We start from the raw sequence: 71,172 nt of genomic DNA, 5'->3' as shown, positions 1-71,172 counted from the left end.
AAGAACTGGAATGGGTTACCTGGGGAGGCAGTGGAATCGCCATTCGTAGAGGTTTTTAAGGCCTGGCTTGACAAAGCCCTGGTTGGGATGATTTAGTTGGTGTTGGTCTTGGTTTGAGCAGGGGATTGGACTAGATGACCTCCTGAGGTCTCTTCCAATGCTATTGTTCTGTGAGTCTGTGATGATGTACTACCTTTCAGCCAAGGCTCTCAAAGCATTTTTTATTCATTGTACCTTGCAACGCCCCTGTAAAGGAAACAGTTATTTTAAAACCCCTTTTAAAGATGGGAATATTGAGGCTCTGAGGGGTTAAGTGGTTTGCCCAAGGTAACACAGAGAATGAGTGGCAGGGCTGAGGATGGAACATAGGTATCCGTACTCCTGTGACTGTCGGTTTCAGCACCCTGGAGGGATGTTGTGCTGAGCATGAGGGACTCAGCAAGGGCAATCCTGTTCGGCTTGCTTGTGCAGTTGAATTTAGCTTTCAATACACAGCTGCTATTTTTCTTATTTTCCTCATATGTGTTCACTCTCATTCGGAAGCCTAACAATAACCACTGTATATAGGGTGAGGAGTCCTAGTCTCCCCCTCCCAGATCGCTGAGTCGCAGTCTCTCCCCCTCCCCACACCCAATCCCAGGTTTCTTGCCCAGCCAGTCCCAGTTCCCCCTCCCAGATCCTCGGTTGATCTGTCTCTCTCCTACTGTCCCCTCTGTCATCCAGTCCCAGTCTCTCTTTCCAGGCTCCTCGTACAATCTCAGTCTCTTACTCTCCATCCCTGGCTCCTTGTCCAGGTCCTTTTGCCCAGCCATTCCCAGTTCTCCCCGTATACCCTGGATCTTGGTCAGCTCTGTCTCTCCTCCCCTCTACACCTATTCCCCACTAGCTCCTTGTCCCCGTCTCCTGGTCCAGCCAGTCCCAGTGTTCCTCCTGCTCCATCTCCTCGTCTGATTTCAGGGTCCCGACACACACGCTGATGAACATTGTTTTTTGAATAAGCCATTCCGTGCAGTCTTGTTTCCCTCAATGCTGATTACTGGCTTGCATGGCTGAAGAGGTATCCAGACTGTCCAGGTGCTAGCGTGGCGCTGGCTACACATGTGGGCAGGTAACAATTCTTTTAGGAGTGAGATGTTTGGTTTCTTTTATGTGGTATCTCTAGAGAACTGGAACTGCTTGATTTCCCCTCTCCTCGCCACTTAATTATTGCCAAACCCAGGCCCTGATCCTGCAATCAGATCACGTCGTGGGATCCTTCTGTCTACACCGAGCCACATTCACAATTCAAAGTGAGATGGTGCCTGGAATTTTCCCCCCAGATTTCCCTTCATGTCTGTTCAGCCAGTCATTATCTGTAGCCCATTACACAAAACTATCCATTGGCCTCTACCACCCCAGGAAATATCTCCCAGGCCATGAGTATTCAATCAAATCACTTCAGAGTGGAAATGCTTGCCTCGTGCTGCCATCTACTGAATGTTAGAGAGACGGCAAAAATGGAACCTCGACAGCTTCAGCGCAGAATCATTAATTGTGGTGCCCTCGATCCAAGGTGAAACTGCCTACTGAAAAAGGACTGTAAGCTGTCTAAACTCCTACCTGCCTCATGGGGCCACAACCGTGGTACCCCTAACCCACCCAGCATATCGTCAATCTATCTAACTACACACTCAGCCCAGAAGAAAAGTCTGTCCTATCTCGGGGACTCTCTTTCTGCCCTGCCACCCCCACCAACATGATACAGTTCTGCGGCGATCTGGAAGCCTACTTTCGCTATCTTCTACTCAAAGAATACTTTCAGGACAACACTGAACAGTGCCCTGATACACAGGTACCCTCCCACCAACAGCACAAGAAGAAAAACTCCACATGGACTCCTCTTGAGGGTCGAAATGACAGTCTGGACCTATACATAGAATGCTTCCACTGACGTGCATAGGCAGAAATTGTGGAAAAACAACATTGCTTGCCTCATAACCTAAGTCGTGCAGAACGCAATGCCACCCACAGCCTCAGAAACCACCCTGACATTATCATCAAAGAGGCTGATAAAGGAGGTGCTGTTGTCATCATGAACAGGTCTGACTACCAAAAGGAGGCCGCCAGACAACTCTCCAATACCAAATTCTACAGGCCACTTCCCTCAGATCCCACTGAGGAATACACTAAGAAACTGCACCATCTACTCAGGACACTCCCTACACTAACACTGGAACAAATCAACATACCCTCAGAGCCCTGACCAGGGTTATTCTATCTACTACCTGAGATCCACAAACCCGGAAATCCTGGACGCCTCATCATCTCGGGCATTGGCACTCTCACTGAAGGACTGTCTGGATATGTGGACTCTCTACTCAGACCCTATGCCACCAGCACTCCCAGCTATCTCCGTGACACCATTGATTTCCTGAGGAAACTACAATGCATTGGTGACCTTCCAGAAAACACCATCCTAGCCACCATGGATGTAGAGGCTCTCTACACGAACATCCCACACACAGATGGAATACAAGCTGTCAGGAACAGTATCCCTGATGATGCCACAGCACAACTGGCTGCTGAGCTCTGTGCCTTTATCCTCACACACAACTATTTCAAATTTGATGACAATATATATCTCCAGATCAGTGGCACCGCTATGGGCACCTGCATGGCCCCACAATATGCCAACATTTTTATGGCTGACCTGGAACAACGCTTCCTCAGCTCTCGTCCACTTACACCCCTTCTCTACCTATGCTACATTGATGACATCTTCATCATCTGGACCCATGGGAAGGAGACTCTGGAAAAATTCCACCACGATTTCAACAGCTTCCACACCACCATCAACCTCAGCCTGGACCAATCTACACGGGAGGTCCACTTCCTAGACACCACTGTGCAAATAAGCGATGGTCACATTAACAACATCCTGTACCGAAAACCTACCAACCGCTATGCCTACCTTCATGCCTCCAGTTTCCATCCCGGGCACATCACACAATCCATTGTCTACAGCCAAGCACTGAGGTACAACCGCATCTGCTCTAACCCCTCAGACAGAGACCAACACCTACAAAATCTCCACCAAGCATTCTCAAAACTACAATACCCGCACGAGGAAATAAGGAAACAGATCAACAGAGCCAGATATGTACCCAGAAGCCTTCTACTGCAAGACAAACCCAAGAAAGAAACCAACAGGACTCCACTGGCCATCACATACAGTCCCCAGCTAAAACCCCTCCAATGCATCATCAGGAATCTACAACCCATCCTAGACAATGATCCCACACTTTCACAGGCCTTGGGTGGCAGGCCAGTCCTCGCCCACTGACAACCTGCCAACCTGAAGCATATTCTCACCAGTAACTGCACACTGCACCATAGAAACTCTAACCCAGGAACCAATCCATGCAACAAACCTCGATGCCAACTCTGCCCACATATCTACACCAGCGAAGCCGTTCTGATGGCTATTGAAATGACTGATTTATGGCATTTTTAATGGACCTAACCAGATCAGCCACACCATCACCGGTTCATTCACCTGCACCTCCACCAATGTAATATACGCCATCATATGCCAGCAATGCCCCTCTGCTATGTACATCGGCCAAACAGGACAGTCTCTACGGAAAAGGATAAATGGACACAAATCAGATATTAGGAATGGCAATATACAAAAACCTGTAGGAGAACACTTCAACCTCCCTGGCCACATCATAGCAGATCTTAAGGTGGCCATCCTGCAGCAAAAAAACTTCAGGACCAGACTTCAAAGAGAAACTGCTGAGCTTCAGTTCATCTGCAAATTTGACACCATCAGCTCAGGATTAAACAAAGACAGTGAATGGCTTGCCAACTACAAAACCAGTTGCTCCTCCCTTGGTTTTCACACCTCAGCTGCTAGAAGAGGGCCTCATCCTCCCTGATTGAACTAACCTCGTGATCTCTAGCCTGCTTCTTGCTTGCATATATATACCTGCCCCTGGAGATTTCCACTACATGCATCCGATGAAGTGGGTATTCAGCCACGAAAGCTCATGCTCCAAAACGTCTGTTAGTCTATAAGGTGCCACAGGACTCTTTGCTGCCTACTGTTGTGAGATGCTTACCGATGTCCAGAGCAGGCTATGGCCTTATGCAGGGCGACCCGATGTCCCAATTTTATCAGGACAGTCCCGATTTTTGGGTCTTTTTCTTATATAGGCTTCTATTACCTCCCACCCCCGTCCTGATTTTTCACATTTGCTGTCTGGTCACCCTAGCCTTATGGATGGATGTTTGTAAGGGCTGCCACAAGAATCCTAGGTTCTGGGATTTTCTCTGTATTTGCTGACTTTGTTTGCAGGACACACCAACTCAAAGCATCAGCAGATCCTGCTGGAACAACAGATGCAAACCCCAGAGACATATCTCTGCTGCTCCAATGATCAATATCACCACCACATGCCTTTCAAGATCCAGGGATCCCAGATGGGCCTGTCACAACATGTGGTGTACCTCATACTGGGCACTAAATGTAGATGAAACCAGACAATTGCTAAGCTCTCAAATGAATTCACCCAATACAATGATCAAAAACAACCACACATCAGCCATGGGCGAACACTTTTCACAAAGCGATCACTCCATAGCTGACCTCTCAGTCCTCGTCCTCACAGGAAACCTGCACAACAACTTCAAAAGATGAGCCCGGGAATTTCAATTCATAACTCTGCTGGACACTAAAAACCACAGACTCAACAGGGACACTGGTTTTACGGCTCATTACAGCAAATAATGGTTTCAGTCTAAGTATCCACATCACAAATGGCCATTTGCACCTGGCTGAGAGTCTGGGCAGAGAGGCCAAGGACGGCATGGTCCAGGGAGCCTGAATTCCCATTTCCCCTCTGGGTATAGCAGCAATCACTGCAAGGCAGCAGTGAAGCACATTGGTAGGGAGGTAGTGGAAGTGTGCACTGCCACTGCCCATTTATCCCTGTTCCGGACAGTCATAGGTATGAATCTCTAATGCTGTTGATCAGGCACATGTCTCCAGCACTGAGTTTTCTTAGAGAAGTCTGAGAGGAACAAGAGATTTCACAGTGTTCTGGTAGGAAAGGAACAGCTCCTTTAAAGACAACCCTGCTACTCAGTAGCTGCATGGCGACACTGCAGGGAATGGTTAGTTAATGCTCACACACTGCTTTGAAATGGCAGAGCTCTCCATAAGTGCTACATATTGTTATTGACAGAGAAGCAGGCATCCTTATTCTCCATCCTTATAGATCATAGAGAGTCCTTGAGAATGTCACTGCACCATCTGTATCCACCCTATGATATATCTCTTGTTCAGGTGATGCACGTGATCTTTGTAGCGTGGAAGCATCCCTTGTGATAAACTTGGCATTTCCCTCTATCCATGGTGATCGCCGATACCTATTTTATCCTGTCAGCGATACACACAGGAAAGAGACTGGTGAAGAAACATGCTTCCAAATCCCTTCAATAATAAATCCTGTAACATGAAGTTACGTGCCAGCCATAGCTACCCGATATGCCAGACCGCTGTGGAAAAGTATATATGCTTTCGGCCATACTTTATATTAAGGTTCCATCTAGCACTAGTTGATAAATGGCTAACACATGATTACTAGCTGTTTTAATAAATGGCAAATTAATTGTTATAGAGTCCAACAGTTTTCTTATAGCCATCTATAGCACCTCCTAGTGGAATGTTTCCATCTATCCAGTCAGCACTCGGTACCTAATCTGGTTATGAAGAAGCCTGAAAGATCCAGGCCGGCCTGTGATCCCAGAAGTTTGTTGCTTTGGATACCTCCCAACTGGAAGGCAGACTACAACCCACCAAACGTATTTCACTTGCGCCAAGTAGCCATCAGAGCAACTGCCTGTTTGGTCATGGCTAGCCGGGGTCGGACTGGAACCAGTGGCCTCTCACCATCACCATTCTTTAACTGGTTAAGGTTTGTAAGGCCCTTTGGGATTCTGAATGGAAGGGTGCATGCATAGTTGGTACTGACGCTGCTGCTGTCCCAGCCTGTTGGTTTGAAAGGTACCAAGTCTGTGCTCTGCGCTTCATTGCCCCAACCCCCATCACCTTTATGCAGAGCCCCTGAAGCACTCGCCCCTTCGGCATGGATGAGACCAACTCGCCAGCTTCAGCATCTCTCCTTCTCCCCTTCACCCTCCTACCTCTACTGCCCTGGAACTGGATGATGGATTCCGGCAGCTGCTGCAAAAATCTGCCAGCCAACCGAGATGTCCCACCCATGACACCAGGACAGCAGCAGCTCGGAGAGCGCTGGCGTCCGGAACCCCGCTGACAGATGGACACAGCTGCTGCGGGGAGATCGTCAGGGCTGTCACATGCCATAGTTGGTGCTGTCAGGGTGGAGGAGGGATGGACCCATTTTCTGTCCCCAGCAGAGCTTTCCAGCAGCCGCCCCACTCCCCCCGCCCCTTTCCCTGCTGGCATAGAAAGCCTTTCAGAAGGCTTCAAGGACACAGAAATAGGGCAAATTGCAAACTCCCTGGGCTGAGGCTGCTTTTTCCAATGCCAGTCCTAAAGAACAAAAGCCCATCAGGAGAACTCAGGTTTGAGGGTGGAGGATGGCGCTAGGCAGACTCGCAGCACAGACATTTCTCATGCAAAATCAGGAGAACCAGTGACTCCGTTCATATCAATGAAGTTGCACCTGGCAAATCAGGCACACTGTCTCTTTTTCTCTACTCCCCTGCCCGCTTCTCCCTCTTGCCTTCCACCTTCCTCCTTTTCCAAGAGATCCTGCTGCTGGTTCGAGAACCTCTCCCGCTACAGCTCCCACCATCGCCTTGATGACTAAATTGTGCTACTGAGAACTGCAGGGGGCAGTGTGGAGCCATATGTGGCAGGCGCTTCTGTGACATTGTGCCCCAGGGAGAATGGGGCCTGCTGCCCCAAGGAGGCTGTGCCTTGCCCCTTGCCCCCACCAGGAGGGAGGGCACCGTAAGGCTGGGGTGTGAGAAGAGATGATTGAAAAGTGGAAGGGAAAAAATATAATTGAAAATTGTGAAACATTTGTTTGTTCCGCAGGTTTTGAAAGGAGGACAAGTTTTCACTCAAAGTTTTATTGAAAACTAGTTTAAAAATTTTTTCATTTTGCCCCTTTTTCCTTTCTGCCTCCCATTTCTCACCCCTTTTCCACTTTGCCACCAAAAACGGGGGGAAAGTGCTTTTTTAAAAAAAAGATGAACTGAAAAAATAAAAAATAAAAAAACTATTTTTTTGTTTAGTTTTCCTGTTTCAGTGGGGGAAAAAATAGAAACTTTTCTGGGGAAAAAAATCCAAAACATTTTCATAAAAATTTCCAGTTTTGGAATTTTTTCAACAGCAAAACAGAAGCACTAGTCTCAAGGAAGTTGGAAGGGGAGGAGTGTTGATGGGTTTTGTCTTTCCTATTGTCCAGGCCCAGGCACGCTGTCCCCCACTTGCTCTGATTGGTGCTAAAACTCCTGAGCCTGTGGGTTTATTTCCTGCTCTCCATTTTCTCTTGTTTATTACTTTCAACGTATAGAAAATGCATAGCCTGTAAACTCTTTGGAGCAGGGCCTCTTTTGTTACTTGTATTTGTGCAGCACCAACAGGGTGACCAGACAGCAAATGTGAAAAATCAGGACAAGGGGTGAGGGGTAATAGGAGCCCATATAAGAAAAAGACCCCAAAATTGGGACTGTCCCTATAAAATTGGGACATCTGGTCACCCTGAGCACCGAGAACAATGGGGGTGCTGGACTATGACTAGAGCTCTTGGATGCTACTGGAATACAACTCACTCACTCACCATTTCCAGCTACCTCCAGGGCCACGTCAGTTAGACAGAAGAAATTATTTTTTTCCCAGTGCTGATCTTTTTTCATTTCAGGCCTCAGGGCAGCAAAGCCAAGGCTGTACAAAGATCAGCCAACATATCTTTTCTTTGCTGAGATCTTATTAAAGCCACAGCAGATCATTTAGGTCGCTTGGAAGCCGTTCTGATGGCTATTGAAATGACTGATTTATGGCATTTTTAATGGACCTTCAAGAATCTTAGTATTACTCTGCTGAGCTGCTGATGTCAGTAAGAACAATGGAAAAACACTTTGAGACACTTGTTGCGTAGCTAAGATGGTCAAGCTAGGAAAGTACAATTTAGATGGGGCTACTATAAGGTGGGTGCATAACTGGCTGGATAACCGTACTCAGAGAGTAGTTGTTAATGGCTCCCAATCCTGCTGGAAAGGTATAACAAGTGGGGTTCCGCAGGGGTCTGTTTTGGGACCGGTTCTCTTCAATATCTTCATCAACGATTTAGACGTTGGCATAGAAAGTACGCTTATTAAGTTTGCGGATGATACCAAACTGGGAGGGATTGCAACTGCTTTGGAGGACAGGGTCAAAATTCAAAATGATCTGGACAAATTGGAGAAATGGTCTGAGGTAAACAGGCTGAAGTTCAATAAAGATAAATGCAAAGTGCTCCACTTAGGAAGGAACAATCAGTTTCACACATACAGAATGGGAAGAGACTGTCTAGGAAGGAGTATGGCAGAAAGAGATCTAGGGGTCATAGTAGACCACAAGCTTAATATGAGTCAACAGTGTGATACTGTTGCAAAAAAAGCAAACATGATTCTGGGATGCATTAACAGGTGTGTTGTAAACAAGACACAAGAAGTCATTCTTCCGCTTTACTCTGCACTGGTCAGGCCTCAGCTGGAGTATTGTGTCCAGTTCTGGGCACCGCATTTCAAGAAAGATGTGGAAAAATTGGAGAGGGTCCAGAGAAGAGCAACAAGAATGATTAAAGGTCTTGAGAACATGACCTATGAAGGAAGGCTGAAGGAATTGGGTTTGTTTAGTTTGGAAAAGAGAAGACTGAGAGGGGACATGATAGCAGTTTTCAGGTATCTAAAAGGGTGTCATCAGGAGGAGGGAAAAAACTTGTTCACCTTAGCCTCCAATGATAGAACAAGAAGCAATGGGCTTAAACTGCAGCAAGGGAGATTTAGATTGGACATTAGGAAAAAGTTCCTAACTGTCAGGGTAGTTAAACACTGGAATAGATTGCCTAGGGAAGTTGTGGAATCTCCATCTCTGGAGATATTTAAGAGTAGGTTAGATAAATGGCTATTAGGGATGGTCTAGACAATATTTGGTCCTGCCATGAGGGCAGGGGACTGGACTCGATGACCTCTCGAGGTCCCTTCCAGTCCTGGAGTCTATGAGTCTATGAGTCTTTTCCCACTGTCACCCACAAGATGTTTCTGAGGACTTGCATCTTAACCAGACCTTCACAAACTGTGCTGATAGGTCTTGTTGGAAGCCTTGTTTTGTTTTGTTCCTTTATTGAGAAATTTGACAAAACATTTAAAAACCGATAGATAGATCTGATTTCTAAAACTCATTTGTTTTTACACAGATTAGTGAAAGTTAACCACTCAGGCTCAGATCCTCAAAGGTGTTTAGGTTCCTAACTCCCACTGTTTTCACAGATCCTCTCACCTGACTGAGAGAATTCCACCAGAGCAAAATAAGGGTGTGGGTTGATGGTCAGAGTGCTGGACTGGGATTTAGGAAACCTGGGGTCTATTCCTATCCAACCTGCACTGCAGTGACCAGCCGGGTGTCCTTTGCTAAGTCCCTTCCCTTCTCTGTGCCTCACTGAGTATGTCTACACCAGGGGTCGGCAACCTTTCAGACGTGCTGTGCCGAGTCTTCAGTTATTCACTCTAATTTAAGGTTCCGCATGCCAGTAATACATTTTAACATTTTTAGAAGGTCTCTTTCTATAAGTCTATAATATATAACTAAACTATTGTTGTATGTAAAGTAAATAAGGTTTTTAAAAAATGTGTAAGAAGCTTCATTTAAAATTAACTTAAAATGCAGAGTCCCCTGGACTGGTGGCCAGGACCTGGGCACGTGAATGCCACTGAAAATCAGCTCGTGTGCCGCCTTTGGCACGCGTGCCATAGGTTGCCTACCCCCTGGTCTACACTGCAATTAGACCCCCGCTGCTGGCCCGCCCCAGTTGACTTGAGCTTGCAGGCTCAAGCTAAGGGTCTGTTTAATTATGGTGTAGACATCTGGGCTTGGGAATCACGTTTAGTCTTGAGAAAGAACAGTGAGAGAAGACCTCACAGTCTTCAAATATGTTGAGGGCTGTTATAAAGAGATCAATTGTTCTCCGTGTCCACTGAAGGCAGGAAAAAAAGGAATGGGCTTAATCTGCAGCAAGGGAGATGTAGGGTCCATATTAGGAAATCTTTCCAACTCTAAGGATAGCTAAACTCTGGATCAGGCTTCCAAGGGAGGTTGTGGAATCTCCGGCATTGGAGGTTTTTAAGAACTGGTTGGACAAAACCCTGTCAGGGTTGGTCTAGGCCAGGGTTTCTCAACCCGTGGATCGGGACCCAAAATTGGGTATCCAGAATGGTTCAAAGGGTTACATGGCAGCTCCCGTGGCTCCTGTCTCATGGGAGTGGCTGGGCTCGCCCCTCTGCTCCAGGCACTGCAACCTCTGGGGTCCCAGCGCTACTCAGGTTTACCCTAGGTGTCATGACGACGGGAGTCTCGGTAGGCCAAATTTGAGTGAGTGGCCGTGCATCCCCGTTAGCCAGGTCACAACTCCACTCACAAAATGTGGTCCAGTCAGGGCATGTGTACCCAAACCTGAGGGGCACTGCAGCCCTGGAGGTTGCAATGCCCGGAGTGGAGAGCCAAGCCCAGCCAGCCCCACAGCACAGAAGCTGCAGGAGCCGCCACTCACTGTGGGGTGAGTGCCGTGCAGGATCCAACCCCTGCGGGAGACAGGATCCGACCCAAACCACCCAAGACCCTCCACCGCCAGACTAGTTACTGGATTGTGAAAGGCCATAAACATTTACAAATGGGTCCTGAGCCCAAAAAGATCGAGAACCACTGGTTTAGGTTTACTTGGTCCTGTCTCAGTGCAGGGGGCAGGCCTAGATGACCTCTCAGGGGCCCTTCCAGCCCGACATTTCTATGATGAACACGTTCCTTCTATTATGGCAATCCCAGCTAAATACCCAAGTACTCTTTCCCCAGAAATCTTCCCTCCCACACTGCTCTCCTTCAAGGTTTCTGTTAAACTCTCTTTCTGCTGACAATGGGACGCACACTCCCCTCTACCCCTGTGAGACTGAACCTTTTCTCACTTACCCTGGTGTAAAGTGAGAGCCACTTCCCTGCAGCTAGTGGAGTTGTGCTAGTGTGGAGGAGTGGAGCCCTGCCTCCAGCACAGACGGAGAAGGAGATGCTCGCTGGTGCTGATAGAACCATATGTGGATGAATGTTCTGGCGTCACCTACAATTCAGCCAATCAGCAAAGTGAATCTGCCCTCGGCGAACCCTCAGACGGATGGACCTGACCTGTTTGTGTCCCACAACCAACCTGCTTAAGTGCTTTGCTGAATCAGGGCCTACACAATGAGGCTATAAATAGCTCTCTTGCGGGACCTTGCTCCTTCCTATTTTAGCAGCTTAATGGCACTCAGGGAGCAATGTGCAGACAGACAATTAACTTCAATGCCATTGGGCGGCTGTGATTACCAGGTCCCCTCAGAAATGATGCATCACTTCTTTGTAACTGGTCCAGGGAAGTGGATGCCCAGCTGCCAGCATGCTCACATTTACTACAGCAGGGTGGGGAAAATACACCCAGGAATCTACTTGACCAAAAGACAAGAAGCCCGAGATCATTGTGGAGCTGCCAGCCTGCAGTCTCTGCTACCTACCCATGTTTCTCCATAGAGCCCTGTCTGCTTCTCCCCGGCCCCCTAGCTTTGTCTCCTCCCCTCCTCCCAGCCTGGGTGAGCTGAGCCACATTGCAGCCAAGAGCTCACGGGAACCTTGGCATACCCACGGCTGAGAGAGTGGTATTATAATAACCCTCGCTCAGCTGCCAGGGAACGGAATGTACCAGACTGGAGCAGAGCTGCAAGTGAAAGCAGCACGGACAGGGAGTCTTCACCGGAGCTACAACAGGGATGATTTGGTCCATTAGCTGGATTCATTTAGTTGATGATTGTAACGTTTCACCCCCGTGCTGTGTCAGGGATCAGTGCCGCAGGACTGAATGGGTTTGGAGGGGATACCACGACTGACTGATTCTCCTGTTCGTATTTCTCCTTGATGAGCCAGAGGAGAACAACACAGTAAGAAACAAAGCTCCTGGGCACACGGTTTGGCTTCAGGGGCTCATGGAAAATCAGCCCTTTCATCGTTTAAGAAAGAACAGGCACTCTGAAAAGGGGAATGCCATGGGAACACACATACCTGACAGCTTCACCCCGGGGAAGCCAAAGCCATCCAAGGAGCTGAAGCCAATGATCGGTGCAGTCATCGTCGGGCTGATCTTGTTCATTGCGGCGGTGGTGGCTTGGTGCTACTACACGGCGTCTCTCAGGAAGGCGGAGCAGCTAAAGACGGAATTGATGGACCTGAGGAAGGATGGGTTCATCATCAAAAACAACAATGGGGAGGTGGTCTTCAGACTGGCCTTCCAGTCGGGCACCCTCGACCTGGAGTCCTGCTCGAAAGAAGGGGATATTTTAACCTGCACCAGGTCGGACAGAGGGAAGCTGAATTTCTTCATTCAGACAGTCAAGCCCAAGGACACGGTGATGTGCTACCGTGTCCGCTGGGAGGAGTTTGTGGTGGACACGGTGGTCGAGCACACCATGTTTTGGGAGGACGCTCACTGGTACGGGGGCTGTGAAATGAGCATCCAGCACTGGCCAATCAGACTCCCAGGGTACCAGGAGCCCATGCCATTTGTGACGAGCGATGTGTATTCCTTCAGGGGCAGCTTTGGAGGCATCTTGGAAAGGTACTGGCTGTCCTCGAAAGCGGCGGCTATAAAGATTAACGACTCGGTGCCCTTCCACCTGGGGTTTAACGCCAGTGAACGGTCGCTCTTCTTTCAAGCCAGGTATAAGGATTCTCCCTACAAACCTCCCCTTGGGCAGCAGCCTTTCCCGGAGCTGAGCTACCATGTCTGCATCGGCTCAGATGTGACCTCCATTCACAAATACATGGTACGCAGGTACTTTAACAAGCCTTCTAAGATCCCAGCAGAAAACGCCTTCCGGTACCCCATCTGGTCTACATGGGCTCTGTACAAAAAAGATATTGACCAGGATAAGCTGTTGCATTTTGCAGAAAAGATTAAAAAGTACCGGTTTAATTGCAGCCATATTGAAATCGACGACACCTACACACAAACTTATGGCGATTTCGACTTTGATCCGGTAAAGTTCCCTAATGTGACCAAAATGTTCAAAACGCTGAAAAAAGAGGGATTTAAAGTTACCCTGTGGACGCATCCCTTTATAAACTACAATTCTTCCAATTTTGGAGTGGGGATAGAGCGGCAGCTCTTTATCAAGGAGCTGACAGGGAAACTCCCCGCGATGGTGAAGTGGTGGAACGGCATTGGCGCCATATTGGATTTTACCAATCCCACAGCCAGGGAGTGGTTTCAGAGCCACCTGAAACAACTGCGATCCAAGTACAACGTTGCATCCTTTAAATTTGATGCTGGTGAGGTGAGCTACCTTCCAAAGCAGTTCAGCACCTTCAGGCCCTTGTCGGATCCCAGCGTCTGGTCCAGACGGTACACGGAAATGGCCATTCCATTCTACGAGCTCGCTGAAGTCAGGGTCGGCTACCAGTCTCAAAACATCTCGTGCTTCTTCCGTATCATCGACCGCGACTCGGTTTGGGGATATGAACTTGGCCTCAAGTCCCTGATCCCTACCGTGCTCACCATTAGCATGCTGGGATACCCTTTCATACTACCTGACATGATTGGAGGAAACTTTCTGCCGAACAAGACAGAAGGTGCTGTTGCAATCCCAGACCAGGAGCTGTACATCCGCTGGCTGGAGCTTTCAGCCTTCATGCCCTCCATGCAGTTCTCCATACCCCCCTGGCTCTATGACAAGGAAGTGATTGAGATTGCACAGAAGTTCACAGAGCTGCATGAGTCCCTGGTTGCCCCTCTGCTGTTGGAGCTGGCTGGAAAGGTCACTGACACGGGAGACCCTATCATACGGCCCATCTGGTGGATTTCTCCCAGGGATGAATTCGCTCACAAGATTGACTCCCAGTTCCTCATTGGGGATACCCTCATGGTGGCCCCTGTCCTGGAGCTGGGCAAGCAAGAGCGAGATGTGTACCTCCCGGCCGGCAAATGGCGCAGTTACAAAGGGGAGCTGTTTGAGAAGACCCCAGTTCTGTTAACAGACTATCCTGTTGACTTGGACGAAGTTGCTTATTTCTTTTGGGTATCATAACAAATGTAGCCATCAGTTTTAAGTTTTGTGAATGGGTGATGGATTGAAAAAACTAGGTAGCTTTGAGTTCCAGAGATAAACATGCCTCTCTGTGACGTTCTAAATAATAATCATGATTCCAATTGCACAGAACCATTTTTGTGTGTTAATAAACAGAACAATTAAAATAGCTTTGTATATATTTCAGCCTTTAAAAGGTCCAGTTGCAAAGCTTAATGTCTTGGCTGTGGTATTATTTATAGATACAACATGTAAAGAAACACAGTGTCTACTAGAGTTTTTTCCCCAGGCCTATATGACATTGATGCTCTTTTATTAAAGGGTACATTAGACGGCTTCCTTTATTCCACACTGACTCTGTTGATCCCATATCTTTATTTTATTTAAAAATTGCTTTGTCATTGGCTGAGAAATTGCCCAGAGCAGCGTAGTCCTTTAAAAGTGAACCAGTGATACTCCTGCAGAGACTGAGGCCTTCAAATTCTTGCCACCACCACATGTGATGGTGTTGGATGCAGCAGCAAAGGGTGATCACAATCTGCTGCAGACTGATTTATCAGAACAAGCAAAAATTAATGTTGGCGCTCAGTAACATTGTGGCAATAATTTCCCTCCACTGGGAAATATTAGTGACTATTATAGATAGTACAACTAAGCTAGCATACCTTTGGCCACAATTCAGCAATGCACTTAAGCACATGCTTAAATCTCATTGACTTCAAAGATTAAATCCCTAAGCCTTGCTTAAATACTTTGTGGAATAGGAGCTTTTACTATTATGGGATAGCGTACTGGATTGGAACTCAGGAGACCGAGATTCTATTCCTGGGCGAGCCATTGTCCTGCTGGGTGATCCTGACAAGTCACTTCTCTTCCTTTTGCCTCAGGTTCTCCATCTGTAAAAGGAGGATAATGATCAGGACTCCTAAGAGCCAGGAATTATTATTATTAAAAAGTACCACCCCCCTTTCCTATAACTTTGGCAATACTCATTTAACTACCTTTCCATTCACCACTGAGAATATCCTACAAGAAACAACCAGACCACATCCCCCCATCTACCAAGCCCCATGGTTTGGCTCTGCGAGTAGCAGTAGGCCAAGCATTTCTTAGAAGATCTGTCTCCAGCAACTACGGAGCTTCTCACCTGTCCTCCCCGCACTTAATCCAGTTTAGTGAGTCAGTTTTACTAAGGTGCTTTGTAAGCAGGACTTCCCTGGAGTCCATTTAGTTCTGCTACCTCCTTTTACAATAGCTGGTTCATGCAGCAAAGTCTTCCATCTACAACAGAGGTCGGTAAGCTCTGGCACATGGCTTGCCAGGGTAAGCACCCTGGCGGGGTAGGCCAGTTTGTTTACCTGCTGCGTTGGCAGGGTCGGCTGACTGCAGCTCCCACTGGCCGCGGTTCACCGTCCCAGGTCAATGGGGGTGGCAGGAAGCCGCAGCCAGCATATCCCTTGGCCTGCACCGCTTCCCACAGCCACCATTGGCCTGGGACGGTGAACCGAGGCCAGTGGGAGTCACGATCGGCCGAACCTGCCGACGCAGCAGGTAAACAAACTGGCCCGGCCCACCAGGGTGCTTATCCTGGCGAGCCGCTTGCCAGAGATTGCCGACCCCTGATCTACAACATCTCTCACCTAAGCTGCCATAGGAGGGGAGTCAAGAACCTTAGAACCCATCAGCAAAGCCCTGCTTGCTTAGAAATCTATTTCTTACTACAAGGCTAAAAGCTCTATCCACTCTCCCAGCCTCTCTGGGAGGTGTCTACCCCCCCAAATCCAAGTTTACGTGTAGTTCTGGTGAGCTCCCAAATTAGTGTCACTTTGGGGGTAGGTAGCCTGGGCAGATAAAGCTTTGCATGGCAGCACTTTTCCCTTGTCACCACCAGAGAGAGTAGAGAGCTCTTTCTCCTTTGGAGCTTCTGCCCATAAGGTTTACACATACAATGTACGCAGGCATTGGTTACATTGATACACTCACAGGGTAATGCCCCTTTTCTGTTTTACGCTTCAGTTTTGTTATTCCTGAAAAAATAGTAAGTAGAATTTCTTGTTACAAAAGTGATGCAGATTTTTGAACTCACAAGGTAAACAAACAGCAGGATCTATCTATGGTACCTATCTGGCCCTCTCACCACAGTGTCTGAGCACCTCACAATCTTTAGTGTATTCAGCCTCACACATCCCCCAGACTGTGAGACAAGGCAGGGCTATTATCAGTCACACAAGGAGAGGAAGGATGGGCTTGGTGGATGGGGCATTAGCTAGGGGCTTGGAAGATCTTGGTTTGATTCCCTGTTCCGTCACAGAGCCCCTGAGTGACCTTGGGCAAGTCCCTTAATCACTCTGTGCCTCAGTTTCCCCCCATAAAACGGGGACAGTAGCACAGGCCTTCCTCATGGGGCAGGGCACTGTTTGTGAATAAATGCATTACAGGTTGCAAGGTGATGGTGGCCATATAAATCCCACAGATGGATTAATTCCAGACTATCTAAGCTGGGTGTCCCACAGTCCAGGTGAGCACTCTAACCAGTGAGCAAGAGTTCCTCTCATAACAAAAGATGAAGCGCACAGCCAGAGGTGAAAGTAAGCTGGTCCAGTACAGCGTACCAGAAAGAGCTGGTGTGCTGTGCCCGACCAGAGCGACTTCCCCAGGCTGGTGATTTAAAGGGTGCGGGGCTCCCCGCAGCAGCCTGAGTCCTGGGCCCTTTAAATTGCAGCCTGAGCCCCGCTGCCGTAGCCCTGGGATAGCGGCGGCACGGCTCCGTCAGTGATTTAAAGGGCCTGAGTATGTAAAGGACCCGCCTCTTCCGGCTGAGGCCACGCCCCCTGCCCTGGACTCCGGCGTACCGGTAAGTCCTTTAAATTACTTCCACCCTTGTGCACAGCCCTTTTCCTGTGTGATTCCCCAGTCATGTGGGCCACACAGCACTGGTGGTTGGAAAAGGAGCACAGCTGGTGAAATGAGCTCTGGGCTTTCAAGCAGCAGCACCTGGTGCCTCTGTGAGGGTGAACACACCTCCCCAGTCTCACACAGGCAGGACCTAGTTAGTGAGGACACCCTATCGGGCAGCTCTGCACTGCCTGCCATAAGGTCAAATAAACCGCTGGGTGATGCCTCCTGCAACCTGCCCACTCCTTGCAAAAACCTAGAACATGAACCCATCCCCCTGTCACTGTCCCAACCCCATTCCAGCCTCTCTATCTCCTCTCTATGCGGCTCTCATTGACCCGGGAGAAATTCTGCCACTCTCAAGGGCTGTTGGTCTGTCCACGCCTCTTGATGGTGTCTTAGCCCAGCGACTGGCTTTTGAAGTGTGAGCAGCAGGCCTCATAGCCGCTGGAGGGCTGCTGTCTGACCCCTAGCCTCCTGGCTTAGTGATGCCTGGACCAGGATGAGCCTGGTCAGTGGGGCAGCGCCTTGTGCATCGCTGCCAACTTCTGCAGCTGGTGGTGGGATTTGGGCTGGGTCTGGAGTCTTGTCTCTCAGTGACATGGGAGAGTTGGAGCTCTCTGATTGGTTATCTAACCCAGCTGCTATCTCTCCCTGCACCCCCTGCCCAAAGCCATGCATTCTCATGGAGGATACTAGGGAGGAGGCAGCTAGAGAGCCCAACAGCTGTTATGCCCCCTCCTTTGGCTCTCCTCCTGTGAGCAATGGGGACAGGATGGCAACCCTACTCCCCGCCTTGCAGCACTCAGCCTGGGAATGGCTAGTGGGGATGAAAAGCCTTTGGAGCGGTCCCCTGAGCCGGGAAGGGGCAGAGGAGACCCCACTGCAACCCTGCCAGGCCTGTGGGGGTGGGGTGAAGAACCCCAGGAGGACCAGAGGTGAGGCTGGGAAAGGTGCAACTGATGGGGAGGCTGGGGGTGCTGAACTGATGTGGGGGCAGAATGATGAGGCGGCTGGGTGAGGGCTGCGGGGGGCAGCACTGATGTGGGAACTAGGGGACAGGATTGACTGGGGGCAGAATTAATTGCTGAGCAGGGGATAGGCGGATGTAGACACTAATTCACACACACACACACATACATTCAAAAATCAAAGGACAGGCCAAAAACCATAATAATATCTTTTTTTTTTAATCATATGATTTTTGGAGCCAAGCTCATTATTTTGGCAGAATCTGACTCATGATTTTTGCTCTCTTGAGGGTGGCATTACTGCAATTCTGAACTATAGTTTGCCTCACCTCTCCTCTAGAGCAGTCTCCTAAATCAAATCACCCCTTTGGACTGCCCACCACTCTGGCACCTTGGCCGTGCGTAGCTGTCACCTTGGAGGTTGTCACGGAGTCACCGGGCGATGCTCTGGAACTGCTCCCCACCAAGCCAGTCAGGACTTTGGGGAGCCTCCTCTCCCTTGGAGCAGACTTGTTCAGGGCAAGAAGCTCACACAGCTTCACCTCCTGGGTCTCTCCTTGGAGCATTTAGCATCCTCTGCCCCTCCGTGCGCTTCCCACAGCGAGTCCACCCCAGCGGGGTCCTGGGGAAGCCACCGGGTCCTGCACCCCCACTTTGCAGTCAGACGTGACTCTCAGCCAGCCAGTAAAACAGAGGTTTATTCGATGACAGGAACAGGGTCTAAAACAGAGCTTGTAGATACAGCGAACCGGACCCCTCGGCTGGGTCCATTCTGGGGGGCAGTGAGCCAGACCCCCAGGTCTGCCCTCCACCCTTGACCCCAGCCAGCTCCAGACTAACAACCCCTCCCAGCCCCTCCTCTCTCCTCAGCCCCTTTCCCGGGCCAGGAGGTCACCTGATCCCTTTGTCTCCAACACCTTCAGCTGGCACCTTTGCAGAGGAGGGGCCCAGGCCATCAGTTGCTAGGAGACAGAGTGTCAGGCATTTAGGTGCACTGGCCCTTTGCTCTGCCAGATACTTAAGAACTGCCATGGGGACACTGAGGCACCAACACAGTATTCAGAGAAAACATTAAGAACTTTCCCAGTTCGTCACATCGGTGCCGTCTCGCACCACTCAAATGGCAGCACGCACATGTGTGAGCATCCAAAAATGTTGGCCTAAAGGGGCCAGAGCAAGTCACTATGATAGCTGGGTTTAGAACCTTCTCCGTTGTCCACCCCATGCTCATCTCTGTGGTACCAGGCTCCCTCAGCCCCTACACACCATGATCCTCTCTCCTGTCCTACAAACTAACAGCCTCTCCCATGGGTCACCTTCCAGTGGTCTCAGACTTAAGCCGGGGCACTGGAACAGGGAGGACCAGGGGGCCATGGCTCCCCCATTTTTAACCGGCTGTAAGGGTCAGCAATGGGGGCAGAGGGGAGGAGAGGAGTGAGCCGGGGGTGGGGTTTAGGGGGAAGGATGGTGCGAGGGCAGGGCCTCAGGGGGAACGGGCAGTGGGAGGGTAGGGAAGGGGCCAGAGGGATGGCATGGGGAGGCGTGGCCACAGTTTGGTCACCTGTGCCTCCCCCTCAACTTTTAAGGTGCTTCTGCCTCTCCTTACTCAAGCTTTGCATTCATTGCTCTACCATAGCCATCAGGGAAGCAGTCCCGGAACCCAATAGCTGATGGAAGGGCCAGCTAGAGATGAGGATGCTGATGTGGCAGTGTCTAGGAGCTGTGGACCAGCCCCCACTGGCTAGGCATTGTACGAACACTGCCAGGTTGAGTGTCAGGGTTGGAAAGGGCAGCACAGAGCCAAGGGCAAAGCATTTTTTTCTGGGCAGCGATTAAAAACAACCCTGAGCCAATTGCACATGCAGCAGTGGGGAAAAATACCAAGCGAGGCCTTTTATCTGAGATCATGAAAGAAAAGCAATTCCACATAACAGAGCGAAGCTCAGGGCTAAATATAGTTCCTGTGCTCTTGATACCTACTGGACAAAGAAGGATCTCCAACCAGCACTGCCTGATCGGGGAATGAGAAGAGATACTTCTCTTAACCCTTTTGCTGCAGGCAGCTGCGTCTGCGAGCAGAGGTGTTCCCCGCAGTAGTGTTTCTCAGGACAGGCTGTTCAACTGCAGGGAACACCAGGGTGTATCAGCTGTGCTTGGCCGTGCTAAGGGGTGAGGGGGGGGACAGGACGAGGGGGTTGTTTCAGTCACATGAAAGTGGTTTATGTGCAAACCTGTATAACCCTTCTGCCAATGGGAGTGGGCAGCAGAAGGGCCAGGTTCAGTATCTCAGGGGTTTCCTTTTCAACAATATAACCCAAACCGGCTTAGGCCCCCGCCTGGGAAAATTTCACTCGACCCTTTGGGTACCTCTGAGAGGCAATACTTCCCCTCTCGCAAGCACAGAGTTGGAGGTAGAAAGAGTTTCTTTAATAAAAGTAACTTAGTATTAATCTGAGAAAATAGCACAAGCGGTATTCATAACCATGAAAGCATAAGCAAGGCGCACTCCTCAGAGTATGCTGGGCAGTGTCTTTTGCTTCAGGTTCGTGAGTCCAACACACGAGTTCTTGTAGTATGCCCCCCACCCCCTGAGTCCCCACAACTCACAGTTGTTGTGCCAGTCAGCCCAGAGCCAGAGTTCATAGGCACAGCTGCAGGAATTCTCTTTGACTTGGGCCTTGTGAGTGGCTCCAACTCACCCATGCTGGGGGCAGGCAGCAGCATTTTGGGGGAGCAGTAGGCCAGCTCATTGGGACGTGGCCAGGTAGATCTGCCTATCTGGGCTCAGCACAAAGCAAAGAGAATTTTACATAACATTGTGCATGTAGCATGAACTGGGCTCCCAGGTGCAGCGTCCCCTCCACACCAGTCACCTCCTCCCCTCTCCCACACACATCAATGCCCCACGGCCCTCTACTCTCTGAGTCTATGTGTTTCACCTCCCCCTAGTCCATCCATCCTCTCTTCCATGTACTGCTGAGGCTCCCTATCTCCCGGCTTCCCCTCCTAGCAGAGCAAGTTCGGTTGAGCAGGCTCTGACTGCTGCTGCTTCTCTTACCTTGCTCTGGGTTCCTCCCCCTGCATCCTCTGGGTCTCTCACTGGAAAGTTGTGGGAAGGGCTGCTGGAGACTCCTTGGTGAGGCCTGAAATCCAGAATCTTTAGCTCAAAGCTGCCCCAGGTTAGGCGGGTGTGCAATCAGGGCACTGCCCCCTGGGCATCGTGCTGGTGCCCGGAGCCTAGGGGGACCCTTTCGAAGGGGCAGTGATCACGGCTGTTGAAATATCCAGCATCCCCAGCAGCATCATGTCTGGCTCTTCCCTGCGCAGCATATTGCCTGTGGCCACTCTCATGCAAGTGCCCCATCCCGCTCACCACACCTCTGTTTGTGGGTGTGGAGTGCTGGGGCAGCCCCCCCACGAGTGACACCCCAAGACCATTTATGGGCTGCAGCATGAAGAATCAGGCAGTCGCTTCTTAGCCAAAGCCCCACAGACCTTTACCTTGTGAGTGATTATAATAAATCAGGATGCAAATGGAGACAATGGCCTTCTAAACCCAATAGCCCTAAGATTTAACCTGCCCCTGGGTTTCCCACATGTACGGTGTGTTATTATTACCGCAGCTCTTAGGTGCCCGACTCATTGACCCAGCCCCCCACTGTTCTACCCCAAGGCGCCTACAATTTAAGTATAAGGCAAGAGACACAGCTGGGCAATTGGAGGCAGGAGCGGATATTTCAATACTGAATAAGAGATTGTGCCCATGTCAATTTGATGTCAATTTATAAATTCCTTGCAGCATGGACTCTGTCTTCCTCCATGCTCTGGCCATGGCCCTGGCCATATGCTAGGTATCTCACAAACTATACGACTCAGCCATAGAAACAGTGAAGTTTTGGATGGCAAGTGGCCCTCTGCCAGCCAGCCACTAGAGTCCAGTGGTTGGAGTGATACCTGCCCCACTAGGAGACCTGGCTTCAAGTCCCTGCTCCACCAAACTTCCTGTGTGATCTCGGGTGACTCACTTCAGTCTTTCTGTTCCTGGGGTCCACATCTGCAAACTGCAGCTGATGGCACTGTCCTCCCACGTCATGGTGTTCAAAGGGCAAATACTAGGTCAGGTGCTATGATGCCCTTTGGGGTAACAGGGGCCATATAAGTACATTTGATTGATGACTCTCCCTCCCCTCTAGGTGTCACGGCAGGATCATTCCCTCTTGGGCATTTCCTACTTTTAAGTCTCCCACACGATGGGGTTTTCACTCCCTCCCAAGGGAGACTGTTTCATAGCTTATGTAAAAACAACAAGGAGTCCGGTGGCACCTTAAAGACTAACAGATTTATTTGGGCATAAGCTTGTGTGGGTAAAAACCTCACTTCTTCAGATACATGGAGTGAAAATGACAGATGCAGGCATGGTTATACTGACACGTGACAAGAAGAGATTTACCTCACAAGTGGACAACCAGTGTTAGCAGGGCCAATTCGATCAGGGTGGATGTGGGCCACTCCCAATAATAGATAAGGAGGTGTCAGTTCCAGGAGAGGCAAAGCTGCTTTTGTAGTGAGCCAGCCACTCCCAGTCCTTATTCAAGCCCCAATTAATGGTGTTAAATTTGCAAATGAATTTTAGTTCTGCTGTACAGCTTATGTCTCACTCTCAGGAAGGTTTTCCCTTGATACTCCACCTACGTTTTCCCTTTCCTAACCTAATCCTGTTGCTTCCACTTAGATGCCCCTGTAACATATTCACCAACGATGATCATCTCCCACCTCCACTGGGCCCAGCCTCGCAGCTCTCACCCACAGGAGTGCTATGACTGAAGTCACTGGACGATGCAGGGGAACAAGAACTGCTGAATCAAGGCTTTAGTCACCATCTCTGAGCCAAGATATAAGTATTCAGCCCTTCTAACCTTTCCTCACGAGTCATTTCATTCAGCCACCTCTGTCTTTCACTTTGCTATGCCCTGAATTCCTTTCTGTTTAGTTAATGAGGTGCCCATAACAGGAGAGCTGGCTGGAGTAGGGCACTGGATTAGGATTCAGGAGATCTGGATTCTGTTACCAGCTCTGTTACTGTCCTGCTGGGTGACCACGGGAAGGCGCTTTGCCTCTCTGTGCCCACCCTGTGCCTGCCTCGTCATTCAGACTGTCACTTCTTTGGGAAAGGGACCATTTCTCACTATCTGCATTTGAACAGCACAATACCCCCTCACTTGGGGCCGCTATGTGCTCCTGTAATACTAATAGAAGGTTTAGCTATACCAGATCCAGATAGAGTAGGACTTACTCCCAGCTCTGTACCATATACACAGCCCCAAATTACACCCATCCATTCTGCAGCCATCACCTCCTTCAAATCCATCTGTAATTTACTACCCACTCTTAGCCCTGCGTCTCTTTCAGCTCCATGCTTCCCATTAAAGAGATACAGGCTGGAGCATGCATTTGCTGTTTGTGTAACACGCACACAGCTGGCTGCAGCTTTACGCTTTTCAATATAATGGCAGTTGGTCTTGGTGTATGGTGCCATTCACACTGAAGGAAAGAGGCCGTCAAGGGGTTGAAAGAGTCTTTTATTCAAAATGAATAGTTTGAAACATGACACGTCAGTGATCATGTGACCCTCCCTCCCCCCAGTCAATGTTAAACAAAATGCAAACATTTCCCTCTCTTTTTGGTTAGTGTGGAACAAGGCAGGGCCAAGTTTCATACAAAAAAAAGAAAGAAAAGTCAGGAGAGAAACACTATTTGCAACAAAGGAGCTCTGCACAGGTTCTTAAATTAAAGTTTCATCATCATCATCTACTCTTCATGTAGATATCAGTTTTGAAACTTGACAGCCAGCATTGCAGCAGGAGCATATGTACTGGGGCTGGATTGGTGGCATAAGTGAATTGTGTTGTTTTGCACCAAATGTACGCCACATTCTTTTTCCCAGCACTCAGCTGTAAGTGAAACCTGTGCTGTTAAAATAGAAAATGCACCCTGTGCTGTAAATAAGCAAGTGGTTAGGTCCCTAAATGATTTTCTGGACTGTTATCGTGAATCAGAGAAATAGCCTCTCTTCTTCCTTAACAAGAAATATGGTCCTCAACTGAGCAAGGTACTTCAGCCTGGGCCTAGCTTTAGCCAGTAAATAGTCCCATTAAAGACGAGTGCATGCTTTGATACCTTGCTGAATCCTGGACATGGTGCATTCTCTAGGCTACATTCTGCTCTCACTTTCACCAGTGTTGAATAATTCCATTGTCAGCTGGGCTATTCCATAGTCACACAATGAAATTGGGAGCAAAATTTTCTTTCCCTTTGCTCTGCTGATCTTCCAAAAGAAAATGGCACATGGAACTTCTCCTTATCCCGTGAGAGAAGTATCTTCTATAGGCCAGCCCTAAACGTACATCTTTCCTTGACTGCAGAGCTCAAAAGAAGGAAAAAAGCCCTCTGACAAAGCAAACAGATCTATAGTTTAGGACAGACCATTTATACATCAAGCCCTGACCCCTGAGAGATTAAAGCGGGGTAGAGGGAGCTGGGATGGAAAATAAGCATGATTCTCTGAGGCTTTTACATTTTAAAAAGAGTGGTTATAAAGGGCTTGTTATTCAGATTTAATTTTATAGAACGACAGGTGTGAAAGTAACCTACATTCATCACTGTTGATGCAACTGTTCCCACAAAGGTGTTGCAGATGGACCTAGTTAAAATTCTCTTTATCCTCCCAAAGCTATTTCAGTTAACAGAAGAGTTACGTTGTTTCTTCAGTAATTAAGAGAGTTAGAAAACTGGTTAAAATGAACATTAGAAGCTGACTTGCAAAGGCATGTGCAGATTTACAGCATTGTGCAAAACCCATACAGTAGTGCAGGATTCAAATAAAATAATACTACAAACATAATCTAAGCCATCCCTGCATACATTCCCAGCTGCAGCTTAGCCATTCCCAGAGGCAGGGCTAGACAGACATTTGGGTGGCAAATCTGAACCAGTCCACCCACCTCCATCACCACAGGTATTTCCTTGATCCTGGGTTTTGTGCAGTTACCCACCTTACAAGCCTAGAACAATCTAGGTCATTTCATCCCTTTTAGTGGTACAGTAAGGAGAATTCTAGTGTGGAACTCTTGCATTTGGAGAGGCTCCAAATCAATCCATTCCCAGTCCCTCCTAGTTCAGAGCAGGGAAGTGGAACTTCAACACAAAACACCTTTTTGGCCCCCATCAGGTTGCTCAGTGTCATTAAGGAGCTGAGCCACTTCCCATTTTGTTGCAGTGGTAGGAGAAGGCCGGCTGCTAAACGAATTCTACATAGCAATGCTGAGGCTCCTCTCAGCACCAGTTTTACACAGGATGGAGGTTGCCACAGAACCTGGGGATGTATCTGTGCTGCTGGCCAGCTGCCTGCGACACAGGTTTAACAGTTTCTTCTGTAGTTTCCTAGCAGCTGTTTCATTTTGTCTCCCAGCCGCTGTGGCATTTGGTGGAGAAATAAGGATGCTCACACGTTACTAACGTTTCTTCCTAACCAGTTAAATTAAATAGTTCAACTTTCTATAATAAAATTCCTTCCTTTGAAGGGGAGGATGTGTCTATAGGAAACTTGGATGTATCTAAGCCGTGATGAGTTTTCTGGCTAAGTTCCTTTGTAGCCTTCACAACAGTGGCCCAATTAAGCATCTAATACCACCTTTGCACAACCACAAGGATACAGTTCCATTAAACAGAGACTTGACATACTATTGCTCACATTCTCACTCCCTAGTAAACCTCTACACAACAAAGAGGCAGTTACAAAGCACCTTGGAATTCCAGCTGCTAGTTATTTCTGGATGTTCTACCTTTGGGAGCAGCCTGTGGTTAATTCAGGTATCCAACGACACAGAGGCCTTGGTTCTACCTTCTGTTGCATTTCTGCAGCCCCGTTGCTTCAACGGTGGCAGGAACGAAAAGTGCAACAATCTTATGGAGAGGTTCAAATGTTTCCTGCCACCACCCATGAAAACTTTTCGTGGAAGAGTTCCCCAGCCAACTGGAACCTCTGGAACAGAGATTTGTGCAGTTGAAGTCTTCAGGCTCACACTGAAAGCACAGCCAGGCATGTTCTCCCTCTTTAGGATTCCTCCCGCACCCATACCCCAGCTTTTCTGCACAGGAAACAGCTGTTTTGTAGGGGCACTGTCATGTCTGTCAGTCCTCTCAGATAAAGGGAGGGCTGGCTCATTTCACCAGTCAATATAGCCAAACCCCATGCTAGAAGACACCAAAATTTTAATGGTGCAAGGCTGCTGTGGTCAATTTGTACACAGGGACCTTATGCACTGTACTCAGGATCTCTGATCTTATCCAGATGCTGTAGCACAGCCGCCCTCCCAAGAATCCTTCCCCGAAACTATGAATACAGCTAACCAAAGAGGAAAAACCCCACAAGAGTTGAAAATGAGGCACAGTCAGGAGTCCCTCAAGACATAGTCTTGACATATTTTCAGTGCTGAAATCAGTTGGCTACATTTCAAGTCGCACCACGAAGGAGTGGGTCTAACCTGGGGCATCCAAACTTTGCAAGAGCAAGCTGGTAATGTAGCCTTCAGTATGAGCTCAGGCCGAGCACCTGCTCAGGCCGAGCACAAAACCACTTGAATTAGAGACAGAGCACACAGCATTCGCTTGCACCAGCATCTTCCTTGATAGGAGACTAGAATTGGGTGGCTGCTGGCATTCACCAGCAGCAACTCAGCCCTATCCTTGCCTTGCAGTCCCAGGGCCAAAACCTGCTAAGAATGAACTCAGAGGCATAACTCCCATTGACTTCAATGGTACAAGATCAAGCCCCTAAGACGACAGTGGCTGCTACCTCAGCCAACCCCAGGCACCGAACCGGGGACTTCCAGAGTTAACACCACAAGTCTCTGCAGCTTGAGATAGAGAGCTAGGCTTCGTAGGAGGGGCAACGGTAGACTCACATCCTCTGTGGCTCAGGTCAGGGCTGCCCAGAGGATTCAAGGGGCCAGGGGCAAAGCAATTTCAGGGGCCCCTTCCATAAAAAAAAGTTGCAATACTATATTCTCATGGGGGTCCCCTACAGGGCCCAGGGCAAACTGCCCCACTTGCCCCCCCTTCCGGGTGGCCCTGGCTCAGGTACAGAGGACAATGGGTAACATACATTCACAGGTAGGTTAGAATTGCATTATACCTTCGGACCAAAACGTCAGGATTTCCTACTTCTAGAGTGACAGTAAATTACATGGGGCCAAGTGTTCCAGTGTGCTCAGCACTCAATGGCTTCCACTGAGCCACTTCATTTAGGTGCCTACGCGAGAGCTAGTGAGTGTTGGGCTTTTTAAAAATAGCAACAAACAAAGAAAAACTGGCCCAAGAAACTTTAGCTACAATTGAGATAGTTAAAAGAGACTGCCATGCAATACTAGCTTAACTGGACTATGAATACCATAACCTTTCCTTGGAAACAATGAAAAAGCCCCATCGGCACAGCCCTGTTCAGTGCAAACATCATTGCTTTTCATATTGATACATTGGTCAGCAGCAAAAGTGGTAGATCCGTTTGTGTGCGGCGGGCAGGCACCTGCAGTCTCTGGGGAGTGTCACATGCACATTCTGAGAGGTTATTTTGCTTCTGGCAATTCCTCTGACAAATAACCAAGCTGCAAGCACATCTTTAAAAGGGGAAAGAGAAGTATCTGCAGGATAGGTGTGTAACAAAGAAACCCATTTTACTCCCTGGAAAGAAAATACACAGTACAAATGTTGTTGCTCTATGAGGAATAGTGTTAAGAGCAGAGTCCGTGCTCTAGGAGGAGACCCTTCCAGTAGATATTAGCAACAGGCTAGGACAGAATAATGCAGCCTGCCCGGGTAAGTAACATACAGTTAAAATACTTGCAGGTAAGTCGAATACCTTGGCCAGCCTGGTACTCGAGAGAGATGGGGGGTTGGGCATTTGAGGTCCAGTCCAATGCTGGACTAAGGAATAAAATATATAGCTAGATTTATCCTCTTAAAAAAGTCATTTTTAAATAATATTTGCCACATTATAAAATGTAAGGCTAGTTGTGCTGTAGTAACCCATTGCTTCCCATGTTCGAATCATTCCCTGTTCCCTTCCAACATTGCTTTCACCCCTGGGATCAGGGCGGTCCTCTCTTTGTTCAGCTGCAGACCATCTTGGCAACTTGCAACAACTCCAAGAGTGCATTTCATTTGCATTAAAACGGAGCAGATTGCAGCAGCACTCGCTTTGGGGAGAGGCGTGGCCCAGAAACTCCGGGCCCCAGCATGCATTGCTTCCTATTGAAGCAGGCAGCCTTTCATTGAGATCAAGATGGAGCATTGAACTATGGGATTTGGATTCATAGGCTGCACCTAGAAGACGGTGGTTTATGGCAAATATTGTAGGCCCCCCAGGGGCCTCATTTCTAAAGGAGAAATAAAATAATGAAAAACCTCCCCACATGCTGCACAGCTAAAAACCCAGGGGTGCTTTTACCTTTGGAGCTCAGAGATTTGAAAAGGCCTTGGCTTCCTGTATGCATCCTGTGATGCTATTATACCTTCTATATTTATATTTACATCACTGCCCAAACTGGAGCGACAATTATGGACAAGATATAGGATATTTAAAAAACAAAATCCTGTTACTTCCCATTCCCCTCCAGTACTCCCCTCCAAAGAAACATACTGTGCATTTAGAATTGTTACTTGTTTTAAGACTCTAAAGTAAGGCATGGTTATCAAAAAGATTAGAGTGGATGGAGCAGCCTATTAAGATACCCAGAGGAAATAAGCAACTTCGTCCAAGTCAACGGGATAGTCTGTTAACAGGACTGGGGTCTTCTCAAACAGCTCCCCTTTGTAACTGCGCCATTTGCCAGCCGGGAGGTACACATCTCGCTCTTGCTTGCCCAGCTCCAGGACAGGGGCCACCATGAGGGTATCCCCAATGAGGAACTGGGAGTCAATCTTGTGAGCGAATTCATCCCTGGGAGAAATCCACCAGATGGGCCGTATGATAGGGTCTCCAGTGTCAGTGACCTCTCCAGCCAGCTCCAACAGCAGAGGGGCAACCAGGGACTCATGCAGCTCTGTGAACTTCTGTGCAATCTCAATCACTTCCTTGTCATAGAGCCAGGGGGGTATGGAGAACTGCATGGAGGGCATGAAGGCCGAAAGCTCCAGCCAGCGGATGTACAGCTCCTGGTCCGGGATTTCAACAGCACCTTCTGTCTTGTTGGGGAAAAAATTCCCACCAATCATATCAGCTGAAATGAAAGGGTATCCCAGCATGCTAATGGTGAGCACAGTAGGGATCAGGGACTTGAGGCCAAGCTCATATCCCCAAACCGAGTCGCGGTCGATGATACGGAAGAAGCACGAGATGTTTTGAGACTGGTAGCCGACCCTGACTTCAGCGAGCTCGTAGAACGGAATGGCCATTTCCGTGTACCGTCTGGACCAGACGCTGGGATCCGACAAGGGCCTAAAGGTGCTGAACTGCTTTGGAAGGTAGCTTACCTCACCAGCATCAAATTTAAAGGACGCGATGCCGTACTTGGACCGCAGTTGTTTCAAGTGGCTCTGAAACCACTCCCTGGCTGTGGGATTGGTAAAATCCAATATGGCGCCAATGCCGTTCCACCACTTCACCATCGCGGGAAGTTTCCCCGTCGGCTCCTTGATAAAGAGCTGCCGCTCTATCCCCACTCCAAAATTGGAAGAATTGTAGTTTATAAAGGGATGAGTCCACAGGGTAACTTTAAATCCCTCTTTTTTCAGCGTTTTGAACATTTCTGTCACATTTGGGAACTTTACCGGATCAAAATCGAAATCGCCATAAGTCTGTGTGTAGGTGTCGTCTATTTCAATATGGCTGCAATTAAACCGGTACTTTTTAATCTTTTCTGAAAAACGCAACAGCTTATCCTGATCAATATCGTTTTTGTACAGAGCCCATGTAGACCAGATGGGGTACCGGAAGGCGTTTTCTGCTGGGATCTTAGAAGGTTTGTTAAAGTACCTGCGTACCATGTATTTGTGAATGGAGGTCACATCCGAGCCGACGCAGACACGGTAGCTCAGCTCCGGGAAAGGCTGCTGCCCAAGGGGAGGTTTGTAGGGAGAATCCTTATACCTGGCTTGAAAGAAGAGCGACCGTTCACTGGCATTAAACCCCAGGTGGAAGGGCACCGAGTCGTTAATCTTTATAGCCGCCGCTTTCGAGGACAGCCAGTACCTTTCCAAGATGCCTCCAAAGCTGCCCCTGAAGGAATACACGTCGCTCGTCACAAACGGCATGGGCTCCTGGTACCCTGGGAGTCTGATTGGCCAGTGCTGGACGCTCATTTCACAGCCCCCGTACCAGTGAGCGTCCTCCCAAAACATGGTGTGCTCGACCACCGTGTCCGCCACAAACTCCTCCCAGCGGACGCGGTAGCACATCACCGTGTCCTTGGGCTTGACTGTCTGAATGAAGAAATTCAGCTTCCCTCTGTCCGACCTGGTGCAGGTTAAAATTTCCCCTTCTTTCGAGCAGGACTCCAGGTCGAGGGTGCCCGACTGGAAGGCCAGTCTGAAGACCACCTCCCCATTGTTGTTTTTGATGATGAACCCATCCTTCCTCAGGTCCATCAATTCCGTCTTTAGCCGCTCCGCCTTCCTGAGAGACGCCGTGTAGTAGCACCAAGCCACCACCGCCGCAATGAACAAGATCAGCCCGATGATGACTGCACCAATCATTGGCTTCAGCTCCTTGGACGGCTTTGGCTTCCCCGGGGTGAAGCTGTCAGGCAGGAATGTGTACATGATGCGATTCTTTCTGAAGCTCTCCCTCCTAAACAACAACAAGACGGCTGATTTTATGCAAAGCCGAAAATGCTTTCTTTTGGTAGAGTTCTTGTCAGGCTCTCCAAAAAAGGAAAAGAACAGTGATGTATGCAGCTGGCATTTCTTCTCCAGATCCCTTCAACCCCTGAACAGTGGTGTCTGAAACAGAAGGGGGAAAAATACCTATAAGCATTCTCTAAGTCAAATATATTACAGTAGAACTTAGAGACCAAGCAATCATGGGGCCCTTTTGCGCCAGGCATTGTACAAATGGAGTAGCAGGCAGCCCCTGTCCTGAAGAGCTAACAATATAAACAGACAAGGGAGACAGAGTGGCAAAGGAGTAGAACCATCCAGGCAGAGTGAACAATGTGATGGAAGCAAATGGCTTGTTAGTGCCACAGAGAGAGTGTGTATGTGTTTAGCTAGGAGGGGGATCAGCTAAGTGGAAAGCAAAGGGCATGGAGAGGGGACACTGAAGGGAAGGGGGGACAGGGCTGGGGAGAAGAGGGTAAGAGGGTACATGTGGAGTGAAGCAGAGGTGAAAAGGCTCTGGCTGTCAGCACAGGGCAGAGGAAGTCCCGGCAAAACTTTAGAAAATGTGTTGAATGTCCCAAGGTCCCTGCTTTGGTTGCTTCTGCTCCTACTGGCTACAGCGGTGGTCCCCAAACTGTGGGGGTGCAGAGGAATGTTCAGGGGGGAGGGAGTCATGGTGGGACCTGGACCAGCCCCCTCAAGGGGCAGGGAGGGAGCGCCACCCAGCCCAGCTCTGCCCTCAGCTCTGCTCCGACTCCAGCTCCTGGCTATGGCTCTGCTACTGGCCCTGCTCCCAGCCCTGCCCCTTGGCCCAACCCCAGCTGCCGGCCCAGCTGCAGCTCCGCACCCGGCTGTGGCCCTGGCTACCGGCTTGGCCTCAGCTTCCTTCCAGCTGCAGCCCCAGCTCCACTCCTGCTCCAAACCCCACCCCCAGCTGCGGCCGGGCTAAGCCTCAACCTCAAGTTCCTGGCCTGGTTGCAACTTCAGCCCCAGCCCTGGCCCCCAGCCCTGACCCTGCTCCCAGCCGTGGCCCCAGCCCCAGTCGTGGCCACACTTCCCAGCCCTGGGGGAACGCGAGATAAAAAGTTTGCGGACACTGCCAAAGGCAGATGCAGTTTTCATGTCAAACTGTCTCAAAAAGAAACATTTCCATTCTGTTTAACAGACCAAAACAATCTTTCCATTCGGGACTGTCAAAACATTTACCAAAAACATTACCAACATGTTTTGTACCAAAAATTGTCAAAACATTACCAAATATTTTTGATTCAGAACTTTTCATTGAAATATCAATTTTTTTTTCATTCAGTGATTCCATCCAGTTTGGGATTAAAACAAATGTTGAAACATCAGAATTTCCTGTAAAACAGAAACTCTGATTTTCGTTTAGCAGTAGCCAGACTGCATGTGTGTTGAAGGGAAGATGGTAATCAGAGAAACACGGCACTAGGCCTTTCTAGTTTTAAAAGTCTGGATTAAGACATTAGCTTGCCTAGCAGTAGAGGCTAAACTGAAAAGCTTTACACACCTTTATTGGGCAGTGCTAATTAACAGCCACAGAAGAGTAACCAGGAATGAGATCTCCAAGCAATATAAACTTAATTTTATCTATGTCTAAGTCAGATGTGGGCAAACTGCGCCTGCGGGCCAAATCCTGCCTGCGGGACCATCCTGCCTGGCCCCTGAGCTCCTGTCTGGGGAGGCTGCCCCCATCCCCTCCCCTGCTGTCCCGTCCCCCTGCAGCAACGCCACTGTGCGGGCAGCATGGCTGGCTCCAGCAAGGCTGCGAGCTTCTGCTGCTCTGAGCGGCATGGTAAGGGGGTGGGGGTGTTTGGATAAAGGGCAGGGGGTAGTGGGGGGCAGTTAGGGGACAGGGAGCAGTTGGATGGGGTGGAGGTTCTGGGGAGGGGGAACGGTGGGGTTGGATAGACGTGGGAGTTCCGGGGGGCCTGTCAGGGGGCTGGGGTGTGGATAGAGGTTGGGATAGTCAGGGGATAGGGAGCATGGGGGGTTGAATAAGTGATGGGGTCCTAGGAGGGGGCGGTCAGGGGACAAGGAGCAGGGGGGGTTGGATGGGTCGAAGATTCTGAGGGGGGCAGTCAGGGGGTTGGAAGTGGGACGGAGCAGATAGGGGGTGGGGGCCAGGCTGTTTGGGGAGGAACAGCCTTCCCTACCTGGCCCTCCATACAGTTTTGCAACCCTGATGGGGCCCTCATGCCATAAAGTTTGCCTGCCCTGGTCTAATCTTCATCACAGAGTTAACTCAAGTTATCTTCATTCAATTAACAAACTGCAGAGTTAATCTAGCTCAAGTGAGAACCACTCAAATTGTACAGAGTGGCTGGACTGTCAGCTGACAAACTGTGCTAACTCAAGCGTTGGCCGATTCCCTCTCACCCATCTCTTGCATTCGGTCTAATGCATCTTGAGTTCTGTGGGGCATGAACTGCTGCTGACTGTTACATAACTGTAGAAGCAGGGGCAGCTCTAGGAATTTTGTTGCCCCAAAGTACAGCAGGCAGGCTGCCTCCCGCGGCTTGCCTGCGGAGGGTCCGCTGGTCCTGCGGCTTTGGCGGACCTCCGCCAAAGCCGTGGGACCAGCGGACCCTCCGCAGGCAAGCCACTGAGGGCAGCCTGCCTGCCGCCCTCGCAGCACCGGCAGATCGCCCCCGCGGCTTGCCGCCCCAGGCACGCACTTGGCATGCTGGGGCCTGGAGCCGCCCCTGTGTAGAATACATAGCACTCTGGAGCCTTGCAGCTTGATTAAGATTCCTAGGTACTGCCTTAATATGAATGATTTAGAGTAAAGGGTTCAGTTTCCAGACAGGGTGGCCCCCGGCTGGATCTATGGCTTTTATATGCGCTGCTTTGTGAGCAGCATTTTTATTGTGCCAATTGCACAAGTCTGAGCCCTCATATTAGCTTTTTAGCCACCAGAAGGTTCATTTGAACTGGGATTGTGGGCCTCTAATGTGACAAATCCTACTGACACCTTCTCACTCTAATATCCCATCACTCACAGCTGCTGTATGGCACGCTGTGCGAGCCAGTGTCTCATTAAAGCAAAGAGAGAGATGCCAGGCCTTCTGCAACAAACACTGCTGCCTACTAGAAAGGTTTCTAATGGGCCTTAACTGGAGGATATGGATTTGCAGCTCTCATGTTTGAGGCTGATGAAGTGGTAATGTTGGCCATACACTAAGAGCAAATGAAGATTCTTGGGCTGATTTTTTTTTTTTTTTAAAGATTAAGGGGAACTTGCTTTTTTTCAAAGTGCTTGCTCATGGAAATAATGGGAGCCTCTCTGTTACAGGCTGCATGCCTTCAACACCTAGGGAGAGACAGCAGTGATTACAAGCCCTAGTGACAATACTGCAATTGAAAGCAAGAATTCTGCATGCACTTGACTACAAGGATATGTATTAAAGCTGTATCAGGAAGCCAGGGAGGATGTGGCAAGATTCTAGGCAGAAGCTCTATATCAGGCCTGCACAACTTATAAAGCGGTGAGGGCCATATTACTCCAAAGAAAACAGCTGGGGGCCAAACCCCCTCGGCCCCGCCGAAACACCCCATCCCTACCAGCACTGCCCAGCCCCGTTGAAACATCTCCCCCGCCCCAGCGCCACCCAGCCCCCCGAAACACACACCCCCGCGCCACCCAGCCCCCCCGAAACACCATCCCCCAGTGCTGTCCAGCCCCCCCGAAACACCATCCCCCGCCCCAGTGCTGCCCGGCCCCACGGAAACACCCCCTCCAGTATAAAGCCTCGCCGCCACTGCCCGCCTGCTCAGCTCGTCATCCCCCAATGAAATAAGGGGAGAGGAAAAGGGGAACAGTTTGAAGGGAGTTTCTGGGGCTGTGAATTAAGGGGAGGGGAAAGGGGGGCAGTGTGAAGGGATTGGATGTGACTGTCCAACACACAAACACAGGGGCGCAGGGAACCCGGGGCAGGAGGCAGGAGACAGCATGACAGGGGCTGGGGAGGGGGAAGGTCCCTGGATCAGGGAAGGGGGCAGCAGTTGGGGCAGGGCAGGTGCAACACACACACACACACGCACGCACGCACACACACACTCCTCTCCCCCTGGAGATTTCCTGGCTGCCCACAGACAGTTCAATCCCCCCCCCAGCCCCAATCACTATGGAGGCCACCATGGGACCAACTAGCGCAGTAGCCGCCCCGTCCCCAACTGAAGGAGGGGATTCGGGGGGGGTGTCTTGGCCCAGCTTCCCCTTCCCTGCCCCCCCCGAGCTGCGGCTTGAGCCCAGGCCGGGCGCCCCTCCCCTCGCTCGGCACTTACCGGCTCTGCCTTGTGCCCAGCGCTTCCTGCCTCAGTGGGCCCCGGAAGTGATGCACCCGCTGTGCGCCAGGTGGGGGGAGTGGGAGACGGAGACACGTGTGGTTCTGGCCGTTAGGGCGGTCTGAGGAGTGGCCCCCTCTGCCTGGTCAGGGGGCGAACCCAGCAGCCCCACCCCGCCGCTTGCCCACGGGCCGCACAGTGAGCCCACGTGGGCTGCATGTTGTGCAGGCCTGAGGATAATTGTTTAGTCTGCAGAAGAGAAGAATGAGGGGGGATTTGATAGCTGCTTTCAACTATCTGAAAGGGGGGTTCCAAAGAGGATGGAGCTTGGCTGTTCGCAGTGGTACCTGATGACAGAACAAGGAGTAATGGTCTCAAGCTGCAGTGGGGGAGGTCTAGGTTGGATATTCGGAAACACTATTTCCCTAGGAGGGTGGTGAAGCACTGGAATGGGTTACCTAGGGAGGTGGTGGAATCTCCTTCCTCAGAGGTTTTTAAGGTCAGGCTTGACAAAGCCCTGGCTGGGATGTTTTAGTTGGGAATTGGTCCTGCTTTGAGCAGGTGTTGGACTAGATGACCTCCTGAGGTCCCTTCCAATCCTGATATTCTATGATTCTATGATAACCTTGTGCTAACACTGCATCCTTCATTGTGTGCAGTGTTGTAGCCATGTTGGTCCCAGGATATTAGAGAGACAAGGTGGGGGAGGTGATATCTTTTATTGCACCAACTTCTGTTGGGGAGAGAGACAAGCTTTCGAGCTACACAGAGCTCTTCCTCAGGTCTGGGAAAGGCACTCAGTGTCACAGCCACGTACAAGGTTGAACAGGTAGTTTAGCAGCAGCACATATTCTAAGAGATCATTCTAGGTGAAGTGGCCAGTTAACACCCCCCTAGTCATAGGACAAAAAGGGGCTACAGATTTCATGAGTGAGCACTTCTTGTCGGAGGTTAGCTAAATCCCCATCCTCTTAACTGTAACCCTTATGGGTTACAGAAGTTGGTTCAATGAAAGGTACCTCAAACACCTTGTCTCTCCTCTGTGCTCCTTATTCTAACAAAGCTCCTTGTTCAGAGATAGAAGAAAGCAACGCTTTGTGTGATTCCTCTGCATTAGAGCTAAGGCTACGATTTAGTCATGGGTATTTTTAGTAGAAGTCACGGACAGGTCATGGTCAATAACCAAAAAGTCAGGGCCAGTGACCTGTCTGTGACTTTTATTAAAAATATGCCTAACTAAATTTTACCTACTGATGGGGGTGGGGCGGTGCTCCGCCAGATACTGCTGCTCCTGGGGGGAGGTGCGACCTGTGGCCCTGCCGCTGCTCCTCCGGGCCGGGGTGGCCTGGGGCACCGCTGCTGCTCTCGGACTGCTGCTCTGGGGCAGTGCTCGGGACCAGTTGCCTGCAGCTGCTGCAGCAGCAATGGGTGCAGCTGGCCCCAGGGCCGCCCCAGCTGCTCGGGCAGTCCTGGGGTCAGCCGCTCCAGCTGCTGCAGAAATCACGGAAGTCCTGGAAAGTCACGGAATCTGTGACCTCCATGAAAGATTCGAAGCCTTAATTATAGCCTGACATACCCCATAAAGGTTACAGTTAAGAGGATGGGGATTAGTCCCAGGGAACAATCTGGAGAATAAACTTTCAGAGGAGATCAGGTGAATTCAGAGTCTGACCATCTCTAGGAAACTCTGAAAATCTTCCTCTTTGAAACAGTTTTTCCACCACTGTATGACACCTGCAACACTCATCCCTACCCCTTCCATTCAATAAACCTTTTCAACAACAAAAACACCCTGAAACAAATCAATCTACAACAAAAATTTTAAACAAACAAAATCATTACCCTAAAAAGGGGAAGACGTGTGAGAAACTCCATGAAATCCACTGCTGTGAAGTCTGCACTATTATCAGTTTTGATATCACACCAAATGATGCTAGCATTTTATACTACTGTGCATAGATTAAAGCATGGGACAAAGCAATACTTTGGGAGGTGGTGACCAAGCCACTACTCATTTTTACAATCTGTTTAATAGATCAGGTTTTCACTTTTCAGGAAACTTCAGAACCCTCCTCCCCTCAAATTTTCTGGTATCAACGGAAAACCAGAAACCCAACAGTTTTTGTAAACTTTTCCTTCCCTTAGAAACAACATCATTTTTAACCAACAAACGTTTAGTTTCCATTTTTATATCAAAATACAGAATTTCAGTTTTGCTTAAACAAATAGAACGACCAGTTCTACTGGTTAATAAAGACTCACGTTTCACTTTCCATGCTGCTACCTACGCACTAAGTTCCCTCATCAATCAAAACACCAGAAATCTTTGCTTTAGTTCAAGGCCTTGCTAAAAATCTTATCCCTCTTTTCAACTATCATTCCCTGCTAATCACCTCAGCCTCTGCTCACAACACCCATGTCTTTGCTGTAACACTTTTTGGAAAACCAAACTTTTCGGTCTTAAAACTAGAACCAACAGAACTTGTGGCGAAACGTGAATATCTAACTCCATGATCTCTTATCTCAGACTTCGCCTGCATTCCATCTCTGTCTGTTAGTCCTCTGACTTTGCAAGCATGTTTTTAACTCTCTAGCATTGACTTCATAGGACTACGCATGTGTGCAACTTTCTGCCTGCCTGTAGGACTAGGGCCTAGGACAATATTCTCTTCCGGACAGGATTCTTATCATCACTTAGGAAAAAAGTACTTCTGTAAAGCACCCTGCATGTCCTTGAGCTTACATGAACAACAGCACACATGTAGCTAACTTCTGATGCTAAAACCAACACTCCAGCAGGAAGAAATAGCAGATTTACTCCTGAGGGAATTCTATGCCCTCAAAATTATTTTTTTTGCGCAGAATATTTTAAAATTCTGCTGCGCAGCTGGGCTTGGGCTATCAGCCCCACGCACGATGGGGCTCTCGCTGTCAGCCTCCAGGCTCGGGCTGCCATGCATGGAGCTGACAGCCAGAGCCCTGCCATGAATGGGACTGACAGTGGGAGATCACAAATTCTGCAAGGGAAAAAATAAAATTCTGTGGGGAACATAAATTCTGCACTGCAATATTTGCTGCTTCAGAGGGAGCAGAGAAATCCCTATGTAGAGAAATCCTACAATGACCAGGACCCACTAGGAGTAGGGCCCTAATCAGGTGTGCAATGCTACAGCGAACGGGCTCCCATCCTGACTACCTGCAGAATAAGCAATTCAGGGGTTAAACTGCAGAGACTGAAGTGCAACCACCTGATGATGCAAAGCTGCTTTCCACTTACCATCATCCTCGAGCCCAGGAATGAGGGATCCCAGGGCTCTGTGGAATTTGGCTGCTGTACAGCTCACTTAATTAAACCTATCACTCACATGGGCTAATCACCCCTTAATTCCACAACAATCCCATTATTTAAAGTAACTGAAAGGCTAGAAAGCTAAAGGCCTCTGTCTGAGGGGTGAAGAGATTTGTCTAGTCCAGACTTCACAGGTTTTTTTCCCTTCATTCGGTCTCCGAATAGCAGTCATGTCCCTTCACTTTCCCTCAAACCTCAGGTTCCCTCCAGTTCCTGAATCGTCCAGTTTCCCTCTTGCTGCTTCTCAGCTCTCAGTCGCTGCTGACTCACAGCAGCTCTGTGCAGTAGTGTCCTTATTGTTTTCCATGAGCTGGCAGTGCCTGCGTGACTGCATTGCTAATGTTACAGGAGATGGGATCGCAGCCCATAAGGAGGGGGAAATGGGACATACACCATAACATAGTGGACAGAACCAGGCTAGGGTTGAATTGGCTACCTGGGTGACCTTGGACAAGTCATTTAAGCTCCCCTGGGCCTCAGTTTCCCTTCTGAAAACAGAGCTAAAATTTCCCTACCTCACATAATCCATTAATAATTATGAGGGGCTTAGATAACTGCAGCGAGGTTTGCCATGGAAATAGATAAAATCTATTGCGACACTGCCTCCTGCAGCCTTTGCATTTTTAAAATCTTTTAAGCATCTCCGAAATCTACAAACACAAATTCAGCCTCAGACAGGCCACTACCTGGTCTCTAGTGCCCAAGGGGTTAACTTGAGCTCAGTGTGGGGTAGACTATAAAATCTCTGCTTGGGAGGGCTGGGATCAGCCCAGGAGCACAGAACTAGTTAGAACTCCAGGCTCAGTGGTTTTTTATTCACTCTCATTTCTTGTTGGAAATGCTGTTTGCTTAAGGGTTGTCCTTGCAGACTGCGGCTGTGTTCTCTTTTCTCAGGTAAGTCGTCTGACCATTTTGCAGTCTCTACCTCCCTGGAAGATGGATACGTTTGTGTTCATCCCATTTTAGAGATGGGGAAATTGAGGCATGGGAAGGCGAAATGACTTGTTCAAAGTCACATAGCAGGTCAGTGGCAGAGCGGGAAATAAAACTTGGGGTCTGGGCTCACAGGCACTTTTTCTAGCCATTAGGCAACACTTCTCCCCTCAAACACATGCGGACCAAATTGATGAAGTGCAACTCTCTTCAGGCTGGCTGTGAAGGAGTTAATAATGAAAGCCAGAACTGCTGATGATGACTGAAGGAATTCCTCATTGCCTATCTGTATGGGACGCCCACAGACCAGAGCACGGTGAGCTATGAAAATCGACGTAGATGCACCTCAATCCAAGTTATCACAAGCACGACATTACTAGGATGAAATTTTGTCCCCACTAAAGTTAAGGGCAAAGCTCCTGCTGATTTCAATGGGGCCAGGATTTCATCCCTGGAACTTGGGGCCAACTTGTTCAACAGAGCTGGGGCTCACCTTGGAAGCAAAACCATAGAGTCAGTCTGGAACCTCTTGATTCAAAATAGGACAGCTCTGAGCATCTGTGTTGGAGGCAGAACTCCCTGTAGGCGTGGGAGCTAAGGAAAAGCAGGTGGGATGCTATGCAATAGACTCACAAGAACTCATAGGGCAAAACCCTGCTGTAAACATCAAAGATGTTAGAGCTGCTGTATTCATTTAGACAGAATAAGTGGTAACACAACCCAGTCACTGTGCAACATTAGACAGTGTTAAACAAGGTTTGGTACACAGAGATCTCCTCCTGCTTAGCACCACGGCAAACACACTAGGAAATATCCTTTTAACCTTTTACTAAAAATCAAGAAAAGACAAACAATGAAAGCCTTTGAAATGTAAGGCATTGAATGAGGCTTTCATTTTAACAACTTCTCTTCCCTTTAGTTTGGGGGAGTTTTTTAAAAGGGAGTGAAAAAAACCACCTTGTTTGACAGGCGCTCAGATGTATCAGAGATTGCCATAACTTGTCCTTGTTGGGAGAAAAGAGAAGTTAGTTGAGATGGGCTGGTGTTGCTGTTACAGTCCGATCCCATTTCAGCCCAGGTGGTGTTTAGGGCTCAGATGAAGCCAGTAGAGGTGGCGATGATGTCTGGGTCCCTCTCTCTGGCTCAGTCTGGTCAGGGAATCTATCAGGATTAGGACAACGAAGGTCTGGGGTCCTGGGAGATGGTGGGAGTGGCAGCCATGATGGTGAAACTTGCCAATTTTTCTTCTCTAAAGTCTCTTTCTTTAAAGGACGCACAAAAAGAGTGATAGGTGGACTAGCCCATCCCCTCATGATTTTGTCTGCCCGTTAGGCCTAGATTCCAATGCACCGACTTTGGTTACATTCTGGTTCCACTTTTCCTGTTTACCAGGCATGATATTAACGCAGCCCTTGAGGTATCAGGAGGCCTTTTGGTTTGGATTCATTCAGTCTGTCTCCTGTTTGCACCTTTTCCCTTCCTGCCACTCCTTCTCTGCCGCCTCCTTCGAGGCTCCCCTCCCGCTGCTTGCTCCTCTCCACTTCCTTCCCGGAACAGGGGGGCTGCCATGGGGCCATGCCCCATCACTTTTTCCTGCCTTTATCAAGCCACGGGGCAGGTGAGGGAGGCAGAGAGGAGCGAGTGGTGGGGCCTTGAGTGCGGGGAAGGCTGAGCAGGGGCAGGGCAGGGCAGAGCGCAGGTGGGTGGGGGGAGGCCTCAGGGGAAGAGGTGGACAGAGGCAGGGCCTTGGGGGAAGGGGCGGAGCGAAGTGCAGGCAACAGCATGATCCAGGCATTGGTGGCCCCCGGCTCCACTTCTATGGAGCTTCACTTCTGGTGCTCCAAAGGCAGCGGTGGGCCAGGATGCCTCTGGAGGGGTGACGGGCACCACATCTACAGCCTGTCCCCACTGCACGGCCGGCCTTTTTTTGGGGAGGCTTAGCCTTCCCTGGCCTCTTAAACATGCCACCCATGAGGGGCAGGTTAGTAGAGAATCATTGCATGGGAGAAGTTGTTGAGGGAAACAGTAATAGAAACACAGTTCTATAGGCTAGCATGCAGCGGGTGGGGGTGCTTTGTACTGCACACTAACTCTTTACCTCTCCAGAAATCATTCCAAACACCATTTATTCAGTAGAGCTGGTGAAGAGAGGAAAGTATATTCCACAAGTAACTTCCAAAAAATAAATGTGTCTTTTCTAATGTTTTCAATTGAAAAATGTTATTCCCGGGGTCAGGGAAGCAAAGAACATTCTCTGACTTTACATGGGCCCCACCCCTCAGAGGGTGAAGAGAGATGGGGAATGTTGGATTTTTCTGACCAAAACTAAACAAACTCACTCCTTTTGATTTTCTTCAAAAAAATGTTTTAACAAAAACTGAAATCTTGTGAAAACTCCCAATTTTGTTAATTACAAAAATTATAAAATATAATTTAAAAAACCCACAAAACAAAACAAAAAAACTTCTACCCACCCAAACTCCTCTTTGCTGGAAAACATTTTGATTAGCTTTAATGGTCACAGAAAGCTCTTCTCAGATGAGATTTGCAAAGAGACAGAGGGACTCAGGGAGGGAGAGAAATATATAGGCAGATGCTTGACCATTAGGCACGTAAACAGTTGGCTGCTCTGTTTCTATGGGGCCTCTTTTTCCTGGTTCTCTTGTCTGTTGCGTCTTGTGCTGCCTTCCAAGGGTCTCTTGCCCTCTCTTCTCCCTTTCCTGTTCTTGCTTTGCGCTTTCTAGTCCTAAACCCACTGGCTGAGCCAAGCAAGCTGGTGGCCAAGTAAAAGCCGCTAGGATCTTGGCATATCCATGCCTCAAAATGAGATTATAATAACCCTCACTTGGCTGCTGCTGAATAGAACATAACTGGCTGGAGCAGAGCCATGAGCAGGAGCAGCATAGGTGGGCTTTTGCCCACTGGAAAAAGCTTTTGGTAGGGTGGGTCACTAGCACTCATCAGCAGAAACAACTATCCTCCCACCCTGGGCGCTGTGTGTGTGTGTGTGTGCGCGCGTGCGTGCGTACACACACAGGGCCAGCTTTAGGAAGTGCGAGGCCCGATTTGAACATTTTCAGCGGGGCCCCGGCAGGGATGATTTAAAAAAAAAAATGTAAAAAAAAGCCTTTCGTTTTCCCAGGAGGAATTTTTAAAATTTAGTCTGACATGTCCGGGAAAATACAGATGTATGTTAACCCTACCTAAAGTTCTTTTTTAAAAAGATGGGCCTGAACTAGAAATGAGCTCCGTTTCACATGTGTGGGTCCCTGCCACTCCCTGGGGTGTGCTACGGTGACCAGATGTCCCGATTTTATAGGGAAAGTCCCAATTTTTGGGTCTTTCTTATATAGGATCCTATTACCCCCCACCCCGTCCCGATTTTTCACATTTGCTGTCTGGTCACCCTACAGTGTGCACATGTGTGGGTCCCAGCTGCTCCCTGCCCCCTTCATTGAAGCAGGTGTGCAGGGTTACTGCCCTGGGAACTGCAGGGCAGGGCAGGGCAGGGGCTTACTGGAGGTAGGATCTGGCTGCAGGCAGGGAAAGGGGTGCAGGGCTGACTGGAGACAGGGGTGTGTGGGGTAAGCTGGCTGGCTTCAGGCAGGGCCGCAGGGAGGTGCAGCAGGGGTTGGCTGGAAACAGGGCAGGGGGTGCAGGGCTGATGCGGGAAGGGCAGGGGATACGGCAGGGGCTGGCTGGAGATGGGCTGGCTGCGGGCAGAGGGTGCAGGGCTGGCTGCAGGCAGGGGCTGGTGCAGGCAGGGCAGGGGGTGCAGCAGGAGCTGGCTGCGGGCAGGGCAGGGCAGGGGGTGCAGCCCACCTCGCATGGTGAGTGCCCCCTTCTCCTCCCTCCCCCACCGGGGTAGCAGCAGCAGCCCTGGGCTTCCCCTGCTTCCACTGCACCGGCCCTGGGGAAGCAGTGGGGCTCCAGCGGCTATTTAAAGGGCCGGGCAGTAGAAGCAATGGGAGCCCCGGACTTTTTAAATAGCCCCCAGAGCCCCGCAGCCCTACCCTAGGGCTCCAGCAGTGGGACTCCGGTGGCAATTTAAAGGGCCTGGGGCTCCAGCCCCTGCTGGGAGCCCCAGGCCCTTTAATTTGCACCCTGGGGAAGCCAGGCCACCCCGGTACAGCGCACCGGCTCTTGCCCATACACCATACTGGGGCTTGGGCACGGGGCCCTCTTAGGGGCGGGGCCAATTCAGGAGAACTGGCCTAAAGCCAGGGGTGGGTGAGTGTGTGTGTGCGTGTGCGTCTTTTTATCCAAATCTAATGACTTTACACTGTCTCATAAGCCTCCCACAAATTATGACTAAGGCTGCATGTCTGTCACAGAAGTCACGGATTCTGTGACTTTCCGTGACTTCTGTAGTCCCTGGGCCAGCAGTAGTTTGGGTTTGGAAGGGTGCTCAGGGCTGGGGCAGGGTGTTGGGGTGCAGGAGTGGCACTAACATCAGTGGGGGGCTCTCACTGGCATGTCTTTGCAGCTCCTAGGCGGAGGGGCTGAGGGGCCAAGGGGCTTGCCCACGTCTGCAGGCGCTGCCCCTGAAGCTCCTATTGGCTGCGGTTCCCAGCCAATGGGAGCTGCGGAGCCAGGGTTTGTGGCATGAGCAGTGCGCGGAGCCCCCCCCATTGGTCGCCCCTCTGCCTAGGGAGACTTGCCGGTCGGAGTCAGGTAGGGAACCTGCCAGTCCCCTCTCCCCCCAGCACCAGCAGGGGCCCTGGGGCTCGTGCCGCTGCCCGCTCCCACCCTGCCCCAGCACCAGATGGTCCTGGGCCATGTGGCAGTGCTGCCTGGCTCCCCTGAGCCACACTCCCAGCACCCGTGGTGTCCCCAGACCACCCTCCCCCAGAGCACCTGCGGCCCCCTGACCCAAGTTTTAGTTAGGGATATATTGTAAAAAAGTCATGGACAGGTCATGGACCATGAATTTTTGTTTACTGCCAGTGATGGGGTGAAAGTAATAAATTCTTACCGGTATGGGCACAGGTGCCAACTTACGTTGGAACTGGTGGGTGCTCAGGCCCCCCCAGTCCTGCCCTGACTCCCCTCCGCTCCAACTGGATCCCTCCCAAAATCCCCACCCTGGCCCCGCCTCTTCCCCAAGTGTGCTGCGTTCCTCCGTCTCCCCCCTCCCTCCCAGGCTTGCCACGCAAAACAGCTGTTTCGCGGTGCAAGTGCTGGGAGGGAGGGGGGAGAATCAGAATGCGGCGGCCCGCTCAGGGGAAGAGGCGGAATGGAGGCAGAGGTGAGCTGGGACGGGGGGGAGAGGGACGGGAGAGGAAGCTGCCAGTGGGTGCTCTGCACCCATCAGTTTTTCCCCATGGGTGCTCCAAGTCCTGGAGCACCCATGGAGTTGGCGCCTATGGGTATGGGGGCTGGCTCTGGCCCCCGGAAAGGGCGAGCCCTTGGGCTGAAGGGATGGGGCTGGGGGGTCAGCCTCCCCCAGCCACCCCATCCATGCTGCCTGGCTCCCGCTGCCTGGGGCTCCGGCGGTGATTTAAGAAGGCCTGGGGCTCTGGCCACTGCAGCACTTTAACGTGGACTGCATACAGGCTGGTAGTGGCTCACTTTCACCGCTGCCTGTCCATGCCGGTTGTTAAAAATACCTGAGACTAAAATGTAGCCTTAACTATGACCTGTCTTCACTGCAGAGTTAACTCTAGTTCCACCTGTCACAATTCAGGGTAACTGCACCTGTGTTCCCCCTTCAGGGTCCAGCCAGGACACCCACTCTCAGGCTTCTGGCTCCCCAGCTCTCATCTCTCTTACGTGGAGACCTGCATATATCAATCATGGTATTTCTAGGCGCGCAGTTCCTTGTCTGCACTGTGAATTCCCCAGCGCAATCAGATTGCCTAAGCAGGCCTGCCGTACTTTTCTCCTCGTAAGAGAACAGTGCAGTTGCCAGAGTTATAAGTTACCACACAGCTCTTTCTAAGCAAGTACATTTATTCTTAAAGTGAAAGCATTACTGAGAAAACTCATTAAGAATGATATTATAATGAGCATACCAAAGATCACTCCAACAAGGCCTGTGGCTGGTGAACTGTTCTTAAAACAGTTCTTAATACACAGGTTTCCCTTTCAGCCTGGACCAGTCTCCTCAGATGACCTTCATCTTCTTGGCTTTCCAGTTGCTTCCAGTGTAGGTGGGGGAGGAGAAAGGCAAAGACATGCTGCAGCATCCTTATATTGTGGCATCCTCAATCCATGTTCCTGAGAGACACTTGCCCAGACATGTCCCGGTGAACTTTGCTGAGTTACAGTGATCAAGTCAACCCTTGTGTGGACTCGGGCAGCTGTCGTTGAATTATAAATCCCTTGAATATAACCCCCCTGCTGATGAATAGTCATGGAGCACCTTCCTGGGTGGGGTCTTTTGTATGTAACTAGCGAACTTTCAGCATATTTTAGGAACAACCATACAGCAAAATCTCAGCTTCATACGCACTAATGATATACATATTTAGACAGAACAATGGGTTTCAGCAGATCATGACCTTTCATAGGATATCTCACATGACATACTTTGTATGAACTATCACAATATAGACATGATGAATATGGGGGTTACAGGGTGCCATTCTGAGTATTACAGTGGGTAATTTGCATTCTCCTTTTCCTAAGTATTTCCTAGGACAGCCACTCCACTGAAAGTTCAGTCTTGTCTGGCTTGTTATTTTAAGAGTCCTTTGAAGCTCATTACACTTTCCAGGGTTTACCTTAGTCCTGTCTTCCCTTTAAATAAATTACATACAATCCCCCGGTAACATATAAACATTTGCATTTTTAAATAAGTATTTTAGGAGTTTATTGTAAACTTAATTGAGTACAGTTTATCCAGGACATTGCCATATCTGCCACACCATCCACACACACAAACTCTTAACCCAAGTGTGGTGCTGCTTGTAATAGCAGTTGGCTGGCCAGTCACTGTGGGGGAAGGTGGTAATAAGATGAATAGAGAAAGGCAGAGAAGAAAACTTTACACTCAAGGCAGATGCAAGAGGTAATTCTCTTTGCAGGCTTCAGGCATGGATTTCATAGATTCCAAGGCCAGAAGGGATCCATGTGATCACCTATTCTGACTCCTGTATAACACAGGCCATAGACCTTCCCCCCAAAAGTTCGTAGAGCAGATCTTTTAGAAAAAACATCCAGCACTGGTTTAAAAATTGTCAGTGACAGAGAATCCACCACAGCCCTTGGCTGATCCACGTGGGTTTATGATATTAACCCAGCTCTCCTGTTAATAGATCCTTGGGATACTAGCAACAAATGACGGCAATAGAGCATGAATGTAACTACCAAAGCCCGAGAGCTCATGTGCTGTACACAGTGTGTCTTATGATCAGGGAGATTTTTGGAGAAGAGGTGGGATGAGTTTAAACTCAGTCTTGTGTAGTTTTCAAAATAGCACAGATCTGGGCGACTTACTTTATATTTCCGTTCACTTCTAACCTACTAGAGAGGACAATAGTGGTAGCTGGGGTGAAGACATTTGTCATAAGCATTTACACAGCATTTTCCAAATTACCTTCACACTAAATTTGCTGTCACCAGACGTGGGCACCTGTAGAACAAACTTAAAGCACACATGGAGTAGCCCCCCGAAGGAAAAGTGCCTAATGCAATGCAGGGAGATTTGGCCAGACAAACCCGATGGCAGCAGTGTTTGTTAGGCCAAAAACTTACATTACCTCTGGAGGAGGAGTCTGAAATCTACACAGCTGGCACTATGAAGGTGGCCCAGCGTATGGAGCTCGGTCTTACCATCAACGTCATTGGGAGCAGAGTCAGACCAACGCTGAGGGCTTTTGCGGAGCCTACCCATACAAACAGTCATCTGTTTTGGAGAAGCCGTGTTTTAACATTGCAAGAGTCTCTCTGCGTCCCGGCATTTGTAAACCTTTGTCTAGTTCCTTGAACGGAGATACTCATATCCCGATTTTCTAAGCGTGCCGAATGCCCAGTAGCTCCCACCAGGTAGGCCGCCTATCTGGGAGCTTGGACTTAGCCTCCCATTTTTGAGAATTCTGGCCTTTGCATCCAACAGCAGGTGCTTCTAACGTTATTTTGGAATGCCACAAATAGCAACACAACTGCCATTTATCCCCTACCTGTGACCTACGAAAGAGTCTTGAACACTGTGTGCCCCTCTGTCTGGGAAGATTTAAAAAGAACATAATCGTCCCAGAAGTAGTCATTTCCTTATTCTCGAAAGAGCCACTTAGACCCAGTATAGCACTGCTCTGTGTATGGAAGAAAACAAGAACAGATTTTTGCAAACAAGTCAGATACTGTCTACTGGGACGCAGTTTATGTGCCATCACAGTTTACTTTGATACTGCCAGAGAGTTGAGTTTAGTCTCCCACAATAGCAAAGCACCCATTTATTTTTGACTGGATCAAAACAAAACAAACACATAGGAAAACCTACACAAAGCCTTCCTGACCGATGTATTTCTGTCACAGATCAAAGATGTGCTTTATATTTGTCTGATCTTAGCCTTAGCCAACACTTTGTATCTACTGACCACAGGTAAGACCTGGACTAGATTTCTTCTGCCTGAAGTGGGATCTACCTAGAGCTCATTGGAAAATTTTAATCAGAATAGTTTTCTTTGGAAAACGACAACATATTTTGCAAAATTGTATCTGATAAAATTTCATGTGAAACTTTTTTCAATTTTTTTTATAGTGTCAACATCTCATTTTTCCCTTTTCAGACGAAGATTTGAGTTTTGTTTCAAATGTACTTATACAATTTTTTAAAGATGGGTTGAAACTGAAATGAAACATTTTGAACTTATTCAAACAAAAATGTTTTGCTCAAACTGAAATCAAAGTTTTGCTAATTTTGTTTTGTGAAAAGTTTTGGCTTTTCATCTGTATTTGAGACAAAAAATAATTCAGAAATCTCAAGATTTTTTTCACAGGACAGAAAATCTGATAGTTCTTTGATTAATAGGAACCAGAATAACCACAGCAGCCGCACTAGCTTCACAGTAGTTTTGTAATTAGGTCATTTTAAAGAGAAAATTTCAAACATGCAATTTGTTTATCAGCAAGGTAGGATAAATCAGGTCTAAACTGCTCAGGAGACAGGGATCTCTTCTGTATAGAAAGAACTTTTTTTTTTTACACAACATACCAGAGAGGCAAGCAAGAATTCCATCCCAGGACTGTGTAGCAATAGTTTCACTTAAGCTACACAAAGCTTCATCAGCAAGTGAACTCCACAGAGTTTACTGCCAGCTCTTAAAAATCCAGAAGTTTGCAACAGTAAAAGCTTATGCCAGTTAATTCAGGTTAAACGAATCCCAGTGCAGAGGACCAGCCCCGAAAAGTCTGCACCACTTTAGCGCTCAAAACGTAAGTCTTGTGAATTTCACCTTAAGCGATGAGATAATGTGCTGCATTCGATGCATGAGAAATGTCGCCTGGGAGCTGAAGTACAGATTTGCAAGAGGACTCTAAGTTGGTAAGCTATTATTCCGATCTTCTCGATTGCACACGTGCTCAGCTCTGCTAGGGTCATGATGGTTAGCAGGGACGACGGGAGGACCTCAGCCTCAAAGCTAAGAGCCACGACCACTTGAGGTAAAGGAGTAGCTCATTAACTGTGAATAACTATCAAACTGGCACCAGCCAATAGAGGGAGATGTAATCGTTTGGACCAAGCCAGTGAATCATGCTTGGACTTTTTGATTTCCCACAAGCACCGTCTAGTACAACTTCACAGACTGATCAGCACAGAGCCTCTCCAAGTTATCTGCAACAATCCTGATTATATTGGCAGCAGGTTATATTTGCACCCTGGTTTATCAGCTGACCAAGATGCCCTATCCAGCAGGAACGTTGTAGGGAAGAAAGGTACAGTACCGGAGGTCCAGGACCCTCCAGAATCTCTCTCTTACGTGCAGTGGTATCTCCCTCCCAGGTCCTACAGCTGCCAAAGTCACCAAGCCAGACAAATTAGCTCATTGGTGGCTTGGTGCCTTAGAAGCCAGCTTTCCACAATGCCCAGCTGCTGGAGTGGAGAAAGAAGTCACGGCTCCTTCTGCCAATGGAGCACCTGTTGGCATCTCCCAGCAAGCAGGCGCAGGAGGCAGGCACTCCCTCCCCACAGTCAGTGCGGTTGCACCTATGTGCAGCCGCAGGGGAGTCAGCAATTTTCTGGTGAGAGTGGTTCTGATGTGGTTATGCTGGTTTCTGGGTGACAGCCAAGTAGCGGCTGCTTCATGCATGCTACAGAAACGCCTCCTTTCCAGATGCTGCTTTCATACCAGAGGCCCCCGAGCCCACAGCCCCATACAGATTGCCCCAGCCTTTCTGGCATAGCCTCACTTCGCCTCCTGCATGCATGCTGGACTCCCTTGCACAGTAGTACCTGCATCCAGACTGTGCTAGCCGCCTCTGCCTGCTATTTTGGCCACAAGGGTCCTGGCAACATCTCACTCTCCCCATGGAACTGTAGCATGAGCCACGCAGCTTGGTACCCGCCCTTTAAAAACCTCCCTATAAGTTGCTGGGCCTAGTGGTGACCCTGTCTCCACATTTCTATGTCTGCATATTTTAAACCAGTTTAAAAATAAGCCTGGCTAAGATTCCACTTCACAGGGCTGGGCAGCATCTCATCTTTCTGATCACTGATTAAGTGGGTGTGCTCAACTGCTACGTACTGGCAAAATCCCAAGCAAGCCTATAGCAGATACCAGTACCAGCAGAGAACACGTATTGGGAAGAGAGGAGAGACAGGTTCCTTTGCATCGGCCTATTGTGACATTAGTTTATTTTCAGGGTACTGCACCTTTAAGTTTCTTCAGACAGACAGCTTCTTGGAGACATGCTGCCATTTTGCAAGGCAAAGCTGACACAGCATGTTCCGGAAGGTCACACGGCTCATGCACTCCCACGAAGACTTGATTTATTCTCTTCTCCTTTCCTGTACATAATGAGAATCTAAATGGCAGTTTGCGTTGCCAGCTCTTGCGGTATTGGGTGTTTTAGGTAAAGCCCTACTCCTGCAGTCCTGTGGTTACGTGAGAATCTCAGCTGTCATTAAAAAAACCACCACCACCACAAACAAATCTGGCTCTCCTGGGTTTGGAAAATATGCGGGGGGGCGGGGGGGTAGGGGGAAGCCCCCAAAGGCTCAAAAAATCAGAAGGCAACTCAAGAGAAGTGTTTTTAAAAAAAAATTATGATTTTGGGAGCCCGATTCCTGATTTTTTGAGCTCCAGAGGTTGGCAATAAGGAGCTCGTGGCAGCTTTGGGTGTATGGGAAATAAGCACTTGCCACGGTGTCGGCCAGTTACTAAACAGGGACAACGTACTCAGTGCTAAATAAAGACACAGAAGCCAGCAGCCGTGTCCTACAGAGGTCCATCCACACGCCTTTTCCTTCCATGTCTCTGCTGGCACTCTAATAATTCTGCGCAGACAGACTCCATATTGAAATTCTGCAGAGTTCTCTCCATACAACCACAGAAAAATCCACCCATATCATGGGAATGAATGTGAACTTTATAGTCTAAGCTCGCACCTCTATACAGGCTATTATATGATTTGACCAAGTTTGGGATGTCCTTTTACATTACAGTCATGCCCAGACACTTGATCAGCTATGCAAGGAGTCAACCCTGCAACGGCAGAACTTGAAGGGAAACTGCCAGGTGTAAATGTATAAATAATATAGGACTTGCTTATTTGAATTCCTAACAGCACTCAGAGTTACTGAAACTGATTTCACAGACAGATTACGCTTTTCTCCAATAAATGCCATGAGCAATGTTGTTGCCAACTCCCAGCTTTTTATCAGGCGTCTCATGGTTTTCCTTACACCCCTACTTCCCACAGGGATGCTATTGGAGTATTTCAGATTTCACTGACCTAGTTAGTTCTAGCCTCCTGATTGCGGAGCAAAACATGAAAACGAGCCAAGAGGCTCAAACCCGAAAGTAAAACAGCCTAAATTATGATGACTTTTTAAGTATAATAATAATATTGAAGCAAACTGCATAATTTTTTAATGCTTGAGGCTGGCAGTACTGCCATTGACCCAGAATGAGCGAAGTACAAAAATCTGGTGTAAATGGTCACGTTTACCTATTTTAGGCCAATTGCTAGTGCATTTCCCTTAGCAGGGAACCGCAGATAATGCAGGGAAATGTTATTTCCCCCCCTGCCTCTACATATACCTTTATTTATTTATTAAGACTCTCAACAGAAGCATTTCTATTGATGATCAGGTTTTATAAGGCCCTGACTGTGTCCCTTTAAGCCAGGGGTTTGGGACCCCTCAGGGGGTCGCAAGGTTACTATATGGGGGGAGGAGGGGTCACGAGCTGACAGCCTCATCCCAACCCTGCTTTGCCTTCAGCATTTATAATGGTGTTAAATATATAAAAAGTGTTTGTAATTTATAAGAGGGGTCGCACTCAGAGGCTCGCTGTGTGAAAGGAGTCGCCAGTAGAGAAGTCGGAGAACCAGGACTGGTGCAACCATTTAGGCGGACTAGGCGGTTGCCTAGGGCACTGAGATTTGGGGGTGCCAAAAAGTGCCCCCCAATTTTTTTTTTAAATGGTTGAGCAGCCGCTGCTGCTGGGACAGAGAGGGAATCTGAGCTGCTGGCGGCAGCCGGTAGCCCAGGGTGTCCCCTGGATCAGGGCGCCGCCGTGGCAGCCCGCAGTCCAGGGTGTCCCCTGGGTCAGGGCGCTGCCACGGCAGCCCGTAGTCCAGGGCGTCCCCTGGGTCAGGGCGCTGCCGGAGGGGGCAGGCAGCTGCCGTGGAGCTGCTGCAGTGGTGCCTGTGGGCGGTCCGGTGGTCCACGGCTCGGATGGAGCTGCCGCAGTCGTGCCTGTAGACGGTCGGCTGCTCGCGCAGCTCTGGTGGACCTCCCGCAGACACCACTGCGGCAGCTCCACCGGAGCCGCGGGACCAGAGTGCGGGGCGGCGAAATTGCCGTCCGCCTAGGGCGCTCAAAACCCTAGCGCCGGTCCTGCGGAGAACCACTGCTTTAAGCTTCTGCCAAAAGGCAAAAAACCACTACTAAATGATTGCAATCTCCTGCCATTGCCTCATAATGGCCTCTTTTGTAATTGCCAATTTGCCATCAAATCGGGCACCACATGTTCTCGAGAATGCTCGTCCTAGATAAACGTTTGACGCTGATACCAGGGTTACGCTGGAAGCTTGCCAGGACAGTAATGGCTGATAGAAATGTTGCCAAAAAGTCACACCCTCTATTTCGGCAAAAGTCCTAGTGTAGCAGCAGTATACTGGCAAAAAAGATAGCTTATTTCACACAAGGAACCAGGATAAGCCATGCCAGCAAAAGCACATGTTTGCCAGTATAAGCGGTGTCTCCACTGGGAAGGTTTGCTGGTATCAGTATACCAGATTTTTACTGTTGCTGTGCACTGTATACTGGTGTAGCTATATTGGCAAGACTTTGCTAGGTGAGACATGGCCTTAGGGGCAAGTTATGGCCAGGCCTTACTAGGTGGAGCATGCTGCCCTTCCCTCTCCCCTTCTCCAGGGGCATCACGCAGGCAGTAGCTACAGCTGGGCTGCAGGATACGGTCCAGCCAACGCTTCTGGAGGGGCGTGTCTGGCCAGGGATGTACCTACGGCCCCACCACTGCATAACGATATGGGAGCCGTACTGGGCAGTAGCTGGGGAAGCAGGAGGAGGGCACGGTTTTTCTGAGGATGAAGCTGCTTCCTAGCATGCTCATTAGTGCCTTCCCTAGGCATAACCCCTCCTGGCATAGCATCCCCTGGCTCACTCCAGTCCAGTTCTGCTTTAGAGATGGCAGAGTTTTGCCCTTCAGCCCTTCCAAACTGGTTCCTCAACTTCCGATGTTCCCAGCCCCACAGGCCTGGCGTTGCCAGTTCTAATAGGAGCCTGGCACAAAGGTTAGGGAAAGACCCCAAACTTCCAGGCCAGCCTGTCTCCCAGGACTAGGGGATGGCCCGTTCTTGCCCTTGGAGCTCTGGGCATTGGTGTAGAAGGAAGCAGCATCACCGGCATTCTAACTGGTCAAGGGACCACAGCTAGCTGCAGGCTCGGACACTGAGAACCTGTCTGAGCTGCACTTCAGACATGCTTGGGCTAAGGAGCTTGGTTACTTATCGTGAAACAATGCGGTTAGAGTCCTGTCTAGGAAACACCAGCGCCTGGTTTTCACTTCAAACAACTTCAGCAACAGCCATGTGGCATCTGACAGCTCGAGCTGACATCGCCAACTAGCCTGGGAGCAAGCCAAGTGAGGGACTGGATGGGACACCACCAAAGCAACACAGAGGCACTGCAAAGAATGGCGCTGGTGACTCAACTGGGAGCATCTTTTCCTCGAGGCAAGTCCTGCCCCCAGTGCTCCAGTCTGGCATTTGGGGTGCTGTGTTTCAGAGAGCCTGACCCCATAACCTTTGCCACAAGGTAAGGTGTAATAACTCTTGAGAGCGGGTCAAATTCCAGCTAGGGTAATGATCAGGACCGGCTCTGGCTTTTTTGCCGCCCCAAGCAAAAACAAACAAACAAACAAAACCTGCGGGGTGGCTGGAGCCGGGGGGAAAACTTTCAGCTAGCGGGACTCCCTGCGCTGCAGATGTGCCCCGGGCAGTGGAGTGTGTGACCTGGCTAGCAGGGGGAAGGGGGAAGAAGCGGGGGGGGGGAGATAAAAGGAGGGTGGCCAAGGCTTCCTTCAGCCAGGGCGCTCACCACTCGGCCCCTCCCGCCGTGCCACCTGCCGGGAGGGCTCCCGCCGCTCCCGCCTGCAGGTGAATTGAAGGTCAGCAGGGAGGGAAGGACGCAGGCTGCCGGGCTTGCTGCAGATCTGGCACCGGCTGGGGCAGATGGAACGTGCAGCCGGCTCCCAGCAGGGCGCTCCCCTCCTCCGCATCACTGCCCCCTACAGGGCAGCCAGAGTGGCGAACAAAAAAAGAAAAGAATAAAAAAAGGGTGTCCATGCCACCCTAGGATTGGAGGGAAGCCACCCCTTAGAATCTGCCACCCACAGCACGAGCTTGCTTGGCTGGTGCCTGGAGCCGGCCCTGGTAATGACAGTCTGGCTCCCTAAATCCTCCCTGCAGTTTTCATTGGCTCTAGGATCATCCTTCACTTTCCTGTTGTCAGCTCCTTTTTTATTGTTGCTGTGCACCATTATGAAGATCCCACGCTTCACTTCAGAGGTGGCTGCATGTTGACGGTAGGTGAAGTTAGCCCTGTGTAAAATAACAGTGACTTAGGGCTATATGGAGCCCAGGGCCACCAAGACCATCTCTCCCATCCTACTCTCCAACAGCACTCCAGCTGGTCTTTGCTCTTGCCCATCCCCACTGAATTCTTGATCTTCTGAGGGAGGCAGCCCTACCTAACCCTACCTAACCCAGCCCCTCACCCACAAAGCTCAGCACTGCTCCCATCTCATCTCCCCAGCCAGCCCACTTATGACCATGGAGCCGAGATTCCCAAGGGTCTTGCTCCAAGTTCTCTCCCAGTGATGTCTCATTTGCACTGAAGTGCTTTGCTCTCCATTAGGCGTCACTGCCAGAAGAGATTGTTCAGAAGGTTCTCAGCTTCCAGAGCTGGTACCAGAACGTAAGGAGAGCAGAACTCCCATTTCAGCACCTGATAAGCAGCCTGGTTTTCCAGAGAGCTCAGCAAGCTGCCTGCTGAGCAACTCTGAAACCCAAGCCCCCATGAATATTGCGGGGGGGTGGTGGTGGTGGTGTGATGCTGCATCTGGTTCAGGTCCTAAGCAGAGTCTTCCACACTGAATTGTGCTGTCTTGCTCTCTTGCAGCTGAGTCTCCAAGAAGTCCAGGAAGGTTCTAGCTTCAAAGAATGATGAATCGCACCCAAAGAGCAAGGCAGGGCACTGGCTTAAGGCCTAATGGCCACAGCATCACCGCTTCTATTGCTTCCAGTCGAGATGCTGAGGACTCGTTAAAATCCCCACTGGGACACCAAAGAGTTCCGCAGGCAGGTCTGCAGCTTGCTCATATAAAGGAGTTGGGATGGATATGAGGAATACCGTCCCCTTATTCCCACTCATCTAGAGACCTGGGTTGGCATCTACCTGCCTCCTGGCTCGTGAGCCAAGATGGCACAAAAAGGCAGCCTTAAAACTGAAGAATAAATTGGAAAGGGGAAAAAAAATTCTTGTGACTCATAAAGCGCACCAGCTTCCATAGCTCCAGGGAGCACTTACACCTGCTGACAAGGTGATTAGCTACAAGCCAGATACTCTTAGGCCAAACATTCACTGTTGCATAATCACATTGCCAGCTAATGTTGCAATTGCAAAACATGTATATATAGCGCTGGGAGGCCACATTGCTCTGCCTAAACAGGCGGGGGCACATTCCCTGACCTCAGGAGTTTATGGTCCAAAGAAGATTAGCTATCAGTCATAGCTGCATGGAAAATTAGCACAGCTCCAGCATTTAACAGAAGGATTATACACCAAGATTGCAGACTCAACTCCCTCCCCTCAAATTCACACATACGTGCTATTTCATACAGGAACCTCACAACTATCCAGATATGCTCCCATCTCTGTGGTATCCAAGTGCAACTCACGGGCATTAGTATTTTCAATGGTCCATTAAGGGTTCCCTAATATTGCAAAGCTAGTAACAAACTAGATCGCGCTAACTCTCTCAACTCCAGATTAAGTATATTGCAGGGCAGTGAACTGGGTTTCTGCTCTCCTTCCACCCTTCAGCTGATGTGTGTGTTTTATAGCCACTTATCTGGTAATTATAGTCCTAACATGACAGCTGGTTAGTAACAAGCGAGGTACAGGGCACATCTGGAAGAGACAGCTTGGCTTGAGGGATCAGAGGTTTCCCTGTAGCGTATCTATCCCACCCATCAAAAGTTATTACAGTAATTAAACTGGCAAGACACAGGTCCAGACAAACCCTGAGCCCAAAAGCTGTTAATTCTAGAGTCCTGCATAAAAGACATATGACATGAGTGCTCCCCGCCATTAATAATGTTACTACATTAGTTTACAGATCCCATTGTCCCCACACGTCAGGATCTTTTAACTCAGTTTGAGCTGTAAACTCCAGTCCAGCTCCAGAGCGGACGTTATTTCAGGCTCAACCCTACTAAGGACCGTTTTCCATATGATTTTTCTGATTCACTGTTGTGAAGGAGCCAATCTCCCTTCACTCCCCAGGCGCAGAATTCAAAGCCCGCCCGTGAAGAAGTAAAGTGCATTATCTATCAACCAAAGAACCGACCGCTTCTTCCAGTGCACGGGGGTCGAGCCAGAAAACTCGCAGGAGCTGCCAGGCAGCCAGCAGGGTGCTGACAACGCACGGGGAGGTGAACCAGAACTCCCCGCCCGAGTCCTACAGGGCAGTGGCAGGATTTAGTCTGTTTTGCAAGGATTTCTGGAGGGGAGGCGGCCGCAGGCAGAGGTCTCCGACGCACGCAGCTAGACCGGGCGCCTCGGTCTGAGCAAGCAATAACCAGCCCCGGAGAAGTGCCACCCTAGCCCCACTGGACATGGAGGGGCAGGGGGGCAGATCCCGCCGAGGGGAGATGGCACAGACCCCTGGCTGATGAGTCCTTGAGCTCCTGCAGCCTGGCTCTCTGCAAGCGGCAGCGCGGGGCGACAGGCGGCTTGTCCCAGCCGGGGATGGGGCTCGCAGCCTGGTAAAGCAGTGGCCGGGGAGGGGGCGACGCTTGTTTATGTGGATGGGGTTTGCCCCTTTCGCCAAGGGAGGGGACCTAGGAGAGGCGAGCGCCCTGGATCCCACAGCCACCCCCGGACCCTCCACCCCCCGCGCCCAGAAACTCACCGCGGCGCAGCACCGTCTCCAGCGCGCCCTGGTGTCACTGGGGCAGGAAGCGCCGCCTGGCATTTGGGGCTGCGCTCCTTGGTTCCTCATTGGCTCTTCAGGTGTGTGTGTGGGGGGAGGCACTGTGGGGCCAGCGGGATGCTGGGAGATGTAGTTTGCAGGCCCGGAGTGGAGGGGCCGGGGAGGGCGGTGCGTCTTGGGGCGCGTAGTCCTGCGCCCTGGGAAGCGGCCGGGCTGCAGCGTGCGCTGTGCTCGGAGCTGGACACGGTCTTCTGCTGCCATGTCCCAGAGCCGGAGCCTTTCAGCCAGCCCAGTGCCCAGGGGCTCGGGCAGGAGCCTTCCCTGCAGGGTGGAGTCCCCCGCCTCCTCTGTCCCCTTGGCAGGCTGGCTACAGCCCACTGAGGAGTGAAGCTGCCCCAAGCCAGGCTTATCAGGCAGCCCCGGGGGTCCCAGCCCCCTCAGCGCTAGGCCAGTGAAATAATCTGGGGCAAACTGATTATAGCGCTGGGTAGTGGGGGTACACTGGGCCGTTGTGTAGGAGGACAGCAGAGCTTGCTCAGCTGTGTGTCATAAGCCCTCTACTGCTCACAGCCAAGAGAGATTCTCCTTTAGCTCACGCAGGAGGCACTTTGGAAGCAGGCGGCCACCGCCATTGCTGCAGGGGGTGGGGTAGGGTGCACACAGTCGCCCATTCTAGTAGCAGCTAAAGGCCTAGGTGGTTGTGAGTCTTTGACGGGGTCTGGCTGAGGAAGTGGAAGAGCCGCAGGATGAGGTCACTGCAGAGCAGAGTGTGGGAAGTGAATTTGCAGGCAGGGCCAGATGACGCCCGTTCTGGGCCCTGGACATTTTATGGCCGTGATATGAGGCCCCTCTGCCCAGCCCACAGGAGGGTGGCACGGACCTCCCCCCTTTTCTCCCAAAGAGCTGCAGCAGTGCCGTGGGATCCCTTTCTTCCCTCCAGAAATGGCAGCAAGGACCCTTGCAGCACTTACTCCAGCAGCCCAGGTGTCTCTGTTTGACCAGGGAGGGCTGCTGTACTTTTCGCCTCAGAGTCACCTGTTGGGGTGGGATTGGCAGGGTCTCCAGAGCCATGGGTGTTGGAGATATCAGCCCATAGAGATGAATGGGGCAATTCACCCCTCTGAGGGTGATCTGTCTGACTCCCTGTAAACTGCAGCAGCCTTCACTGTGTCTGTTCCGCTCCCCCTCCCAGAGCCATTGTCCCAGGCTCTCTACAGAAGCAAGCATCTGTAACAGCCAGACAGAGGTGAAAGTAAGCTGGTAGGTGCCGGTACGGAGGACCGGTAAGAAAAGGAGACTGACTGAGGGAGGGAAAGATAAGCCTGCTCCCCTGCGTAAGAATAGTTTAAACTCAGCTGTTCCCTGACGGTTCAGCCCCCAGGGCTAGGTTTCTGGCCTCCTTGTTAATTTCACTCACAGTAGCTGGTGGGAGGGGGTCGAGGGGAGGGTGTGTTTGACCATGGCAGGGGCAGTCCCTGTCTGCCCCCGGGGATGAGGGGATCTCTCCTAGTAATATACACAACAAATACAAGCATTTGGCTGCACAGCTTAAATCCTGAGCTAATAAAAGCAGGTGGAAGGGGAAAACTCACTGTCACATTGGTTTCTCGTCTCCTCCCTCCCTGTCCTCCAGCCAGGCTGCAGACAAGGCTCTGAATTCCTCCCCACTCCCCCCAGCAGGGATTTTCCTCTAGGCTCTAGCTTGGAGTAGACTGGCTGAGATGCCTGCTGTTGCTGCCTGCATAAGAACAGTTTAAACTCAGCTGTTCCCTGTGCAGTTCAGTGCCCAGAGTTAGGAGCCGTTTCTGGCATCCTTGTTAATTTCACTCCCAGTTGTTGTTGGGTGTGTGTGACCATGGCAGGGGCAGTTCTTTTCTGTCCCCGGGATGAGGGGATCTCCTAAACACAATCAAAATCAGGAACCATTTCCAAGTTCAAATCTATCCCATTCCCTCCCCAGCAGAGGATCATGGTTGTGATGTCCAAACTGCTTGCAGATCCTCTTTGAAATGTTACTGTTTTAAAAAAAAACAACACAAAAAACATGGAGAACATGGTGGAAAGATGTGTCATGATGATTAGGATTTATTTTGGGCAAAGCAATTTTGCTAAAGCAACTAAAGATTTACAGGGAAAGCAAATAGCCCCCATAGACGAAACCACAAAGGAATTGGAGGGGAAAACTGAATATTCAGCGAAATTATTGTGCCTCCTTTGAAAGAAATAGTAGTTTTCATTCCAATCCACTCTCTTTCTATATTGATTTAAACACCTGAAATGTCATTAGGACAGTGGGTGCAATCGCAGATCTCTTTTTGTTTTGTCCTCCCTGCAGAGTGCAGAGGCTGAAATTGATAAAACTGCCTTTAAATATCTTGTATATTTCATGAAGGCTATTCCAGTTGTCCTTCACTCACCTCTGACTTTCCCTTCCTCTCCTCCTCCCCGCTCTCCCCCGGCTTCCTCCCTGGCTGGCTGGCTGGCTGTGGTTTTTGCTTTGGTTACTTACTCCTTGGCAGACCCAGCCCAGCAGCACCTGCTGGCTCTCTGCAGGCAGCAGCCCACAGGGGCCGCTTGCTGGGGTCGCTGCTGGTCGGTGGCAGGCTGCAGCTGCATTGTTTGTGACACATTCATACACATACACATACATACAGTATGCAGCCTGCCGCCAACTGCCCCGACCCCAGCAACCGGCCCCTACTATTGTATTTTAGTAGTATTGGAGATCCCCTCATCCAGGGGGCAGAAAAGAACTGCCCCTGCCATGGTCACACACAGCTTCCCCCCCCGCTACCCAACAACTGGGAGTGAAATTAACAAAGATGCCAGAAACTTCTCTTAACCCTGGGGGCTGAACCATCAGGGAACAACTGAGTTTAAACTATTCTTATGCAGGAGGCAGTCTCCCTGCTGCAAGAGAGGGACGCCTCTGCAGCAGCTGCTGAGTGCCAGGCAGGGAGAAAGCACAGAGCCTAACATCGGCAGCCTGGCTGGAGGAGGAGGAGGGAAGACACAGAGAAAAATGTGACAGTGAGTTTTCACTTTTTCAGGCTTATTCCAATAGTAAAGTTTTATTACACATAGTACTGGTAGTAGTAATAGTAGCTTTATTTTCTCTATCTATGTCATGCAATGGGAGGGATCCATGAAGTACGTAGGAGAGGTGGGTGGGTTGTTTGCAATTGGACCATATGGGTAAGAAATGAAAATTACTTTCACCCCTGCCCAAACCCCAGAGCTCCCAGCTGCCTCTGCAGCTGGTAGCTCCGGGGTTAATTTAAAGGACCTGGCTCCTAGCTTCAGCCGAATTCCTGAGCCCTTTAAATCCTGATTTAAAAGCCCCTGGATTTAAAGGCCTCACCTCTTCCGATAGAGGCCACGCCTCTTCCGGTTAAGGCCCCTCCCCCTCCGCAGGACTCTGGAGAACCAGTAAGTCCTTTAAGTTACTTTCACCGCTGCAGCCAGATCACATTTTTGAGTATTTCCTCCCACTCATTAGGGCTGGAAACTGTTCCCCAACCCCGCCCCCCAGGAAAGCTGAGATTCTGAAGTAATCCCAGGACTCCAGGACCTAGTGCCCTAGGCCTGGGTCTGTAGCTCAGTGTTGCCCTGTATTGAAATTAAGGCACATTTAAGCTTGGACTCCATTGGTTCTATCTTCCAATTCAGTGTTCTTGTGTGCAGATAGAGGGACATGAAGCTTGGAGGCACCATCCTAACCAAGCATGCTTAGAAGTGGCCCTGGTCAGCACATCTGTAGACAGACATGCAGTCTTCAGCCACTGATGTCTCTGCCAGTCTGTTTCCCGAGGACTAGATCCAATATGGATGAGGAGTCTGGAAGGGAGCGATAAAAGAGGAAGGAAGGCAGGGGAGGTTGCTCCCTGGCCTGGGGAAGTGATGAAAAGGTGCAAATAACTCAGATAGCTTGAGTTAAACATTACCCCGCGTAACCAGTTGACCTAGATCGAAAGGCAGGGCAGCAACAGGCATGGGAACAGACCCGGTATAAATACGCTGGAGTGACTGAAGACCCAATTTCACAACAGGGCTGCCTCCTGTTATATGTCTCTGTACACTCCACAAGGCCATTCTGCCGTGGGGTGAGCCGCTGACAAGTGACTAAATGGAGTGCCAGGTGATACAGTAACGCCCTCCTGACTTCCGCTTACGTGCCAGATAATCCCAATGCGGCTGCCAGTGCACAGATCCTGGACAAGCCAAACCAACAGGCTTCTTGCATTGAAAACACATTTGAAACACTGTGGAACTGGTGCCTTTTTCATAGCTAGCTGCGTGGGATGTACCGACAATGTGATTCATGGGCAGAGCTCTGCACCAATAGTATGGGACATACAGGTGCCTCACATATACAACGCAGCAGTCTCCAGTTTTGGCTTAGATCACGTCACCCTGGTATTTGCAGTATTCCCTGCACCAAGGATAGGAAATATGGCAAATCCCAGGAAAACACCTGAGCCACACAGACTGACGCAGGGTGTGTGTGGTGGGAGGTTTCATGAAGGTTCAGGGGTCTGCCCACAGAGACCTTATCAACTGGAAAGTTTTAAGAATGACTGGGCATGTGTTGTATGATTTCCTCTATTTTATTATTATTGGAGTACCAACAGAGTGCCCAGTGCTGTACACAGATCCAGTCCTGCAAAGACATGCACAGTCTCACTGATCAATGGAATTAACCATACTGTGCATAAAGGCAAGCGCAGGCATTGGTCTTCATGTCACTGGGGCCATGATATAAAGATAAAGACAGTCCCTACTCTAAAAACCTTACAATCTGCCAGCCAGAAACAGAGGAGGCAGGATGCAGTGGGACCCTGAGGAGGGAATACACGAGAGTGGGATTTGAAGAATGATCATTATAATGGGTCAGATCTTTAGCCAATCAGCATCAGAGTCAATGGCGCGAAGTCAGTGGAGCTGGGATGCTTTAGGCTAGCTGAGGATCTGGCCCAATGACTCCAGTTGAGTTATGCCAATTTATACCAGCTGAAGATCTGGCCCAGTGATCCCAAAGCAGCTACACCAATTTAGACCTCCTGGCCCATTGACTTCTGTGAAACTATGTTGATTTATGTCAGCTGAGGATCTGGCCCAGGGATTGGACCGGTTCATTCCTTGAACATTGCAAAGCAGTGAAGGAGGAACTTTAATGTAGGGAGGGTAGTGGCACAAATGTTTGAACAAATATCTTTTTGATACACTGTCCTGAAAATACTCTTGTGTCAATTACAGGCTTCATGCTGCCCTCTCCACTGGACCACGCTGCCTCTCATACAAGGTTCCAGTTCCACAATAGCTAAATCCATTTTCCGTGCGGGCAACACATTGTGTGAACACTATTAAAAATATTTCTTCCCCCCAGGGTTCCTGGCGTGTCCATGCGACCCTGTGGAGCGGGGGTTCCTATTTGCGTTCGTAAAGAGAATTTGTAAGAGAACAAGCTTGTTGAATACATTAACATGCGCGCACGGAGTTTGCTGTAACATTCTGCAGGCATCAGTCATTCCTATAAATGGAAATATTGATTCCTCAACGGGAAGTGGGCAGCTGAGTGTGCAACAAATCTGTGGTGATCACAGGATGGGAAATCTGTGGTTAAAGCACTGTATGGGCAAATTCTGGCTCTGCCACAGCCTTCCTGTATCTGACCTTGGAGTAGGCAGAGCTGGTCAGTGGCAGCTGTGGGTTTTGTAAATGACCGGTAAGTTCAACCAGCAATCAATTGCTACCCAGCTATTCCTGGAGACAGAAGGAAATGCTGAGACCACTGCCTGTTGTGCTGACTCTATTATCTCCTTCTTTGCCTGTTCTCCCCTGTCTGTCTGGATCTTTCTGTTGTCTCCTGTCTTAAATTGAAAGCCCTTTGGGGCCTGGCATAATGTGGGTCTGGTCCATGCACGGGTCTTCTAGGTGATCCAGTAATGCAAACCAATATCCAGGTCCAGTCCAGGGCCAGCTCTACCATTTTTGCCGCCCCAAGCAAAAAAAGGAAAAAAAAAGAAAAAAAGCTTCCCCAAGAATGGGTGGAATGCCGCCCCTTAATGTGTGCCGCCCCAGGCACGTGCTTGCTTTACTGGTGCCTGGAGCCGGCCCAGTCCAGGTCACCCCAGGGAGGACTGTTTTCCTGGCTGGTGGCTGCCTAATGAAGTGTGGAACCTGGGCGAGGACTGAGATCTTCGTGGCCAATAGGCATCGTCATTGTACAAGCAATTTTGATAGTTGTGAGTTTACTTAAATTGATGCAAATTACACATATGCAGATTAGGCACCTGATCTGGAGAGGTGCAGAGCACCTGCAACTCCCATTAAAACATGTGGGCATTGCTGGTGCTGGGCACCTAGCAGGCTCAGCCTGTGGGTCACACCCAAGGGAAGTTGTTACTAGTCCTGACTGTAGTGCTAAAGGTGTGCATGGTAACAAGACTGTCCTCTGAAGACCTGACTGTCTAAGGGTCTGATGCTGCCAGGATCCATCTTGCCTTCAGTGAGCATGAAGGTCTTTCAGCACCTTGCAGGATCAGAACCTTTGCCAAAAGCTGTGATTCTGTTCACATTGACGTCAGTGGGAGCAGGCCAGAAGCTGACAATGCTGCCTGCCACACTGCGAGGTGGGTGTGGCGGGGATAGAGCTCCCAGGGTCACTGATACACACTCACTGTCCCCATTGCTTCACAGCAGAGTCGCATCCTGCCGTTTGGTCTCCCTGAGCTGGTCCTGGAGGAGGGTATCCTGCTTCCCAGGTAAACACACACTCATACACGCTGCCCGAGTGCTAACAGCCCGTATACTTCACACAGGGTGTCCAATAGGACGCAGCATGATGGAGATGCAGAAGAAGCCTGCCAGTGGCCATTAGAAGTGTACGTGCTGGACATTAACACTTGGATGTTGCCAGGAGTCTGGCCCTGAAAACCCACAATGAATAAACATCTTTATAGGATGTTCTCCAGCAGGGAGCAGAGGCTGCAGCACAGCAGATGGAAATCTGACCTGTAGTCAGGTCTGTGGGCTGCCGCACAGCACCAAATGTAGCAAAATTGTTTACCACTGAGCAGGGATACACCTTTGTTATGCTGGGATGTAGAGGCTCTGTGGAAACAGATATAGCTCTGCCCTTTGCCCAGCCCAGGGCAAAGTATAAGGCACAAAAGCTACAACACTGCTTTGTTTTTTGCTGTTTATGCAACAAGTCCAGGATGAAGAAACTACACCAACACGGCTGCATTCCAAATAACCAAAACAGCCAAGGCCTGGGAACATATATACGCTGGCTGCTTGGTGGTTTCTGATGGCTTCTAAATCATAGCATATTGTGAGCACCACTAGTCTGCTCAAGGGATACTGCTCTATTCCTATAAACTGCACATGCACAAATCGCTTTCAGCTATGTCAGATGAATACTCTTCATCACAAGTGAATGCGTCTTTAAATGTGAAAGCCGGAAAGCCACCAAAGGTGCTGTCAGTGACTGACAGTCTTGGCCTAATGGTTGGTGCAACAGTCAGGCCTATCAGTTGGAGCTGAATCCAGATAGGGTGGTGTCAAGGCTGATTTCTCACTCTGGCACTTTGAGTGCAGAAGGTGGGGGCCTGCAAGGATTCTAAAAATTAATACTGGCCACTCCAGGCTTGTATTAAACTCCCAGGGTTACAGCTTCTCTCTGATCTTGGATGATAGATGCTGCCACCACCCAAATGCAAAAAAAAACCCCTTTGAAACCAGGAAGGCGCACTTGGGAATTCCTGCCTGTGGGGTACCCGCAAGCCCTTTCCCCCCTCCTCCAGGGAAGAGCTGAGAAAGAAAAACAAAGGAAATCAGCTGTTGCCACCAACTAATTTAACAACATGTGAACAAACCTCTTAGGGACACAAAAATCCAATCCTGTTCTTAAAAAATGGAAGATTTTATTAAAAACAAAAAGAAAGAAAATACATCTGGAACTTAGGCTTTTGCTAGTGTGACAAAGTTCCTCCTCTACCTCGGTGGGTCCTGCTCTTATTGGCAGATTTGCTCACCTCAATGATCTTCCCCACAGTCTGGGTCAACTTCTCCTGTGTCTGATCAGGAGTTGGGAGGTTTGGGGGGAACCCGGGCCCGCCCTCTACTCCAGGTTCCAGCCCAGGGCCCTATGGATTTGCAGCTGTCTATAGTGCCTCTTGTAACAGCTGCATGACAGCTACAACTCCCTGGGCTACTTCCCCATGGCCTCCTCCAAACACCTTCTTTATTCTCACCACAGGACCTTCCTCCTGGTGTCTGATAATGCTTGTACTCCTTAGTCCTCCAGCAGCACAGCCTCTCACTCTCAGCTCCTTGTGTCTCTTGCTCCCAGCTCCTCACACGCACTTCCTCTCCTCTGGCTCCTCCTCACCTGACTGGAGTGAGCTCCTTTTTAAACCCAGGTGCCCTGATTAGCCTGCCTTGATTGGCTGCAGGTGATCTAATCAGCCTGTCTGCCTGAATTGGTTCTAGCAGGTTCCTGATTACTCTAGTGCAGCGCCAGCTCTGGTCACTCAGGGAACAGAAAACTACTCATCCAGTGACCAGTATATTTGCCACCCTGGTCCCGGCCCCGGGTTTCCTGGCCAACCTCCGGACGGTGATTCTGGAGTTCTTTTGGCCGGGGACGCACTGGGTCTCTGCAGGGGTCCTCCACCTGCCCCTGGAGGAGGGGGGGCAGGGCCTGAAGTGCTTACGCGCTCAGGTCCATGTCTTCCGCCTCCAGGCCCTGCAGAGGCTCCTGTTTGGTGCGGGTAGTCCGGCGTGGAGCGTATTGGCGCACGCCTTCCTCCGCCGCTTCCGAGGGCTCCGATACGACCGGCAGCTCTTTTACCTCTATCCGAGAGGTCTTCCGCGAGACCTCTCCGGGCTGCTGGTCTTCTACCAAGACCTCCTCCGGACCTGGAAGCTCTTTTCAATGACCAGGTCCGTGGTGGCCACCGTGGGGGTTGACCTCCTCGCAGAGCCCCTGCTACACAATCCCCAGCTTCGTGTGCAGGTGGCGGAGTCCCCCACGGTGTGCCAGAGGTTGGTCTCGGCGGGAGTCACCAGGGTCGGAGACCTCCTGGACTACGACCGGGGAGACTGGCTGGATCCCCTGACGCTCGCTCAGCGCATGGGGCTCTCCAGATCTCGTACTCCCCAGCGCGTACCTCAGGAGGTGAAGGCCGCTTTACTGCCCGCTGCTCGGGCTTACCTCGACCGGGTCCTGCGAGAGGGCACGCCCCGCCCACCCTCCACCCCAGGCCCCGTGGACATTTTTATCGGGCCCCTGCCCCGTGGACCCAATCGGCCCCCTCACCCTTTCACTGCCAGCCGGCTGCATGATCTGCAGCCGGTTTTGTTCCAGACCGTGCCACGGAAACATCTGTACTCGCTCGTGCTCCATACCCTTCACTACCTCACCCTCGCGTCCCGCCCCGATACCAAATGGCGGGACCTCCTGCCGCCTCTCGAGGGTGAGGAGCCCCGGTGGGCCAGCTTGTACTCTGCCCTGGTCCCGAGGCCCGCCGGGGATATCAGTTGGCGGCTCCTTCACGGAGCCGTGAGCACGGGCGTGTACTTGGCGCGGTTCACATCTGTCCCTAGCACCTGCCCTTTCTGTGGTGCGAAGGAGACCTTGGCGCACGTTTATTTGGAGTGCGCCAGGTTGCAGCCCCTGTTCCGGCTCCTCCTGAATATTTTCCTGCGTTTTTGGTTGCACTTTTCCCCTCACCTTTTTATCTACACGCTCCCCATCCGTGGCCCCACGAAGTCGCGGGATCTCTTTCTCAACCTCCTCTTGGCCCTGGCCAAACTGACCATCTACAACACCAGGGAGAGGAGGTTGGCCGATGGGATTTCCTGCGACTGTGGGGCCTATTTCCGTTCTTCCGTCTGCTCTCGCATCCGGGCAGAGTTCCTCTGGGCGGCGTCCACTGGCTCCCTTGACGCCTTCGAGGAGCAGTGGGCGTTGTCCGGGGTTCTCTGCTCGGTGTCCCCATCGGGTTCCCTTTGTTTAGCCCTATGACCTCACTCCCGATCCTGTTTTTTTTCATTAGTTGTCCCCCGTAATTATTTGGTGTCCCAGACCTGTGGGTCCTCCCCTTAGGCTGGGGGGAGGCCCTTTAGAAGTGGGCGGGCTTCGCCCGCCCACCCCCGCTGGATGCCAATAGGACCAGACTCCTGTACCTCACTGGTCTGGGTCTGTCACACTAGATTTAAAAAACCCACTTACAAAAATTAAGCATCAAGCTAGGTCTCTTGAGGTTTAGCTTAAAGGTTACAAGCAAAACAAAGGCATTTGAGGTTAGCACAGAAGAGTCCACAAGCCAATAAGAAATAAAAGAAATAACCCAAATCATGTCTTTCTAGACATTCCCTGATTTACTCACCTATTTGGGGGGTTAGATGATTAGGTTTGAGGTATGATTTGATGCTTTTTCGTACCTGGTTTTAAAGCTGCTTACACATTGCTGCTCAACACACACAAAGAGGAAGTTTTTTCCCCTTTTTTTAAAGTTCTAGCCTTCCCATTGGCTCTTCTGGTCAGGTGCCCACTCCCTTTCCTTTACCTGGGGACTTTTTTTTTTTAACCCTTTACAGGTAAAGCAAGCAGAGAACATCCACCAAGAGGGACTTTATAGCTAACTGGCTGGCTGGGTGTCCATCAAAGGGAGCTCCCCCCCCTTCCATTTATCACAGGTGGATTCTTGGAGCAAAACCGAAGGTCAGAGTCAGGAGCCAAAGTGAAAGCCGGTGTCGTGATCAGGAGGTGTAGCTGAGGGTCAGAGCCGAGGGTCAGAAGGCAGGATTGAGCCAGGTGCTGGGGCAGGAACAGGTCCAGCTAGGACAGGACTGGAGCAGGACTAGAGACAGTGGAGACAGGGACAGTACCAAGTGCAACTGCCGACAAGGAGCCCGTTGAGCAGCCATGGGACTGCGGCTGCTCCTGAGTGTAAGTTTCCACCTGCCAGTCAGGTAGCGCAGTCAATCAGCCAACTTCCATCAGGGCCAGCAGCACTCATCATGTTGCCAGGAGACTGGCTCTGTGGCAAGCTGGCCCCTGGTACAGACAGACGCCTGAACGCCTTCAAAAGCAAACACCTCGGGAAAATACGAGCTGGCGAGTGGAATGAAGTGAAAATAAACGCCGAGATTCATCAGTGAGTGCAGCAATCCCTTATCTCTAAAGAGTGACCAGACAGCAAATGTGAAAAATCGGGATGGGGAGGGGGGTTAATAGGAGCTTATATTAAAAAAAAGACCCAAAAATCGGGACTGTCCCTATAAAATCGGGACATCTGGTCACCCTAAAGTTACCCCAAAGAGAGCATGAAAGTATCTGGGATGTGGTAAGACTGAAGCTAGAGCGTCTGCCTTGGCAGGGGTTCCATTGGGCTGCTGGAGCAACACACCGACGGGGACGACTGAAAGAATCGCTCCATCACACTGTCCTCAGAGAGGGAAAACATATGGGAATGAACAACACAGAGAACATGTAACAAGCTGCCCAAGATACCAGGTTGGAGGGGCCTTGTTTGGGTCCTGTGTGATGCTTAACAATGCGGGAAGGATTCAGGCTCATCTTCATGATTCACTATTCCCCAAATCCTTAAATTGCAGTAAGGATGGCAAGACACGAGACAGAAGCGGAAGGGAGTCAATCATGGGTCTGAGGGGTGGGATGAATGAGGCAAGTTATTTACAGAATCAAGCTGGAATCAAGAACCTGTTGGCAGGAGAGCTTGTAGGACCAAACCCAAAGCCCATTGGACTCTGCCAAAAGACTCCCATAGCCTTCAGTTTAGGCTCTTAATGAAGAGCATGATAGACGGGTGCATTCTGGGAGATATAGATCAGCTGGCCCCTCAGATCCACTCTCTCAGAAAAATTTCTGAAGCAGAAACTGTCACAGGAAAGGCTGCAAAATACTTCCTGCTCTCTACTGCCTCACTAGACACAGCATATGTGTATTGACATGTTCATATGTGATTTACATTTCCCTGCTGCATGGTTAAAGGATCGGGGAAGGTTTCCAGTAGCTACTATTTTAGCTGTTTAATAACACCAAAGCATTCCCTGCTGCACCTTGCTCTCCAGAGCTTGGGTTAGAACTAATGGCTTTTTTCCTTAGTCCAGTGCAGTTGTTCAGTTCTCAGAGGCTAACTTGGCAAAGGCGAGTGAGTTATAAACAGCCCTGAATGTAAGTGATGAACGTGTTTATTGTCTGTTGGGCCGGTATCATTATCACGTCTATTTCTGGCTGCGTTAATGTGCTGTGCCCCTGGCCTGTTCTTTTACAGCCTGCCCCAGAGACTTTTACTTGCAAAAGGTGCCCGGCTGACAGCCCCAGAACGTGCAGTGGGTTTGTTACAGAGCAGGTGCATCCCAGGTCCGCACCAGCCTATGCAAAGGGAGCCAGTGACTCTTTTACTGCAACAGAGAAGAGTCTGCTTGCACCTCCAAGTCTTTAAGGTATTTCTCCTTACGACACCCCTGTGAGGTACAGGATCCTCATTTATGGGGAACTGAGGCCCAAGAGACAAAGGCTCAGATTTTAAATTTTAGGCGTTGCACTGCTCAGCACTGCAAGGCCTTTAGGCAGCTAAATCCCATTTCCAAAAGCAACTTAAGCAATCAGGAGCCTAAGTCACTTCTGAAAATGGGCCTTAGCGATCTAAGTCACTCAGATCTTGCAACACTAAATGGAGCAATGGCAAAACACCTTTAAAAATCTGGGCGTAAGTGACTTGCCCAACATAATGCAGGCAGTTTGCGACAGAGTAGGGGATTGAATTCAGATCTCCCAAGTCGCAGGCTTTCACATTAACCACTGGGCAATCTTTCCTCCCTAGATGAGCCATCAGGACTGACCCTGGCAGCATGGACAGTGGGATGGGTAGGGGTTAAATCAGGGGTCGGCAGCCTTTCAGACGTGATGTGCCGAGTCTTCATTCATTCACTCTAATTTAAGGTTTCGCATGCCAGTAATACATTTTAACATTTTTAGAAGGTCTGTTTCTATAAGTCTATAATATATAACTAAACTATTGTTGTATATAAAGTAAATAAGGTTTTTAAAAAGTTTAAGAAGCTTCATTTAAAATTAAATTAAAAATGCAGAGCCCTCCGGACTGGTGACCAGGACCTGGGCAGCGTGAGTGCCACTGAAAATCAGCTTGCGTGCTGCCTTCGGCACGCGTGCCATAGGTTGCCTACCCCTTGTGTTAGATGCTTGCTCTGAAGTTCCGTGTGCTGCACCTGTTCTGTGGATAAAGACAGCACTTCAGATTCCTGGGCTGGTAAACCCACTGTGGGGAACGTACTGTACCATGATCAGGTCAAAATTCATGTTCTGCAGGCAATTCACTGTTCCCTCCTGTCTGTGAAGTGGTATTTCCACTATCTCTGATCACAGCTTCAGAACTCTAATGTAAGAATGCTCTGATTGTCTTTGTATCAGCTGCTGCTCAGCAACCCCCGCCTGTGCCACCCACGTCTAATTAGCAAACACTGGAGATCTTCAGATCTACTCTGGTACTTTCCAAACCCCCTAACTGGTGGCTCTGTACCTAGTCCTGGGGCTAACCCACTGGGGGCCCTAAGCAGGAATATTTTGCCCCCCAACACGACAAAAAGCGAATAGGGGGCCCTCTTT

At 49.9% G+C, this 71,172-nt stretch overlaps 2 protein-coding genes across 3 annotated transcripts; one reads left to right on the top strand and one right to left on the bottom strand.

Annotated features, from left to right (window-relative positions):
• Positions 1-11,973: 11,973 nt before the first annotated feature.
• On the top strand, positions 11,974-14,513 carry LOC127046492 (myogenesis-regulating glycosidase-like). Its single transcript, XM_050943579.1, has one exon. It carries the CDS (start codon positions 12,238-12,240, stop codon positions 14,332-14,334), a length of 2,097 nt encoding a protein of 698 aa, XP_050799536.1. The 5' UTR covers positions 11,974-12,237; the 3' UTR covers positions 14,335-14,513.
• A 12,306-nt stretch (positions 14,514-26,819) lies between these two features.
• MYORG (myogenesis regulating glycosidase (putative)) lies at positions 26,820-57,573 on the bottom strand. 2 transcript variants are annotated; one of them, XM_050943582.1, is made up of 2 exons: positions 57,489-57,573; positions 26,820-31,196 (listed from the first exon to the last, which is right to left on the bottom strand). In XM_050943582.1, exon 2 carries the CDS (start codon positions 31,014-31,016, stop codon positions 28,980-28,982), a length of 2,037 nt encoding a protein of 678 aa, XP_050799539.1. In that variant the 5' UTR covers positions 31,017-31,196; positions 57,489-57,573; the 3' UTR covers positions 26,820-28,979. The 2 variants fall into 2 exon arrangements, with proteins under 2 accessions (XP_050799539.1, XP_050799540.1); XM_050943583.1 differs by lacking the exon at positions 57,489-57,573 and adding an exon at positions 38,656-38,958.
• Positions 57,574-71,172: the final 13,599 nt, after the last annotated feature.

The sequence above is a fragment of the Gopherus flavomarginatus genome, chromosome 3 (genome assembly GCF_025201925.1).
Source record: "Gopherus flavomarginatus isolate rGopFla2 chromosome 3, rGopFla2.mat.asm, whole genome shotgun sequence".
Taxonomy (NCBI): Eukaryota; Metazoa; Chordata; order Testudines; family Testudinidae; genus Gopherus; species Gopherus flavomarginatus.
This window is presented reverse-complemented; position numbering and strand designations above follow the sequence as displayed.

Excerpts from the sequence above, each read along its gene's own strand:
- LOC127046492 (XM_050943579.1), top strand. The coding sequence starts at position 12,238 with ATGGAAAATCAGCCCTTTCATCGTTTAAGAAAGAACAGGCACTCTGAA.
- MYORG (XM_050943582.1), bottom strand. The coding sequence starts at position 31,016 with ATGTACACATTCCTGCCTGACAGCTTCACCCCGGGGAAGCCAAAGCCG.